Consider the following 63,828-nt stretch of genomic DNA (forward strand, 5'->3'; position numbering starts at 1 on the left):
TCTCTCTTGCTGGGAAGAACTTCTAAGATCAAGCCTAAACTTTCCCCTGCACAGCTTGAGACTGTGTCCTCTTGCTCTGTCACTGCTTGCCTGGGAGAAGAGACCAACCCCCACCTGGCTACAACCTCCCTTCAGGTAGTTGTAGACAGCAATGAGGTCTGCCCTGAGCCTCCTCTTCTCCAGGCTAAACACCCCCAGCTCCCTCAGCCTCTCCTCACAGGGCTGTGCTCCAGACCCCTCCCCAGCTTTGTTGCCCTTCCCTGGACATGTTCAAGTCTCTCAATGTCCTTCTTAAACTGAGGAGCCCAGAACTGGACACAGCACTCAAGGTGTGACCTAAGCAGTGCTGAGCACAGGGCAGAATGACTTCCCTGCTCCTGCTGGCCACACTATTGCTGATGCAGGCCAGGATGCCATTGGCTCTCTTGGCCACCTGGGCACACTGCTGGCTCATCTTCAGCTGCTGTCAACCAGCACCCCCAGGACCCTCTCTGCCTGGCTGCTCTCCAGCCACTCTTTCCCACACCTGTAGCACTGCCTGAGGTTGTTGTGGCCAATGTGTAGAACCCAACACTTAGACCTGTGAATTCTCATGCCCTTGGACTCTGCACATCTGTCTAGCCTGGCAAGCTCCCTCTGCAGAGCCCTCCTATCCTCTAACAGATCAACACCTGCTCCCCTGGGCACCTAGCATCCAGTAGGGTGCCAACCTACCACAGCATACTACCTTTAAGGTCTACCTCTACTAGAGAGGTCCATTTGGGTGGCAGTAAACCAGAAAGCTCTACAGATAGAGGTGAACTCTTGGCTCTTCTTTCAGCAGAGTTGTCTCTTTTACTGTCCATGAAGAGCACTCACAAAGAACAATGCAGTGGAGCACACTGATTACATAGATTCTCAGAAGATAAAGCTTCAGAGGTTAGAAGCAACACAGAAACACCAAGAAAGCCACAAGTTTCTAATAAAAAGGTGGTAGGAGGTAAATTACAATTTATAGCTCTAACCACAAGATATTAGATAATTACTTTGAAACAAAGGTATTCAAGAGCATGTCAGAGGTACCAAGGGAGATTGATTTCATTTTCTGTTTTCAATCAAATGCAAAAAGAATGAGGAAAGTGTGAATCAGTGAGGCTCTACGTCCTCCTTTTATTTTTTTTTTTTTTGGTTGCAAGTTTTGCAGCAGTTGACAAACATCCTCTCTAATATTTTGATTCTTCACAATACTCAGTTACCATCAGCATTATAAGAGACAGGAATTTACAGAGTCACAGAATGACAGAAACATTCAGGTTGGAAAAGACCCTCAGGATCACCAAGGCCAACCCAGAACCCTACTCTACAACCATATCCCCAAGCACCACAGACAAACCACCTTCAAACACATCCAGGCTTGAGGAATCCACCACCTCCCTGGGCAGTACAGTCCAATGCCTGACCACTCTTCACATGAAAAAATGTTTCCTATTGTCCAGTCTAAAATTTCTTTCTGTAATGAAACAGATTGGTGTAATCTATATCATCTGCATAACCTATATAATCTACACTTAGACCATGTCTGGGATTAAACCACAGAATTTATTCCATCATTTGAGGACCACTCCCCAGAAGAGAAGAGGAATACAGAAAAGTAGAGAAGAACCATGGGGTGAAAATGGAGAGCCATGAGGATGATCAGGGGACTTGAGCATCACCCCTATGGAGAGAGACTGAGAGCCCTGGGGCTGTTTAGTGTGGAGAAGAGAAGGCTGAGAGGGATCTGATCAATGTCTCTCAAGAGCTGAGGGCTGGGGGTCAAGTGGAGGGGGCCAGGCTCTTTTGGGTGGTGCACAGCAATAAGCCAAGGAACAATGGAGACAAACTTGAAGAGAGAAGGTTTCAGCTCAACATGAGGAGAAACTTCTTTGCAGTGAGGGTGACAGAGCCCTGGAGCAGGCTGCCCAGAGAGGTTGTGGAGTCTTCTTCTCTGGAGACTTTCCAACCCCACCTGGATGCATTCCTGTGTGGACTCCCCTGGGTGATGCTGCTTTAGCAGGGGCATTGGCCCTGATGCTCTCTGGAGGTCCCTTCCAACCTCTAATGTACTGTGACACTGTGAAATGAATTTGAATTCGAGTTTGTTGTTAAATTTTTTAAGTTTTTTACTGGCATGTGAAGTGCTTTGTGGAAAGCAACTTGTAGCACTGGCCTGAAACTGCTCTTCTAAAGTGACTTCAATGTTTCATCTGAGACTTAGTTTTTCTCTGTTAAAAGATACCTATCTTATCCATCTGAGTGCAGCTCATTTTGGATAGACAGGCACAAATCTCTGGAGGTCCTGATGACTAGTGCTGCTGCCCTGGAACACAGAGGGATATGTATAGGAGGGGCAGAGTGGCAAGTCCCTTGAGCCCAAGGTGACACATCACTGCTGTGTCTGCACCCCTGGTTCAAGGCTGGGCAGAGACTGGCTTGAGAGCAGCCTTGAAGAAAGACTTGGGGGTGCTGGTGGATGAAAAGCTCAGCAGGAGCCAGCAGTGAGCACTTGCAGCCCAGAAAGCCAACCAGATCCTGGGCTGCAGCAAGAGAAGTGTGGCCAGCAGGGCAAGGGAGGTGATTCTCCCCCTCTGCTCTGCTCTGGTGAGACCCCACCTGGAGTACTGTGTCCAGTTCTGGAGCCTCTGTTACAAGAAAGATCTGGAGGTGCTGGAAGGTGTCCAGAGAAGGGCCACAAGGATGATCAGAGGGCTGGAGCTGCTCTGCTATGAGGACAGACTGAGAGAGTTGGGGCTGTTCAGTTTGGAGGAGGCTATGTGGCCTTCCAGTGTCTGAACTACAAGAAAGCTGGGGAGGGACTTTTGAGGGTGTCAGGTAGTGATAGGACTAAGGGGGAATGGAGCAAAACTAGAAGTGGGGAGATTCAGATTGGATGTTAGGAAGAAGTTTTACACCATGAGGGTGGTGAGACACTGGCACAGGTTGCCCAGGGAGGTGGTGGAAGCCTCATCCCTGGAGGTTTTTGCAGCCAGGCTGGATGTGGCTGTGAGTAACCTGCTGTAGTGTGAGGTGTCCCTGCCCATGGCAGGGGGGTTGGAACTGGATGATCCTTGAGGTCCCTTCCAACCCTGACAATTCTGTGATTCTATGATTCTTCAACACCCTGCAATTCTGAAAATGACTCGGGTTTTCTGTTTATTTCATTCAAATATGGTCTAATGTGGACTTAATCTGCCCCACTAGGAAGACCTGAAAATCCTGTATTCATCTTCAACATGCAGGGTATGTTATATATCTTATCAGAGCCTTTCTGAAGCTTTGCAGGAAAAAATAATTTCCTTCAAAATCAGTCAGCCTAAAAGATTTTTCTTTTTTTTTTTTCATTTTCCACTGAGTTTGCTGACTTTATTTTTGTCACATAAAGCAGTATCAGTCCCTTTATTTGTCATACTGAATGAGGATTTTTTTCCTTGTTTCGGTTGTTATTTTTTTACATGTGCAGAAGAAGGAAGAAAACAGAAATGTTGTCCAAAATAGAAATGCTGTCAAAAATTAACTTTCCCCAAGCCAGCTTAATCTGTCAAATAACAATAAAATGTTGCTGATGAAAGCATCTCCCAATTTATCTGAACTTCCACAAGATCTGTGCCGTGGTCTCATGCAAGATTCTTGCTCCTAAACCAGAGGAAGATGGATTTGGGGGTTAGACTGTTTAATGGAAAAGGAATTTTCTGCATGGCCACACTTCACAGAATCATAGGATGTTAGCTGAAGAATTGAAATGAAGAGTTGCAGTCAATGGTTCAATATCTAAATGGAGATCAATGACAAATGGTCTTCCTCAGGGGTCCACGTTGGGACTGCTACTGTTCAGTGTCTTTATTAATGACCTAGACAGAGGGATTGAGTGCACCCTCAGCAAGCCTCTGGATGGGGAGGGACTTTTTAGGCTATCAGGTAGTGATAGGACTGGGGGGAATGGAATAAAGCTGGAAGTGGGGAGATTCAGGCTGGACGTGAGGAAGAAGTTCTTCCCCATAAGAGTGGTGAGAGCCTGGAATGGGTTGTCCAGGGAGGTGGTTGGGGTCCATCCCTGGAGGTGTTTAAGGCCAGGCTGGATGAGGCTCTGGCCAGAACTGATGTAGTGTGAGGTGTCCCTGGGCATGGCAGGGGGGTTGGAACTGGATGATCCTTGAGGTCCCTTCCAACCCTGACTGATTCTATGATTCTATGACACCAAGTGGAGTGGTGCAGTTGACACTCTAGAGGGAAGGGATGCCACACAGAAGGACCTTGGCAGGTGTGAGAAGGACGCCCACGTGAATGAACCTCATGAAGTTCATCAAGGCCAAGTGGAAGGCTCTGCACCTCAGCTGATGAAAGGCATAGACCTGTACCACCAGGTCCATAGGAGTGCCACCAAAAAATACCTGAGGGCTGGAATACCTCTCCTCTGAAGAGATCACAGAATCACAGAAACACTCAGGTTGGAAAAGCCTCTCAGGATCACCAAGTCCAACCCACAACCCTACTCTACAAGGCTCACTCCTAAACCACAGCCCCAAGCACCACAGCCAAACCACCTTCAAACACAGCCAGGCTTGGGCACTCCACCACCTCCCTGCCCACCACATTCCAATCCCTCACCACTCTTGCCATGAAAAAAATGTTCCTAATGTCCAGTCTAAACCTACCTAGTGGCAGCTTGAGGCCATTCCCTCTTGTTCTATCACTAATGACCTGGGAGAAGAGACCAGCACCAACCTCTCCACAACCTCCTTTCAGGGAGTTGTAGAGAGCCAGGAGGTCTCCCCTCAGCCTCCTCTCTTTCACACTAACCATCCCCAGCTCCTTCAGTCTCTCTTCATCAGATTTATTCTCCAGATCCTTCACAGCTTCCTTGCCCTCCTCTGCACTGGCTCCAATCTCCTCCACATCTCTCTTGGATTGAGGTGCCCAAAACTGAACACAATACTCAAGGTGTGGCCTCACAGAGCTGAGTACAAGGGGGAGATCCCTGAGACTGCCTAAAACTACAGACCCTAGAGGTCAAAGTTTTTGCCCTGGGCAAAGGATGCTGACTCTCTTTATTTGCATACCAGCTGCTTATCAAAGTGTTTTCTCTGAGGAATCCAAGCTTTTGGAGGGAAGCAGCAGCTACATGAAGAGAGATTGGAGTTCAGCAGTCAGTGTGCTATTAGTATCTAACTCACACAAAGATAGCTGCCTGATATCATATTTTGCACTAACAGAGACACTATTTTACAAGGCAAACTGTTCCAGGAACTGTTTTGCCTCTTTTTCATCTTGGTGCTTTCACCAGTGTGTTGGTGTGACACCAGGGTGATTTTTATTTCCTTGAAATACAGCAGTCAGAGGGAGAAAATAATGTGTGGGGTCTTTTTTTTTTTTTCCCTCATATCATATGGTCACATAGTCTATAATCTGTAATCCATGAAGGGCAAGAGAAAATATAAGTGACTTCAATTTAGCATAGAAGCATAGAATGGTCCATAGAAGGGTCATCCAGAGGTCATCCACTTGCCTCCCTTCCTTCCTGGAACTTCGTGTTTGCATAGTGCACGGTGTGGCACCCCTGGTGCCAGCCCTGCCCTGGGGAAGTGGTGGGAGAGGTGAGCTGCACACATGGACTCACACCTCAGCAGGGGGTTTTGATGAAAAAGTGAAAAACAGCAACCAAACCATCTCCTTTTCCTCTTATTCAGAAGCAGGTAATAACGAGTCATATGTGGCAGATAGGGGAAAGCACATCTGCTGGTCAGGTTTAGCAGCTTGAAGCTGAGCTTGCAAAAGCTTTGGGATCTCCATCTCAAAACCAGCCAGAGTGGGGCTCAGCAGTCCTCCCCAGCTTCCTTGTAGCCCACGTCAGATACTGGAAGACCACAATAAGGTCTCTTGGGAGCCTTCTCTTCTCCAGACTGAACAGCCTCAACTCTCTCAGCCTGTCCTCATAGCAGAGGTGCTCCAACCCTCTGATTCTTAAGGAAATTCAGGGCATTGTTTATTTGAAGCCTTGAGTGCAGTGTTTGGGTTCTTAAGGAAATTCAGGGCATTGCTTATTTGAAGCCTTGAGTGCAGTGTTTGGGTTCTTAAGGAAATTCAGGGCATTGCTTATTTGTAGCCTGAGTGCAGTGTTTGGGTTCTTAAGGAAATTCAGGGCATTGCTTATTTGTAGCCTGAGTGCAGTGTTTGGGTTCTTAAGGAAATTCAGGGCATTGCTTATTTGAAGCCTTGAGTGCAGTGTTTGGGTTCTTAAGGAAATTCAGGGCATTGCTTATTTGAAGCCTGAGTGCAGTGTTTGGGTTCTTAAGGAAATTCAGGGCATTGTTTATTTGAAGCCTGAGTGCAGTGTTTGGGTTCTTAAGGAAATTCAGGGCATTGCTTATTTGTAGCCTGAGTGCAGTGTTTGGGTTCTTAAGGAAATTCAGGGCATTGCTTATTTGTAGCCTGAGTGCAGTGTTTGGGTTCTTAAGGAAATTCAGGGCATTGCTTATTTGAAGCCTTGAGTGCAGTGTTTGGGTTCTTAAGGAAATTCAGGGCATTGCTTATTTGTAGCCTTGAGTGCAGTGTTTGGGTTCTTAAGGAAATTCAGGGCATTGTTATTTGTAGCCTTGAGTGCAGTGTTTGGGTTCTTAAGGAAATTCAGGGCATTGTTATTTGTAGCCTGAGTGCAGTGTTTGGGTTCTTAAGGAAATTCAGGGCATTGCTTATTTGAAGCCTTGAGTGCAGTGTTTGGGTTCTTAAGGAAATTCAGGGCATTGTTTATTTGTAGCCTTGAGTGCAGTGTTTGGGTTCTTAAGGAAATTCAGGGCATTGCTTATTTGTAGCCTGAGTGCAGTGTTTGGGTTCTTAAGGAAATTCAGGGCATTGCTTATTTGAAGCCTTGAGTGCAGTGTTTGGGTTCTTAAGGAAATTCAGGGCATTGCTTATTTGAAGCCTTGAGTGCAGTGTTTGGGTTCTTAAGGAAATTCAGGGCATTGCTTATTTGAAGCCTTGAGTGCAGTGTTTGGGTTCTTAAGGAAATTCAGGGCATTGCTTATTTGAAGCCTTGAGTGCAGTGTTTGGGTTCTTAAGGAAATTCAGGGCATTGCTTATTTGTAGCCTGAGTGCAGTGTTTGGGTTCTTAAGGAAATTCAGGGCATTGCTTATTTGAAGCCTTGAGTGCAGTGTTTGGGTTCTTAAGGAAATTCAGGGCATTGCTTATTTGAAGCCTTGAGTGCAGTGTTTGGGTTCTTAAGGAAATTCAGGGCATTGCTTATTTGTAGCCTTGAGTGCAGTGTTTGGGTTCTTAAGGAAATTCAGGGCATTGCTTATTTGTAGCCTGAGTGCAGTGTTTGGGTTCTTAAGGAAATTCAGGGCATTGCTTATTTGTAGCCTGAGTGCAGTGTTTGGGTTCTTAAGGAAATTCAGGGCATTGCTTATTTGAAGCCTTGAGTGCAGTGTTTGGGTTCTTAAGGAAATTCAGGGCATTGCTTATTTGTAGCCTGAGTGCAGTGTTTGGGTTCTTAAGGAAATTCAGGGCATTGCTTATTTGAAGCCTTGAGTGCAGTGTTTGGGTTCTTAAGGAAATTCAGGGCATTGCTTATTTGAAGCCTTGAGTGCAGTGTTTGGGTTCTTAAGGAAATTCAGGGCATTGCTTATTTGAAGCCTTGAGTGCAGTGTTTGGGTTCTTAAGGAAATTCAGGGCATTGTTATTTGTAGCCTTGAGTGCAGTGTTTGGGTTCTTAAGGAAATTCAGGGCATTGCTTATTTGTAGCCTTGAGTGCAGTGTTTGGGTTCTTAAGGAAATTCAGGGCATTGCTTATTTGAAGCCTTGAGTGCAGTGTTTGGGTTCTTAAGGAAATTCAGGGCATTGCTTATTTGAGCCTTGAGTGCAGTGTTTGGGTTCTTAAGGAAATTCAGGGCATTGCTTATTTGAAGCCTTGAGTGCAGTGTTTGGGTTCTTAAGGAAATTCAGGGCATTGCTTATTTGAAGCCTTGAGTGCAGTGTTTGGGTTCTTAAGGAAATTCAGGGCATTGCTTATTTGTAGCCTTGAGTGCAGTGTTTGGGTTCTTAAGGAAATTCAGGGCATTGCTTATTTGAGCCTTGAGTGCAGTGTTTGGGTTCTTAAGGAAATTCAGGGCATTGCTTATTTGTAGCCTTGAGTGCAGTGTTTGGGTTCTTAAGGAAATTCAGGGCATTGCTTTATTTGTAGCCTTGAGTGCAGTGTTTGGGTTCTTAAGGAAATTCAGGGCATTGCTTATTTGTAGCCTTGAGTGCAGTGTTTGGGTTCTTAAGGAAATTCAGGGCATTGCTTATTTGTAGCCTTGAGTGCAGTGTTTGGGTTCTTAAGGAAATTCAGGGCATTGCTTATTTGTAGCCTTGAGTGCAGTGTTTGGGTTCTTAAGGAAATTCAGGGCATTGCTTATTTGTAGCCTTGAGTGCAGTGTTTGGGTTCTTAAGGAAATTCAGGGCATTGCTTATTTGTAGCCTTGAGTGCAGTGTTTGGGTTCTTAAGGAAATTCAGGGCATTGCTTATTTGAAGCCTTGAGTGCAGTGTTTGGGTTCTTAAGGAAATTCAGGGCATTGCTTATTTGTAGCCTGAGTGCAGTGTTTGGGTTCTTAAGGAAATTCAGGACATTGCTTATTTGTAGCCTTGAGTGCAGTGTTTGGGTTCTTAAGGAAATTCAGGGCATTGCTTATTTGTAGCCTTGAGTGCAGTGTTTGGGTTCTTAAGGAAATTCAGGGCATTGCTTATTTGTAGCCTTGAGTGCAGTGTTTGGGTTCTTAAGGAAATTCAGGGCATTGCTTATTTGAGCCTTGAGTGCAGTGTTTGGGTTCTTAAGGAAATTCAGGGCATTGCTTATTTGAAGCCTTGAGTGCAGTGTTTGGGTTCTTAAGGAAATTCAGGGCATTGCTTATTTGTAGCCTTGAGTGCAGTGTTTGGGTTCTTAAGGAAATTCAGGGCATTGCTTATTTGTAGCCTTGAGTGCAGTGTTTGGGTTCTTAAGGAAATTCAGGGCATTGTTTATTTGTAGCCTGAGTGCAGTGTTTGGGTTCTTAAGGAAATTCAGGGCATTGTTTATTTGTAGCCTTGAGTGCAGTGTTTGGGTTCTTAAGGAAATTCAGGGCATTGCTTATTTGTAGCCTTGAGTGCAGTGTTTGGGTTCTTAAGGAAATTCAGGGCATTGTTTATTTGAAGCCTTGAGTGCAGTGTTTGGGTTCTTAAGGAAATTCAGGGCATTGCTTATTTGTAGCCTTGAGTGCAGTGTTTGGGTTCTTAAGGAAATTCAGGGCATTGCTTATTTGTAGCCTTGAGTGCAGTGTTTGGGTTCTTAAGGAAATTCAGGGCATTGCTTATTTGTAGCCTTGAGTGCAGTGTTTGGGTTCTTAAGGAAATTCAGGGCATTGCTTATTTGTAGCCTTGAGTGCAGTGTTTGGGTTCTTAAGGAAATTCAGGGCATTGCTTATTTGTAGCCTGAGTGCAGTGTTTGGGTTCTTAAGGAAATTCAGGGCATTGCTTATTTGTAGCCTGAGTGCAGTGTTTGGGTTCTTAAGGAAATTCAGGGCATTGCTTATTTGTAGCCTGAGGTTCAGAGTTCTGGCTACCCACAGCATGGAAAGCTTCCAACAACAATTTCCTCAGCTCAAGACCTCACAATCACCACATCAAATCTTCAGGTCTTTTCCCCAGTGTGGGGGAACAAAACCTACCAGCAGCTGCTGTTTCAGAGAGGCTGCAGTGTAGTCTGCTCAACCAGTCCCTGCCACCTCCTCAGCCCTGCCTGCCATCCAGTGGCAGATGCTTTCCCTCCACATTCACCTAACCACAGCACCAGACTGAACAACCTCAACTCTCTCAGTCTCCTCTCATAAGAGAGGAGCTCCAGCCCTCCAGAGTGGGGCTCAGCAGTCCACTCAAAGAGCTGAAGGTGGTTCTGAGGTTCAAAGTGGCTGCTGTGTGCAGCTGTTGTCTTTCTTCTGAGATTACACAGAACCAGTGCTAAAACAGGAGTCAGCAGTTTACCACATTGAAGTTCACAGGACCACAGCATCACACAGGATCACAGCATCCCAGAATGTTAGGGGTTGGAAGGGACCTCTGGAGATCTTCCAGTCCAACCCTCCTGCCAGAGCAGGACATAGAATCCAGCACAGATCACACAGGAACACATCCAGACAGGGCTGGAAAGGCTCCAGAGAAGGAGACTCCACAATGCCTCTGGGGAGCCTGTTCCAGGGCTCCAAGACCCTAAGTTCCTCCTCATGTCTTGGCTATCCATAAAGCCAGTTTTGCCCAATCCCAAGTCTGCATTCCTTTATCTGACCATTGCTTACGATTGCAGAGCCTCCAGTGAGAGCTGTTACTGTCCATTCCTCTGCTCCTCAGCACCTCATCTCTTGTCCCCACTTCCCCACATCTCTGCTGTCATACCAGGCCTGTGTTTCTCCACATGACATCATTCTGTTAGTCACAGCTGGAAAAGACCTGTGAGGCAGCCAGTAGTGGTATTTCCCAGGGATCAGTGCTGGATCTGATCCTATTCAATGCTTTATTGATGATCTGGACAAGGGGATTGAGTCCATCATCAGTAAGTTTGCAGATGACACCAAGCTGGGGGCAGGTGTTGATCTGTTAGAGGGTAGGAGGGCTCTGCAGAGGGAGCTTGACAAGCTGGACAGATGGGCAGCGTCCAAGGGCATGAGACACAAGATGTCTGGGTGCCAGGTTCTACACATTGGCCATAATCCCAGGCAGTGCTACAGGCTGGGGACAGAGTGGATGACAGCAGCCAGGCAGAGAGGGACCTGGGGGTGCTGGTTGACAGCAGCTGAACAGGAGCCAGCAGTGTGCCCAGGTGGCCAAGAAGGCCAATGGCATCCTGGCCTGCATCAGCAATAGTGTGGCCAGCAGGAGCAGGGAAGTCATTCTGCCCTGTGCTCAGCACTGGTTAGGTCACACCTTGAGTGCTGTGTCCAGTCCTGGGCTCCTCAATTTAAGGACATTGAGATACTTGAACATGCCCAGAGAAGGGCAACAAAGCTGGGGAGGGGTCTGGAGCACAGCCCTGTGAGGAGAGGCTGAGGGAGCTGGGGGTGTTTAGCCTGGAGAAGAGGAGGCTCAGGGCAGACCTCATTGCTGTCTACAACTACCTGAAGGGAGGTTGTAGCCAGGTGGGGGTTGGTCTATTCTGCCAGGCAACCAACAGCAGAATGAGGGGACACAGTCTCAAGGTGTGCCAGGGGAAGTTTAGGCTGGAAGAGATTCTTCCCAGCAAGAGAGATTGGTCTCTTTGGAATGGGCTGCCCAGGGAGGTTGTGGGGTCAACATCCCTGGAGGTGTTTAAGGAGAGACTGGATGAGGCACTTAGTGCCATGGGTTGGTTGATTAGATGGTGTTTGGTGATAAGTTGGACTTGATGATCTCAAAGGTCTTTTCCAACCTGGTTAATTCTGTGATTCTGTGATTCCAACCATTATCTAACTCTACACCAAATAACTTCATACAACTACTGCCTGCACAAAAATGGTGAATCTATCATCTGAAGATAAGCAAAGAAAAACAAAGCATAGAATTGGAGCATCACAGAATGATGTGGATTGGAAGGAACATTGAAATATCATCAAGTCCAAATCTCCTACCATAATCAGGGTCATCTTCCACTAGATCACATTGTCCAAAGCTCTATCCAATTTGACCTTGAATACTGCCAGAGATGGGACATCTACAACTTGCCTTGCAACCTGTTCCAGTTCTTTATGTCTCTCAGTGCAAAAATTTTCTTCCTTTTATGTCCTTTTTTTAGTTGTTCCTTGTCCTGCCACTACAGGTCCCAGTAAAAAGTCTTTCTCCATCTTTATATGAAGCCTCCTTTATATACAGAAAGGTCACAACAAGGTCTCCCTGGACTCCTCTCTTCTCCAGGTCTCCCAGGTGCTCCGACCCCCAAACATCTTTGTGGCCCTCCTTTAGACCTGCTCCAATAGGTCTATGTCTTTCTTCTGCTGAGGATCCCAGCACTGGACACAGTGGACACTAGTCCACACAGGAATGCATCCAGGTGAGTTTGGAAAGTCTCCAGAGAAGGAGACTCCACAACCTCTCTGGGCAGCCTGCTCCAGGGCTCCCTCACCCTCACTGGAAAGAAGTTTCTCCTCATGTTCAGCTGAAACCTTCTCTCTTCAGGTTTGTCTCCATTGTTCCTTGGCTTATTGCTGTGCACCACCCAAAAGAGCCTGGCCCCCTCCACTTGACACCCACCCCTCAGCTATTGAGACATTGATCAGATCCCCTCTCAGCCTTCTCTTCTCCACACTAAACAGCCCCAGGGCTCTCAGGCTCTCTTCCCAGGGGAGATGCTCAAGTCCCCTAAGCATCCTCCTGGCTCTCCCTTGGACTCTCTCCAGCAGGTCTCTGTCTCTCTTGACCTGGGGAGCCCCAAACTGGACACAGGATTGCAGCTGTGGTCTCAGCAGGGCAGAGCAGAGGGGGAGCAGAACCTCCCCAGCCCTGCTGGCCACACTTTTCTTGCTGCACCCCAGGATACCATTGGCTCTCTTGGCCACAAGGGCACATTGCTGTCCCATGCAGAACTTGCTGTCCACCAGCACTCCAAGGGCTTTCTGCATGGAGCTGCTTTCCAGCAGGGCAGCCCCTAACCTGTCATGGTCCCTGCTGTTAGTCCTCCCCAGATGCAGGACCCTGCACTTGTCCCTATCAAGCTTCATGAGGTTTGCCTGCAGCCAGCTCTCAGCCTGTCCAGCTCTCATTGGATACCAGCACAGCCTGACAGGTGTCAGCCAGTTTTGTATCCTCAGGAACTTGCTGAGGGTACTCTCAATGTCCTCATCCAAGTCCTTGATAAAGATATTCAACAGAACTGGACCCAGTACTGATCCCTGGGGAACACCACTGTCCACAGGCCACCAAGGTGACTCTGTGCCACCGATGACAACCCTCTGAACTCTGCTGTCGAGCCACTTTTCAATCCACCTCAACATAACCACTCAGAATGCCTACTGTGAAGTCAGAAGGAGAAACAGCCCTAAATTTCATCTGACTTTGTGTAGGTTTTGGCTGTTGGTGCACATCAGAGTGAGAAGGTAACCTCTGGGAAATGAATGTGTCTCCTGTCCACAAGCTGCTTCCCTGTGCCTACAGAGAAAAGGTTAGAAAGCTGTGCTGCCCACACATTCTGCTCCTATTTAAAAGCAATAGCAGGAGAATTCAGGTAGTCATTTAAAAGCAAGAACAGTGACAGTGATGATGATGATGATAACAACAGCATTTTGCAGTCAACTGCTCTCTTTCTGCAAGGTTGAGTTCTGCAGCTGCTAACCTGCTTTAGCCCAAAGCTCTTGATGACTGTGGTGAGTAATTTTATTATGATGATGAGGCAGGAACTCTTTTTTTTCTCAGTGAAAAAAAGACAATGAGTAAGCTGAAACAAGGCAGTTTTCAAGGAAACACCTCAGTCATACATGACCTGGTGCAGACACAAAGATATAAATGACTTTGCTGGGCTTCTCAACAAAGAGAAATGCCTAACCACAGGAAACAAGCTCCTCATTTCACGTTAAGAGTTGATTCTTGCTGCACCTGAAGGCAGAAGAAGGTAGGCAGAGGGGAAACCAGAGGGTACCCCTTTCACTGTGGGTTTCACTTTACAGAAAAGCAGGAATAAGGATTCCAAACCAAGCAGAACTGGGTTAGGAAAAACAAAGCCCTGCCCTTGTGCCTTCAGCTGTTGCTGCAAATACACTCCTTGGTTATTCCTCTGCTGTTATTGGAACAGAAGTGAAAAGCATTTGACAGAACATGCAGCAGCAGCAGCATGCAGAAGGAAATGATCTCTAATGTACACAATTGTGCACAAATGTTAGGGTTCTTAATGAAAATCAGGGATTTGCTTGTGTGAAGCCTGAGTGCAGTGTTTGGGTTCTTAATGAAAATCAGGGCTTTGATTGTGTGAAGCCTGAGTGCAGTGTTTGGGTTCTTAATGAAAATCAGGGCTTTGATTGTGTGAAGCCTGAGTGCAGTGTTTGGGTTCTTAATGAAAATCAGGGCTTTGATTGTGTGAAGCCTGAGTGCAGTGTTTGGGTTCTTAAGGAAATTCAGGGCATTGCTTATTTGAAGCCTTGAGTGCAGTGTTTGGGTTCTTAAGGAAATTCAGGGCATTGCTTATTTGTAGCCTGAGTGCAGTGTTTGGGTTCTTAAGGAAATTCAGGGCATTGCTTATTTGAAGCCTTGAGTGCAGTGTTTGGGTTCTTAAGGAAATTCAGGGCATTGCTTATTTGAAGCCTTGAGTGCAGTGTTTGGGTTCTTAAGGAAATTCAGGGCATTGTTTATTTGAAGCCTTGAGTGCAGTGTTTGGGTTCTTAAGGAAATTCAGGGCATTGCTTATTTGAAGCCTTGAGTGCAGTGTTTGGGTTCTTAAGGAAATTCAGGGCATTGTTTATTTGTAGCCTGAGTGCAGTGTTTGGGTTCTTAAGGAAATTCAGGGCATTGCTTATTTGTAGCCTTGAGTGCAGTGTTTGGGTTCTTAAGGAAATTCAGGGCATTGCTTATTTGAAGCCTTGAGTGCAGTGTTTGGGTTCTTAAGGAAATTCAGGGCATTGTTTATTTGTAGCCTTGAGTGCAGTGTTTGGGTTCTTAAGGAAATTCAGGGCATTGTTTATTTGTAGCCTTGAGTGCAGTGTTTGGGTTCTTAAGGAAATTCAGGGCATTGTTTATTTGTAGCCTGAGTGCAGTGTTTGGGTTCTTAAGGAAATTCAGGGCATTGCTTATTTGAAGCCTTGAGTGCAGTGTTTGGGTTCTTAAGGAAATTCAGGGCATTGCTTATTTGAAGCCTTGAGTGCAGTGTTTGGGTTCTTAAGGAAATTCAGGGCATTGTTTATTTGTAGCCTTGAGTGCAGTGTTTGGGTTCTTAAGGAAATTCAGGGCATTGCTTATTTGTAGCCTTGAGTGCAGTGTTTGGGTTCTTAAGGAAATTCAGGGCATTGCTTATTTGTAGCCTTGAGTGCAGTGTTTGGGTTCTTAAGGAAATTCAGGGCATTGCTTATTTGAAGCCTTGAGTGCAGTGTTTGGGTTCTTAAGGAAATTCAGGGCATTGTTTATTTGTAGCCTTGAGTGCAGTGTTTGGGTTCTTAAGGAAATTCAGGGCATTGTTTATTTGTAGCCTTGAGTGCAGTGTTTGGGTTCTTAAGGAAATTCAGGACATTGCTTATTTGTAGCCTGAGTGCAGTGTTTGGGTTCTTAAGGAAATTCAGGGCATTGCTTATTTGTAGCCTGAGTGCAGTGTTTGGGTTCTTAAGGAAATTCAGGGCATTGCTTATTTGAAGCCTTGAGTGCAGTGTTTGGGTTCTTAAGGAAATTCAGGGCATTGCTTATTTGAAGCCTTGAGTGCAGTGTTTGGGTTCTTAAGGAAATTCAGGGCATTGCTTATTTGTAGCCTTGAGTGCAGTGTTTGGGTTCTTAAGGAAATTCAGGGCATTGCTTATTTGTAGCCTTGAGTGCAGTGTTTGGGTTCTTAAGGAAATTCAGGGCATTGCTTATTTGTAGCCTTGAGTGCAGTGTTTGGGTTCTTAAGGAAATTCAGGGCATTGTTTATTTGTAGCCTTGAGTGCAGTGTTTGGGTTCTTAAGGAAATTCAGGGCATTGCTTATTTGTAGCCTTGAGTGCAGTGTTTGGGTTCTTAAGGAAATTCAGGGCATTGCTTATTTGAAGCCTTGAGTGCAGTGTTTGGGTTCTTAAGGAAATTCAGGGCATTGTTTATTTGAAGCCTTGAGTGCAGTGTTTGGGTTCTTAAGGAAATTCAGGGCATTGCTTATTTGTAGCCTGAGTGCAGTGTTTGGGTTCTTAAGGAAATTCAGGGCATTGCTTATTTGTAGCCTTGAGTGCAGTGTTTGGGTTCTTAAGGAAATTCAGGGCATTGCTTATTTGAAGCCTTGAGTGCAGTGTTTGGGTTCTTAAGGAAATTCAGGGCATTGCTTATTTGAAGCCTTGAGTGCAGTGTTTGGGTTCTTAAGGAAATTCAGGGCATTGCTTATTTGAAGCCTTGAGTGCAGTGTTTGGGTTCTTAAGGAAATTCAGGGCATTGCTTATTTGAAGCCTTGAGTGCAGTGTTTGGGTTCTTAAGGAAATTCAGGGCATTGCTTATTTGAAGCCTTGAGTGCAGTGTTTGGGTTCTTAAGGAAATTCAGGGCATTGTTTATTTGTAGCCTGAGTGCAGTGTTTGGGTTCTTAAGGAAATTCAGGGCATTGCTTATTTGTAGCCTGAGTGCAGTGTTTGGGTTCTTAAGGAAATTCAGGGCATTGTTTATTTGAAGCCTTGAGTGCAGTGTTTGAGTTCTTAAGGAAATTCAGGGCATTGCTTATTTGAAGCCTTGAGTGCAGTGTTTGGGTTCTTAAGGAAATTCAGGGCATTGCTTATTTGTAGCCTGAGGTGCAGAGTTCTGGCTACCCACAGCATGGAAAGCTTCCAACAACAATTTCCTCAGCTCAAGACCTCACAATCACCACATCAAATCTTCAGGTCTTTTCCCCAGTGTGGGGGAACAAAACCTACCAGCAGCTGCTGTTTCAGAGAGGCTGCAGTGTAGTCTGCTCAACCAGTCCCTGCCACCTCCTCAGCCCTGCCTGCCATCCAGTGGCAGATGCTTTCCCTCCACATTCACCTAACCACAGCACCAGACTGAACAACCCCAACTCTCTCAGTCTCTTCTCATAGAAGAGCAGCTCCAGCCCTCTGCTCATCCTCATGGCCCTTCTCTGGACACCTTCCAGCATGTCCAGATCCCTCTTGTAACAGAGGCTCCAGAACTGGACACAGTACTCCAGGTGGGGTCTCACCAGAGTGGAGCAGAGGGGGAGAATCCCCTCCCTTGACCTGCTGGCCACACTTCTCTTGATGCAGCCCAGGCTCTGCTTGGCTCTCTGGGCTGCAAGTGCTCACTGCTGGCTCCTGTTGAGCTTCTCATCCACCAGCACCCCCAAGTCCCTCTCCTCAGGGCTGCTCTCCAGCCAGTCCCTGCCCAGCCTGGATTTGTGCTTGGCATTGCCTCCACGCAGCTGCAGAACCCTGCCCTTGGTCTTGTTGAACCTCCTGAGGTTGGCTTGTGCCCACCTCTCCAGCCTGTCCAGGTCCCTCTGGATGGATCCCTTCCCTCCAGCCTGTCTGCTGCACCACACAGCTTGGTGTCATCAGGAACTTGCTGAGGGTGCACTCAATGCCTCTGTCCATGGCACTGACAAAGATGTTGAACAGGACTGGTCCCAGGACTGAGCCCTGAGGGACTCCACTTGTCCCTGTCCTCCACTGGGACATGGAGCCATTGACAGCCACTCTTTGGGTGCAGCCATCAAGCCAGTTCTTTATCCATTTAGTGGTCCACCCATCAAACCCATGTGTCACCAGTTTGGAGTCCCTCCATCTCCTGTAAAATGCTATGAAACCTGACACAGCAAGCTGCAGTGTCTGAAGGAGAAGTTTCTGTTTCCTAGAGCACATCTGCTCAAAGAAAAGTCCCACCTGCAAGGTGCTGTAGATTCAGTGTCTGATATAGGCTGGCCCAATTGCAGGAATTTTAATGTGGTTCACCTTGAAAGAAATGAAGAGGCAGCAAAGCTAACCACACTTCTAGGTTTCTTGAACAAGAGTGTTCTTTCAGGCATGACCTATCAACCTATTCTGCTCTCTCTGAGAATCTTCACACCTTCCCCTAAAAAAAAAAGGAGACATGCTTCAAATGCTTCCCTTTCCTGTTGAAACTGCCTGACCTAAGCAAGTGTGGATCCAGCCTATAACCATCCACCATCACTTTTGGACAGGTTCTTTTTAGCTTGGTTGTGGTTTTGCATGCTGCAAAATCAGCTGGGGAGTTCTAAAAAGGGTTTGAAAGGAGGCCAAGAGAGTTGAGTAACTTGATGAAAGTGGAATTGGAATACTTTCTATCACAGAATCACAGAATGTTAGGGGTTGGAAGGGGTAGGTCAAGGGAGGTTCTCCTCCCCCTCTACTCTGCCCTGCTGAGACTGTGTCTGGAATATTGTGTCCAGCTCAGGGCCCCTCAGTTCAAGAAGGGCCTCAGGGAAGTGCTTGAGAGAGTCCAGCACAGAACCACACAAATGCTGAAGGGAGTGGAAGATCTTCCTTAGGAGGAGAGCCTGAGGGAGCTGAGGGCTCTGTAGCTTGGAGAGGAGGAGCCTGAGAGGTGACCTCATTCATGGTGATCAAGATGTGCAGGGTGAGTGCCCAGAGGCTGGAGCCAGGCTCTGCTGGGTGATGCCCAATGCCAGCACAAGGGGCAGTGGTGGAAGGTGAGGCATAGGAAGTTCCATGGAAACAGGAGAATTTTTTTTCCCTGTGAGGGTGCCAGAAGACTGGAAGAGGCTGCCCAGGGGGGTTGTGGAGCCTCCCTCTCTGGAGATATTCAAGACCCACCTGGCTGTGTTCCTGTGTGACCTGCTGTAGGTGCTCCTTCTCTGGCAGGGGGGTTGGACTGGAGGAGCTTTTCAGGTCCCTTCCAGCCCCTAACATTGTGTGAAAACATTTTAACTTTTTCTACCACATCTCTTTTTTTTTTCTTTGTGTGAATTTCATTACCATCCATGGCATTGTCTGGAGGTATAGTAATGCTATAAAAAAACCTGTGGTAGCATCATAGCAGTTTCCTTCCTGTCATATATTGCCCGGCTGTTATGAATGCTTTTTTTTTTCCCTCCTCTGTTTCTAAAGTGCCTACCTTGTGGTCAGCTGCATCTGGAGCCTAATACACAATTACAGTAAGTTTACATTTTACCAGCTGACATTTCCTGTAAGCCTTCTGTGGGCTTGCAATACAAAATGAAACTCAGCAACCAAATATTCCTGGGTTTGATTGATTGGTTGGTTGGTTGGTTGTTTGCTTGGGTTGTGTTTTGTGTTTTGTTGGGTTTTTTCGTGACAATGGCTGGACTGCCTTGCTGCCCATAGCACAACTTGTGCCAAGCATGAAAGAAAAGCATGTGGCAAAGAATTTTTTAAGGTTATTTACAGACATTTTCCTCTGTCACAATAAACCTTGGTACTCTGCAGGGCCTTACGGGTGGGGATGCTTCTAGTCATCAGCCAACTTTAGAGGAGCTTGCAAATTGTCCAAGCTGTGCATTAGAAGAACAACCTCCTGGTTTGCTATTTCTTGTCTCACATCCTCACCTGGGAAGAGAGACTGAGAGCCCTGGGGCTGTTTAGTCTGGAGAAGAGAAGGCTGAGAGGGGATCTGATCAATGTCTCTCAATAGCTGAAGGGTGAGGGTCAAGTGGAGGGGGCCAGGCTCTTTTGGGTGGTGCACAGTGATAAGCCAAACAACGATGGACACAGACTTGAACATAGAAGGTTTCACTTCAATATGAGAAACTTCTTTACAGTGAGCAGGCTGCCCAGGGGGGTTGTGGAGTCTCCTTCTCTGGAGACTTTCAAACCCCACCTGGATGCATTCCTGTGCAGACTCCCCTGGGTGATCCTGCTTTGGCAGAGGGATTGGACTCTCAATGATCTCTGGAGATCCCTTCCAACCTCTAGTGTTATGTGATACTGTGATTATCATGTGTAGGTCCTGGAGGCACAGTCCCCAGGGCCAAAGGGGTTTGGTTTACATGACTTAAATAGAAGTAGCTGGTGCCATTAGCTATAGGTAGTCCAAGGTATGGATAAGTAGTAGGATGTGTTTCACAGCATCTTAGAGGTTGGAAGTATCTGAAACTTTATTCTGTAGAGCTCCAACTGTAACTGGAGATTCCGTGCTGTGATGCATATAATGAATGTGACCTGTGCTGAGTTCTATGGTCCTGCTCTGGCAGGGGGAGGCTTGGACCAAGCATCACAGGGTCACAGAATCAGCCAGGTTGGAAAAGACCTGAGAGATCATCCAGTCCAACCTATTACCTAATACCTAACACCTCCTGACCACTAAACCATGGCTCCAAGTGCCACATCCTAGCTTTTTCTCAACACCTCCAAGGATGGTGACTCCACCACCTCCCTGGGCAGCACATTCCAATGGCCAATTACTCTTTCTGTGAAGAGCTTTTTCCTCACCTTGAGCCTAAACTTGCCCTGATGCAGCTTGAGACTGTGAAGACTTGATGGTCTTCAGAGTTCCCTTCCAACCCCTACCATCCTGTGACCCTGTGAATAATGTTAGTCATTGGAATTATTTTGGCTTTTTTCCTCCTTTCCAAGAGAAAAAGGAAGGTGATCAAAGCTAGCAGCACCTCTCTCAGTTAGTCTTTCCTCTGTCCTTGTGTTCACTTTGCAGAAGAGAAGATTCAGTTTGTTCAACCCTTTGCCCTCCATGGACTAGATAAGCCAGAAAACGTGCAGCATCTTTATTTTCTCCTTTGGCAATCTTTCCTCAGGCTCATATTTCATAATCAGGCAGGTGAAGATAAGCACTCCCTGTGTTGGCCCAGGATGGAGGCAAAGACTACTGAGCCCTGCAGCCACAGGGCTAGCTGAGCACCTTGCCTGCCTGGAGGGGTTGAATCCAAACAGCATTGCCTCTGTTCAGGATGTGCCCAGGCTGGCTGATGTAAAGGGATCTGAGGACCCATCCTTTGGCTTGGCATAGTGCTTTGTGCCATGCTTGGCCAAAGTGTGTGATGTGTGCTGGTTTGTGTTGGATGAGCTTCACCATGGCATTGCACAGGTGGCTGCAGAAACAAGCTGCATGGTGCTGCCTAGTCTCAAATGTTGGAAAGAAGTTCCTCCCAGCAAGAGAGATTGGCCATGGGAGTGTGCTGCCCAGGGAGGTGGTGGGGTCAGCATCCCTGGAGCTGTTTAAGAAAAGCCTGGAGGAGGCACTTAGTGCCATGGTCTAGTTCATAGAATCACAGAATCAGTCAGGGTTGGAAGGGACCACAAGGATCATCCAGTTCCAACCCCCCTGCCATGGGCAGGGACACCTCACACTACAGCAGGCTGGCCAGAGCCTCATCCAGCCTGGCCTTAAACACCTCCAGGGATGGGGCCTCAACCACCTCCCTGGGCAACCCATTCCAGGCTCTCACCACTCTCATGGGGAAGAACTTCTTCCTCACCTCCAGCCTGAATCTCCCCACTTCCAGCTTTATTCCATTCCCCCTAGTCCTGTCAATACCTGATAGCCTAAAAAGTAGTTGATTAGATAGGATTGGGTGATCAGTTGGACTTGCTGATCTTGGAGGTCTCTTCCAACCTGGCTAGTTCGGTGATCCTGTGATCTCTGCTGAGCCATTTGCTTTGGTTGGAGGGGATTGTTTCTGCAGTGGGAAGGTACCTGGGAATGCTGCACGTTTTCTTTACAGGGTGGTGCTTGCTTAGTGGCTGAGGATAAGAGAAAGTCATGGGGCAAAGGATCATAGGATGTCAGGGGTTGGAAGGGACCTTCAAAAATCGTTGAGTCCAACCCCCCTGCCAGAGCAGGACCACAGAATCCAGCACAGGTCACACAGGAACACATCCAGATGGATTTTGAAAGTCTCCAGAGAAGGAGACTCCACAACCTCTCTGGGCAGCCTGTTCCAGGGCTCTGACAACCTTTCAAACAGGGTGATAGGAAGCAGGCAGCAAGCAAAACACTCAAAGCACCTTTTTCTTGAGTGCCTTTGCTCGTGTTTCAGATACCTTTCCAGTGTGACCTTTTGAAAACCAGCTGTTTACACATCCCACCCACAGCTCCAGCAACTGTGTGAGACAGCGAGGGATGCAGAGCTGCGTGGGGTTCAACCACCCTGCTTGCACCACATCAGCCATGGGCACTACCTGCCCCCACCTGGGACACAGCAGGGATCCTGCACCCTCCCTGGGGAGAGCATAGAGGCATAGCCAGCAGGGCAAGGGAGGTGATTCTCCCCATCCACTCCACTCTGGTGAGACCCCACCTGGAGCATACTGCATCCAGTTCTGGAGCGCCAAGTACAGAAAGGATCTGGAGGTGCTGGAAGGTGTCCAGACAAGGGCCATGAGGATGAGCAGAGCTGCTCTGCTATAAGGACAGATTGAGAGAGTTGGGGTTGTCCAGTCTGGAGAAGAGAAGACTCTGAAGAAACCTTCTTGTGGCCTTCCAGTGTCTGAAGGGGGCTACAAGAAAGCTGGGGAGGGACTTTTGAGGGTGTCAGGGAGTGACAGGACTGGGGGAGAAATGGAGCAAAATTAGAAGTGGGGAGATTCAAATTGGATGTTAGGAAGAAGTTCTTCCCCATGAGGGTGGTGAGACACTGGCACAGGTTGCCCAGGGAGGTAGTGGAAGCCTCATCCCTGGAGGTTTTTGCAGCCAGGTTGGATGTGGCTGTGAGCAACCTGATGTAGTGTGAGGTGTCCCTGCCCATGGCAGGGGGTTTGGAACTGGATGATCCTTGAGGTCCCTTCCAGCCCTGACAATTCTATAATTCTGTGATTCTATGTGTCTGAGCAATTTTAAATTACCATGGGTGATATCCCAGACTTTTAAGGAATGCAAACCATTCATATTTTTTTCCTGTCAAGCATTATATTTCATCACTGTGAGGGTCCCAGAGCCCTGGAACAGGCTGCTCAGAGAGGTTGTGGAGTCTCCTTCTCTGGAGACTTTCCAGCCCCATCTGGATGTGTTCCTGTGTGACCTGTGCTGGATTCTCTGGTCCTGCTCTGGCAGGGGAATTGGACTGGAAGATCTCCAGAGGTCCCTTCCAACCCCAATAGGTGATACAGTCTCCCCCTAAGCCCCTGCAGTAATACCCATCCTTGACTTGATATTAGCCACTCTTTTACACTCTTTTCTTTACAGCCTTGGAAAAGTAACCACAAGCTGTGGAGTTTTTGTTGCTCATATTTTTTATTGCTTTTAGGAGTCAGGAAGGCAAATTGCTTGATAGCCCTGTGGCTAATTTAGTGCTTTTTTTTTTTTTAAATCTACAAACATCTATGCCAAAGAGCACCTATATAAGATGATTTCAGTGCTGCTTTAATGTGTTGCATTTTGCCCTTTGCCCCTTTGCTGCAGACTGTGCTCATTGCTTAGCTTGACCACAGCTGAGTAAGGTCACAATGGGACTCATTCTTCCTCCTGTTACAGCTGGCAAGGAGTCCAAGAAGAGCAGGTATGTAATGCAGAGATAGTCATAGAAAAATAGGAACATTCAGGTTGGAAAAGCCACTCAGGATCACCAAGTCCAACCCAGAACCCTACTCTACAAGGCTCACTCCTAAACCACAGCCCCAAGCACCACAGCCAAACCACCTTCAAACACAGCCAGGCTTGGGCACTCCACCACCTCCCTGCCCACCACATTCCAAGCCCTCACCACTCTTGCCCTGAAAAAAGGTTTCCTACTGTCCAGTCTAAACCTACCCAGTGGCAGCTTGAGGCCATTCCCTCTTCTTCTATCACTAATGACCTGGGAGAAGAGACCAGCACCAACCTCTCCACAACCTCCTTTCAGGGAGTTGTAGAGAGCCAGGAGGTCTCCCCTCAGCCTCCTCTCTTTCACACTAACCATCCCCAGCTCCTTCAATCTCTCTTCATCAGATTTCTTCTCCAGGCTCTTCCACAGCTTCCTTGCCCTCCTCTGCCCTGCCTCCAGCACCTCCACATCTCTCTTGGATTGAGGTGCACACAATACTCAAGGTGTGGCCTCCCCAGAGCTGAGTGCCAGGGGACAATCCCCTCCCTGCTCCTGCTGGACACAGGGAATCTAAGGCTCCTGAGAGCCAGACCTTGCTAGGATCTGCACTGGCAGCTACCTTCCATTTCATGAGGTCTGTGGTTTGGTTTTCTGTTGGTTTTGGCATCTGTGCAAAGCTGACTGCAGACAGAGTTCAGAGCTGAGCTGCATGCAGTGCTCCTGGCAGGTGCTTTGCTGCTCAGCCCAGAGGTGAATTTCTGTTCATACAGCCCAGCCACTCTTAAAATTGTGCATCTGGTGGGAAGAAAACCTTTGTCTTGCCTCTAGCAGTCTGGGACAGACGTGGTGATGCATAGGTGTCTATCAGATGGCAGTACCATACTGGATGTTTCCTTTAGTATTTCATTGCAAGCCTTCTTCTCACCATAGCCTTCTCAAACACGTGGAACCTGCCATTTTCTTTTCAAGATTTTATGTCATTGTTAAACTTCAGTGTACAGTCTACAGTGTACATTGTACTAAGTATAAATGAATTAATTCTGCCTCAGAAAAGTTAGCTTTTTGCACCAATTGCATGGATGTGTGCACCTCTCATTAAGGTAAAGTGCTGTGTCCCTGAACTCCAGGTGCTGGAACCAGGGCAGAGGAGGGCAAGGAAGCCTGGAGAATAAATCTGATGAAGAGAGACTGAAGGAGCTGGGGATGGTTAGTGTGAAAGAGAGGAGGCTGAGGGGAGACCTCCTGGCTCTCTACAACTCCCTGAAAGGAGGTAGTGGAGAGGTTGGTGCTGGTCTCTTCTCCCAGGTCATTAGTGATAGAACAAGAGGGAATGGCCCCAAACTGCCACTAGGTAGGTTTAGACTGGACAGTAGGAAACCTTTTTTCAGGGCAAGAGTGGTGAGGGCTTGGATTGTGGTGGGCAGGGAGGTGGTGGAGTGCCCAAGCCTGGCTGTGTTTGAAGGTGGTTTGGCTGTGGTGCTTGGGGCTGTGGTTTAGGGGTGAGCCTTGTAGAGTAGGGTTCTGGGTTGGCCTTGGTGCTCCTGAGGATCTTTTCCAACCTGAATGTTTCTGTGATTGTGTGATTCAGGATGGCAATGCAGGATTACATTGAGAAGAGACTAATTTTTCTTCTTGGGCTAACCATCAGCCAGAAATGCTGAAACTCCAGGCCATCTGACCCCTCTCACTTCTCCCTGGAGGTAAAAGCAACAGTTCCAGTGCTCCTGCTGAGATGTCAGAATAGCAAAAGCTACTGTGATGCTGAATTTGTTGTACAGGTCTTGGCATATGCCTGTGGCTGAGGAGGTCTATTCTAAGTTGTATAGAGACAAACTAAAAATAGCTTCCAGTAAGAAAACAACAACAGCAAAAAGGAGCAAACCCCACAGACTCTCTTGTGAAGATAACAACAATCAGCTGCAAGTAAGAAATAGCCAGCCCAGAAGTAAAACTCCCACACTTCACTCTTACACTCATTTCTTCTTCTGTGGGTGGGTAAGAATCACTCCAAATAATGGATACCAATAAAAGCTGAATGGGACAGAGTGTGACAGTATCTGTTCAGCTGCACTAACTAACAATATCTGATAAGAGCTCACAAGGTCCTACTTAGTTTCCTAAACCCAGTGAGTGGTTAAAAAAAAAAAAAAAAAAAAAAAAAGAAAGAAAGAATAAAGAATAGAGAGAGGATGAGAATGGACATAACAAAGTCTAATAATTACTTGAGGAGGCTACCAAAGTGCAGGGCTGAATGATGTGCACGCAGTCTCCTTAAAATATGAGGACGAAGAAAGGGTGGTTTGGGTTTTTTCTGAGACTAGAGAAGCACCCAAACGTTCATCTGACAGATATTGCCTTTGTGCATTATTTGGGTCACATTTCGTGGGAAACAATAGGTCCTGAAAAGAGATCTCTCAGAAAGGATGAAGCACAGAGTCACAGAATGTTAGGGGCTGGAAGGAACCTCCAAAGCTCATCCAGTCCAAGCCTCCTGCCAGAGCAGGAGCACCTAGAGCAGATCACACAGGAACACAGCCAGGTGGGTTTGGAATATCTCCAGAGAGGGAGACTCCATAACCCCCCTGGGCAGCCTCTTCCAGTCTTCTGGCACCCTCAAAGGAAAAAATTCTTCCTCCTGTTTCCATGGAACTTCCTATGCATCAACTTCCACTACTGCCCCTTGTGTTGGCATTGGGCATCACCCAGCAGAGCCTGGCTCCAGCCTCTGGGCACTCACCCTGCACATCTTTATCACCAGCAATGAGGTCACCTCTCAGGCTCCTCCTCTCCAAGCTACAGAGCCCTCAGCTCCCTCAGGCTCTCCTCCTAAGGAAGATCTTCCACTCCATCATTTTCATGACCCTATTCATTGGCTCAGGAAGGCTGTGCTTGGAAAGGGCCAAGCAGGGTTAAAAATCAGAGAACTTTCCCTGGAGTAAGAGAAAATGAAGGCCAGGTGGCCAGAGAGAAAAATTCACTCAATGTGAAGTCGTCACAGGAAAGCAGCAAAACATTCAAAATGGAAACAAGGACTGAGGAGGAAGCTTAAAACCTCTCTAAAACTTTGCTCATTGTCCCATCTGAACCACTGAGTAGATGCTCAGCTGGGGCTCATTCACCCTGAATATGAGGCCATAGAAGGTACTGAGGAGCACAGGTGCCAGCAGAAGCAGAGCTTTCCATGCAGAAAAAGGGGAAGGGCAGAAACTCTGCACCTTTTGCCCCACCAGAGGCAAGTGCTGACTCAGAAGGAAATGTCTCTTCTTGCAAATGAACATTTTCTGTATTGTCAGCCATTTGCACAGAGTCACAGAACCACAGAAACATTCAGGTTGGAAAAGTCAATCAGGAGCACCAAGGCCAATCCAGAGCCCTACTCTACAAGGCTCACCCCTAAACCACAGCCCCAAGCACCACAGCCAAACCACCTTCAAACACAGCCAGGCTTGGGGACTCCACCACCTCCCTGCCCACCACATTCCAATCCCTCACCACTCTTGCCCTGAAAAAATGTTTCCTAATGTCCAGTCTAAACCTACCCAGTGGCAGCTTGAGGCCATTCCCTCTTGTTCTATCACTAATGACCTGGGAGAAGAGACCAGCACCAACCTCTCCACAACCTCCTTTCAGGGAGTTGTAGAGAGCCAGGAGGTCTCCCCTCAGCCTCCTCTCTTTCACACTAACCATCCCCAGCTCCTTCAGTCTCTCTTCATCAGATTTCTTCTCCAGGCTCTTCCACAGCTTCCTTGCCCTCCTCTGCACTGCCTCCAGCACCTCCACATCTCTCTTGGATTGAGGTGCACACAATACTCAAGGTGTGGCCTCCCCAGAGCTGAGTGCCAGGGGACAATCCCCTCCCTGCTCCTGCTGGACACAGGGAATCTAAGGCTCCTGAGAGCCAGACCTTGCTAGGATCTGCACTGGCAGCTACCTTCCACTTCATGAGGTCTGTGGTTTGGTTTTCTGTTGGTTTTGGCATCTGTGCAAAGCTGACTGCAGACAGAGTTCAGAGCTGAGCTGCGTGCAGTGCTCCTGGCAGGTGCTTTGCTGCTCAGCCCAGAGGTGAATTTCTGTTCATACAGCCCAGCCACTCTTAAAATTGTGCATCTGGTGGGAAGAAAACCTTTGTCTTGCCTCTAGCACTCTGAGACACATGTGGTGATGCATAGGTGTCTATCAGATTGTGCATCTGGTGGGAAGAAAACTGGACACAACACTCAAGGTTGAACCAGACTGAGAAAGTTACAGGCAGTAACTTTGGAGTAGAAAATGACCTAGAATATTGAAAATACATTACCTGATGTTATATATGGTGTAAGAAAATTGAAAATAACATGGGAAATGAGTGCTGTATGGATAAAAAGAGTGGCTAGAGACAGTAAACAATTCTGGGGGGAGGACAGACCTTCATACCAGAAATACTTCCTGGCTCTGTTCAGAATCTAAATTTCAGATGGCCCTCTTATGTCCTCAGAAGGCACCTCTGGTTTGAGACAGGACTTTCAGTAGGTCAGAAAGTGCATTAAAAAAGCTGTGCTGCCATCCAAGCAGATTTGGAAAGCCTGAGAGCTGAGTGCTGGCAAACCTCATGAAGTTCAACAGGGACATGCGCAGGGTCCTGCATCTGGGGAGGAATAACAACAGGCACCAGGACAGGTTAGAGGCTGCCCTGCTGGAAAGCAGCTCCATGGAGAAAGACCTTGGAGTGCTGGTGGACAGCAAGTTCTGCATGGGACAGCAATGTGCCCTTGTGGCCAAGAGAGCCAATGGGATCCTGGGATGCAGCAAGAAAAGTGTGGCCAGCAGGGCTGGGGAGGTTCTGCTCCCCCTCTGCTCTGCCCTGCTGAGACCACAGCTGCAATCCTGTGTCCAGTTTGGGGCTCCCCAGTTGAAGAGAGACAGAGACCTGCTGGAGAGAGTCCAAGGGAGAGCCAGGAGGATGCTTTGGGGACTTGAGCATCTGCCTTGTGAAGAGAGCCTGAGAGCCCTGGGGCTGTTTAGTGTGGAGAAGAGAAGGCTGAGAGGGGATCTGATCAATGTCTCTCAATAGCTGAGGGCTGGGGGTCAAGTGGAGGGGGCCAGGCTCTTTTGGGTGGTGCACAGTGATAAGCCAAGGAACAATGGAGACAAACTTGAAGAGAGAAGGTTTCAGCTGAACATGAGGAGAAACTTCTTTCCAGTGAGGGTGAGGGAGCCCTGGAGCAGGCTGCCCAGAGAGGTTGTGGAGTCTCCTTCTCTGGAGACTTTCCAACCCCACCTGGATGCATTCCTGTGTGGACTCCCCTGGGTGATGCTGCTCTGTCAGGGGGGTTTGGACCTGATGATCTCTGGAGGTCCCTTTCAATCTCTAATGTTCTGTGGTACTGTGACACTGTGAAATGAATTTGAATTCGAGTTTGTAATTAATTTTTTTAAGTTTTTTACTGGCATGTGAAGTGCTTTGTGGGACGCAACTCATAGCAGTGGCCTGAAACTGCTCATCTGAAGAGACTTTAATGTTTCATCTGAGACTTGGTTTTTCTCTGTTAAAAGATACCTATCTTGTCCATCTGAGTGCAGCTCATTTTGGATAGACAGGCACAAATTCATGAGAATTTCTTTTCCTGCAGCCTGCTGGTGTCATGTGCGTGTGGTTGGTCTGGAGGTAATTTTAGAATTCATAAGAACTGTCTGAAAATGAAGAGCCAGCTTACTAAGCCTAGCTCAGGGTTTGAAAATGAATAATTCTTTCCATTTATTTCCATGTAACTAGCCACTGGGGAGAGATACCTCATATCCAGTATGCCAAGCTTTTCTGGGGGGCTTTTTTGGGAGTTTGGTTTTGGTTTGTTTTTTTGTTGCGGTTCTTTGTTTTTGTTTGTTTGTTTGTTTGTTTGGGGGTTTTTGTTTGTTTGTTTGTGGGGATTTTTTTGCTTGTTTTTGCAGTGCTCAAGAAGCAAATCATTTTTACAGAGGTTATGGAAAAAGCATAGTTGCTAGACAGGCAATGTGAAGGCAAAGCACATCCTGGGCTGCATCCAAAGATGTGTGGCCAGCAGATGCAGAGAGGTGATTCTGCCACTTTGCTCTGCTCTGGGGAGACCTCACCTGGAGTGCTGCATCCAGCTCTGGAGCCCTCAATATAGGAAGGACATGGAGCTGATGGAGAGGGTCCAGAGGAGGGCCATGAAAATGCTCAGGGGGTTGGAGCAGCTCTGCTATGAGGACAGGCTGAGGGAGCTGGGGGTGTTCAGCATGGAGAAGAGAAGACTCCAGGGAGACCTAATAGCAGCCTGCCAGGACCCGAAGGGGGCTACAAGAAGAATGGAGAGAGACTGTTTGCAAAGGCCTGCAGGGACAGGAGGAGGGACAATGGCTTCAGACTTCCTGGGGAGATTGTGGAATCTCCCTCACTGGAGCAATTCAAACCCCACCTGGATGTGTTCCTGTGTGATCTGCTGTAGGTGCTCCTGCTCTGGCAGAGGGGTTGGACTGGATGAGCTTTCAAGGTCCCTTCCAGCCCCTAACATTCTGTGATTCTGTGATTGGCTTTTGTGACTTTTTAAATCAATCAACCTCCAACAGAAAGCTCAAGCAGCCACCAGCTGTAGGAGCAATGACACCCTTCAGGCAAACAGCACTCAGCTGACTTTTTGCCAGAGAAAGCAAAAGAGCTGCACACAACCACTGCAATAAACTGGTTGAGACTGAGTTCTTTAGCATTTTGATTCACAGCAAGAGTGGTCAGGCATTGGAATGTGCTGGGCAGGGAGGTGGTGGAGTCCCCAAGCCTGGCTGTGTTTGAAGGTGGTTTGGCTGTGGTGCTTGGGCCTGTGGTTTAGGGGTGAGCCTTGTAGAGTAGGGTTCTGGGTGGGACTTGGTGATCCTGATTGGCTTTTCCAACCTGAATGTTTCTGTGATTCTGTGAAACAAATAAACAACACCAAAAAGCAAAAAACCCAAACCAAACCCAACCCTAACCCAAACCCGCACCACTACTGAAACCAGAGCAGAACAAGACGTCCTGCCTGCAGTTCCAAATACTCATTCCTTCCCTGCTTCTCTGCCTTTTCTGTCCAGTAGTAGGATGAGAAAAGCCTGGGGAAATTTTGTGACTGAGCAATAAATTCCTCTCAGAACCCTTGCTGTTTGGAGACACATTCAGTGAGGTAGCAGCAGGAGTGCATAGGACAGCACAGAAAAGGGCACAGGATTGGGCACAGGCAACCAAGGAAGGGTGGAGGGGTGGTTAAATATTGTTCCTGCTGTATGATAGCAATGACCTTAATTGTTTTCTTCTCGATCCCTTTGGCCTGGTGTGTCATCTTATAGTATACCCAAGTAAAACTAAAAAAAACCAAATAAACATAAGTTTAATCAGGAGTAGTATCTCACAACCAGTGCCTAATGAAATTTTAACCTTCCTTGTTGTGTTTTTCATTTTTCCCCTCTCCTCTCCTCTCCTCTCCTCTCCTCTCCTCTCCTCTCCTCTCCTCTCCTCTCCTCTCCTCTCCTCTCCTCTCCTCTCCTCTCCTCTCCTCTCCTCTCCTCCTCTCCTCTCCTCTCCTCTCCTCTCCTCTCCTCTCCTCTCCATTTCCTTTTTTCTCTTTCTCCATTTCTAATTTTTTCTTCTTTTTCTTTGTTTTCTTCCTTTTTTCTTTATTTTCTTCTGTTTTTCTTTATTTTCTTCCATTTTTCTTTATTTTCTTCTTTTTTTTTTTCTATTTCTTCTTTTTACTTTTTAACAGAAGTTTCTGCAGCTGGGTTTTCTTCCCTGGAGGACAACTGCTTTCATTTCAATAATGACTCCTGGAAGAGCATGAGCAGAGAAGGACACATTGCATACGTTGAATGCATGCTGGGGCTTTCCTTGCTCAGTCCTGGAGCGGGAGAAATCCCACAGTGTTATTCCACTTGCATCTCACATTATCTATAGGCTTGTGAGGAGTCCAAACAAGAATGGCTGTTTCCTTCAAAACCACTTCAAGTCTTCAGGGTCACCAAAGTCACTTGGTTAGGATTGGAAAATGAAGCTGTGGATGAAGGCATCTTACACCAGGGGAGAGAGTGGAGCCCATGGGAGTAGCAAGGTCTGAAACAATTAGAACTAATTTCATTGGGCTTATAACAACTAAATGAAGCTGGGGAGGGGTCTGGAACACAAACCCTATGAGGAGAGGCTGAGGGAGCTGGGGGTGTTTAGCCTGGAGAAGAGGAGGCTCAGGGGGGACCTCATTGCTGTCTACAACTACCTGAAGGGAGGTTGTAGCCAGGTGGGGGTTGGGCTCTTCTCCCAGGCATCCAGCACCAGAACAGGAGGACACAGTCTCAAGCTGTGCCAGGGGAGGTATAGGCTGGATGTGGGGAGGAAGTTCTTCACAGAGAGAGAGATTGGCCATGGGAATGGACTGCCCAGGGAGGTGGTGGAGTTGCTGTCCCTGGAGGTGTTCAAGAGAAGCCTGGATGAGGCACTTGCTGCCATGGTCTGGTTGATTGGATAGGGCTGGGTGATAGGTTGGACTGGATGAGCTTGGAGGTCTCTTCCCACCTGGCTGATTCTATGAAACTTTGTGCTCAGTGGGGTGATATTTCTGAAATTTGCTGGTTCAGCCAAAGTTCCAGGAGCATTTGGAGGTTCCATGGCAGCAGGAATCCCAAGCAAAATCTACCTCACTCACAGCCAGCCCAACCAGTTTGCCACCAGATAACCCCTGAAAAACTGAAAATTTGGAAGTCCTACCAAATTTACATCCCCAAGGCAACCTAAGCTTCTGAGACTGGCACTTGCAGAGAGCCCAGCAGATGGGCTGGCCTTCAGCTAGGCTACAGAACTTTGACTGGCAGAGAAATATGCCAGTGTCTGTATTTTAACTCAGAGCAAAAACAGATTTCAAATGATCAGTGCCTTCTTATAAGCACAATTATGCTTCCTCATCCAGACACAAGCAGAAACTGAAGACCTTGGGAGTTTGCAGATCACAGTCTCACAGTCTCACAGTATATCAGAGGTTGGAAGGGGCCTCCAGAGATCATCAGGTCCAACCCCCCTGCCAGAGCAGCATCACCCAGGGGAGTCTGCACAAGAATGCATCCAGGTGGAGTTGGAAAGTCTCCAGAGAAGGAGACTCCACAACCCCCCTGGGCAGCCTGTTCCAGGGCTCCTTCACTCTCACTGTAAATAAGTTTCTTCTCATGTGGAGCTGAAACCTTCTCTGTTCAAGTTTGTCTCCATTGGTCCTTGGCTTATCACTGTGCACCACCCAAAAGAGCCTGGCCCCCTCCACTTGACCCCCACCCCTCAGCTCTTGAGAGACATTGATCAGATCCCCTCTCAGCCTTCTCTTCTCCACACTAAACAGCCCCAGGGCTCTCAGGCTCTCTTCCCAGGGGAGATGCTCAAGTCCCCTAAGCATCCTCCTGGCTCTCCCTTGGACTCTCTCCAGCAGGTCTCTGTCTCTCTTGAACTGGGGAGCCCCAAACTGGACACAGGATTGCAGCTGTGGTCTCAGCAAGGCAGAGCAGAGGGGGAGCAGAACCTCCCCAGCCCTGCTGGCCACACTTTTCTTGCTGCACCCCACGATCCCATTGGCTCTTTTGGCCACAAGGGCACATTGCTGTCCCATGCAGAACTTGCTGTCCACCAGCACTCCAAGGTCTTTCTCCATGGAGCTGCTTTCCATCAGGGCAGCCTCTAACCTGTCCTGGTGCCTGCTGTTATTCCTCCCCAGATGTAGGACCTTGCACTTGTCCTTACTAAACTTCATGAGGTTTGCCTGCAAACCTCAGATCCTTCTGCCAGATTCTTTCTGAAGCATTATTTGTCTTAGAGTGAGATGAATTCTCTTTTACCTCTTCCATAAGGGGTAAAAGAAAAAAGCTCACACAAAGGATTGGATAGGTGGGAAAGTTTAAATGGGAAAGCTATTCATAACTACATAAAGGAGTTCAAAGCATATCAAATCCACAAAATCCATAGTCTGGGGTTAACACAGAAGCTCATTAAGCCAGAGCTTCACACAAACCTTTAAACCAGGGCAACAAACCCAAGCTTTAATGCCCCCCATCCCCCCAGCCTCTATGCCCCCATACCACACCACTGTGGCACAGCTAAAACTCATCTTGGCAGCTCCAGACTCCAATTAGGCAGCTCCAGGCCAAATTGGCAGCATTGCCAAGGCCAACACCAGGCCACACTCCCCCCAAGAGATAACAGCCTGAGCATCCTCCCAGGAGCAGAGAGGAAGGGAAAAAAGGGAGGAAGAGTGAGTAGTGAGTCTGCAGCCAGATTTATATGGATGCAGGACTTATGGGAATGAAATACACTTTGCCAGTCCACCTCCTGGAGGTCTGTAACTTCATGGTTCTTAAAGGCACCTATCCTCCAAACCTTCACAATTTTTCTTTCCCAAATCTTGGACAGGCAGGAGGAACCAAAATCTGGTTTAAGATCTCTGGGCAGGGCCAGCTTTTGTGACAACACGGGGCAAGATGTAAGTTCTGCTTTTCACAGAGGCACAGGAGAATAAATATGGAAGCAGATTTTATTTATTCCTTTGGTTGCTGTTCAACATCCAAGTTTCAAAGAGTTTTCACTGAGAAATCCAAATTTTTAAATACTATTCCAGTACAAAATTAATAGTCCTTGAGATAAAAACTTCCATACTACTACTACCACCAAATAAATAAAACTACATCAGACACATTGAAATGATTCACTACCAAAAAAAAAAAAAAACAAACAAACAACTTCACTACAGAACTTCTCAAAATCAGTGAGTTGAGGTTAAGTCAGTGCAAAAAGTTAGTCACATTTTTCTGGAGCTGCTAAGTACTTGGACCTCCTGGTAAGTTCAGTGCACAACAATGATTACCAGCAATTAACCACCAGTCCCATAGATCAGAAAAGTGCTTCAACATTTTCTTATCCTTAAGGATGTCTACTTGCTTGATTTGAGCTACAGGGATGATAAAGGGACTGGAGCACTGCCTAATGAGGAGAGGCTGAGAGCCCTGAGGCTGCTTAGTCTGGAGAGAAGACTGAGAGGGATCTGATCAATGTCTATCAATAGCTGAGGGCTGGGGGTCAGGAAGGAAGGGACAGGGACAGCCTCTGCTCACTTGTGCCCTGGGATAGGACAAGGGGCAAAGGATGGAAACTACAGCACAGGAGGTTCCACCTCAACATGAGGAGGAACTTCTTGACTGTGAGGGTCCCAGAGCACTGGAACAGGCTCCTTCTTTGGAGACTTTCCAGCCACATCAGGATGTGTTCCTGTGTGCCCTGTGCTGGATTCTATGGTCCTCTTCTGGCAGGGGGGTTGGACAGAAAGATTTCCAGAAGTCCTTTCCAACCCCTAACATCCTGTGAGCCTGTGATTTAGATATGCTCAGAGGAAAGCAGACATGAAAATGTTTTTCTGAGCACAGAAACTTCCCCCTAGTGCTGCTTGCATCTCCGTGCCAAGTAGGTGGCCAGCGAGGCTAAAGTTCCAACACCCCTCTCTCAAGACAGCCCCAGGTGGAAAGCTGGATGCAGAACCACATCACTTCAGGCTTTCCATATGGAAAGTGGATGAACATTAGAATCATAGAATTGTTAGGGTTGGAAGGGACCTCAAGGATCATCCAGTTCCAAACCCCCTGCCATCGGCAGGGACACCTCACACCAGCTCAGGTTGCTCATCGCCTTATTTTGTCTTTTCAGATCAACAAACACACAAGAGATACATGAGATTTTAAGACAAAGTCATTTTTCATGTAGTAGCAGGAGGCATAAATACATCAGTTGGTGTTTTCTTTATAAATAAGCACTTAAAATACTTAAATATTAATAAATAAAGGTATAAAAACTCTCTCCAAAGGTACAAAATAGACGTGCATCACCACAGAATGTGCACAACAGCTCAGTACAACAGGTCATGCATGGGCTGTCAGTAGCATCTGCACCTCCTCTGGGCCTGGCTGCGTTTGGCTTTGTGGGAGGCCGCAGGCTCCATCAGCTTCTGCAGGACGCTGAACAGCTCGTTGACAGCCTTGCGCTGCACCTGCAGGTCACTCATCTGTGGGAAGCCAGAAACAAAGGGAGAGAAGGGTCAGGCCAAGAGATGGGGTTGGGTACTGATCACGTCCTACAGGCTGCACTGCTGCCAGGGTAAACCAGATGGACATAGAATCACTGAATCACAGAAATGTTCAGGTTGGAAGAGCCCCTCAGGATCACCAAGGCCAACCCAGAGCCCTGCTCTACAAGGCTCACCCCTAAACCACAGCCCCAAGCACCACTGCCAAACCACCTTCAAACACAGCCAGGCTTGGGCACTCCACCACCTCCCTGCCCACCACATTCCAATCCCTCACCACTCTTGCCTTGAAAAAAGTTTTCCTAATGTCCAGTCTAAACCTACCCAGTGGCAGCTTGAGGCCATTCCCTCTTCTTCTATCACTAATGACCTGGGAGAAGAGACCAGCACCAACCTCTCCACAACCTCCTTTCAGGGAGTTGTAGAGAGCCAGGAGGTCTCCCCTCAGCCTCCTCTCTTTCACACTAACCATCCCCAGCTCCTTCAGTCTCTCTTCATCAGATTTATTCTCCAGGCTCTTCCACAGCTTCCTTGCCCTCCTCTGCACTGGCTCCAGCACCTCCACATCTCTCTTGGATTGAGGTGCACACAATACTCAAGGTGTGGCCTCCCCAGAGCTGAGTGCCAGGGGACAATCCCCTCCCTGCTCCTGCTGGACACAGGGAATCTAAGGCTCCTGAGAGCCAGACCTTGCTAGGATCTGCACTGGCAGCTACCTTCCATTTCATGAGGTCTGTGGTTTGGTTTTCTGTTGGTTTTGGCATCTGTGCAAAGCTGACTGCAGACAGAGTTCAGAGCTGAGCTGCATGCAGTGCTCCTGGCAGGTGCTTTGCTGCTCAGCCCAGAGGTGAATTTCTGTTCATACAGCCCAGCCACTCTTAAAATTGTGCATCTGGTGGGAAGAAAACCTTTGTCTTGCCTCTAGCACTCTGAGACACATGTGGTGATGCAAAAGCAGGCTATCAGATGGCAGTACCAACCTCTCTACAATATCATTTCAGGTAGTTGTGGACAGCAGTGAGGTCCCCCTTCAGCCTCCTCTTTCTCAAATCTGCACTTCCCAGTGACTCTGCTTCCTAACTGCTACACAAAGAGCCACTTTGGGACAGGTTTGGGTTTTTTCTGCTTTCTGTGCTCCTTTGCAAGGTGCCACAGATCAGCCATGTTCCATGAAGTGTTGCTGCATAGTAGCTACTGAGGTGACACATGAGCTACCCACAAGAAGCTAACTCCACTGGGGTACTGTCTGGGGACCTCTGTAGAGGTCAGCCAGACCTCTGCAGAGATCACAGGGTCACAAGATGTTAGGGGTTGGAAGGGACCTCTGAAGATCATTGAATAATAGAATTGTTAGGGTTGGAAGGCACCTCAAGGATTATCCAGTTCCAACCCCCCTGCCATGGGCAGGGACACCTCACACTACAGCAGGTTGCTCACAGCCACATCCAGCCTGGCTGCAAAAACCTCCAGGGATGAGGCTTCCACCACCTCCCTGGGCAACCTGTGCCAGTGGGGAACCACCCTCATGGGGAAGAACTTCTTCCTAACATCCAATCTGAATATACCCACTTCTAGCTTGGATCCTTTCCCCCCAGTCCTATCACTCCCTGACACCCTAAAAAGTCCCTCCCCAGCTTTCTTCTAGCTCCCCTTCAGATACTGGAAAGCCACAAGAAGGTCTCCTCAGAGCCTCCTTTCCAGACTGAATAGTCCGAACTCTCTCAATCTGTCTCCAAGAGCAGAGCAGCTCCAGCCCTCTGATCATCCTCATGGCCCTTCTCTGGACACACTCCAGCACCTCTGGATCATTCCTGTACTTGGGGCTCCAGAACTGGATGCAGTACTGCAGGTGGGATCTCACCAGAGCAGAGTAGAGGGGGACCGTTGAGTCCAACCCCTCTGCCAGAGCAGGGCCATAGAATCTAGCAAGGGTCACACAGGAACACATCCAGATGGCTCTTGAAAGTCTCCAGAGAAGGAGACTCCACAACCCCTCTGGGGAGCCTGAGATGAGTGGTTGGTGCCACAGGCTCAATACACCAAGAGCCTCCAAAGCCCTCCGCCAGCTTCCCATAACAGCCACAACCTCCCCACCCGATTTCTAAACCACAAAGAGCCACGTCAGTGGCAGCTCTGGTGGGCAGCACTGCTGGCACCTCAGTGCCAAACCCTGGGGAGAACTGTGGAGGGCAGCCCCCACACTGACTCCCCACACCACAGCCCTGCAGCAGCCCCTGCAGCTGGAAACATTCAATCTTTCCGTGCCAGCTGAGCCAGAAGGGGGTTACCAGCCCAGCTAACTGAAACATTGTTGGCTTGAGTCACACTCAAATCTCAACTGGAAAATCTAGTGTCACCTTAGAGGCAGAGGAAGAGCCTTACCTGAATCTTTGCCAGGTCCATGAGGTCTTTCATCTTCTTGGAGCCATCAGGAAGGCTGGTTTTCAGAGTGTAGAGCTCCTCGGATATCTGCTTGATGTGCGCCTTGGACTTGTCAGTGTTTTCAAACATTTTCAAGTACATGGAAACAATCTGGCTCAGAATGATCCTTTTCTCATTTCTCTGTTGAAAATACAGTCAGAGAGAAAGGTCAGTGAGTGCCCATCATCAGGAAAAGGAATGAAGCTGGAGTGTACCAGGCTGGGGTCCTCACTGCTCCTTGTAACAAGATCACAGAATCACAGAAACATTCAGGTTGGCAAAGCCCCTCAGGGTCTCCAAGGCCAACCCAGAACCCTACTCTACAAGGCTCACCCCTAAACCACAGCCCCAAGCACCACAGCCAAACCACCTTCAAACACAGCCAGGCTTGGGGACTCCACCACCTCCCTGCCCAGCACATTCCAATCCCTCACCACTCTTGCCTTGAAGCATTTCTTCCTACTATCCAGTCTAAACCTACCCAGTGGCGGCTTGAGGCCATTCCCTCTTCTTCTATCACTAATGACCTGGGAGAAGAGACCAGCACCAACCTCTCCACTGTGTTCTTTCAGGGAGTTGTAGAGAGCCAGGAGGTCTCCCCTCAGCCTCCTCTTTTCCAAACTAACCATCTCCAGCACCCTCAGTTGTTCCTCATCAGGTTTATTCTCCAGGCCCTTCCCCAGCTTCCTTTCTCCTGCAACTCATCTGCTGGGCTTGGATGTGCCTCAGGATCAGTTCTTGGTGCTGTATAAAGCACCTTGAACCTTACAGGAAGTATTTTTATGGAGATTGTTTTCTCATTTCGAAGCTACCAAAGCAGCTCCTGCTAATATTCGTTCTAGCCCAGCTGGTAACACTGGTCCTGAGAGCTTCTTTGACCCAAAAGTCCCCCAGCAGAGTGCCTGAGATGCTTTTCACATCTGGTTCTGACTCACCTCTGTCCAAGCTGTCAGTTTGTCTGTAAAGATAGGTCCACCATCAGCTACATCTGAATTGCTTGAGTTCTGCAACAAAGAGCAAACACATCTGTTGTCCAAACAGTGCTGACCACGGTGCCGATTTGCATTCTCTGTCCAGCTGAGCAGTGAGAACCTGAGGGATGTGATTTTTTTGCAGCACTGGCCTACAGCTATTGCAATGCTTTCACTTCTCAAAGCACCAAATCTTACTGGAGGACTGCCTAGTACCAGAAATGGAATTCAAGTGCTTTCAGTGTCTTCTCCTGCCATAGCTCATCTGCATATCTAGCACCATCTCCTTTACCAAACACTCCTTGCAAGTTTTGGCATCGATAGCTGAAAATCGAAGTCCGTGAGCACAGCAGCTGGCTAGAGAATTGCCAGCTCTGATCTTGACATCTTCTCTGTGAAGATGAAATCCACCAGGAGCTAGTCGGTGGCCTTGAATTTATCCAGTCTCAGTAAAACCTCATCTGGAACAAATGGCTTTACTTCTAAACCCGCAGTGTGTAGAACTGAAGAACAGTCCACCAGCCTGCAGTCGGTTGTGGGGATACAGAAGTTTAGGGAGCTGCTGAGAGAGCCTCACAGGGATGGAGTTTAACCATCAGATGTCAGCCATACTTAGCAGCAGGTTCTAAGAAACAAAGAGCAATATGGTTCTCCTACCAAGGAAAGGTAAAGTGAATCATTTCCTGTTCTGTCTTTTTTTTTTTTTCCTCTCCTTTTTTTTCTCTCCTTTTTTTCACTCCTTTTTTTCTCTCCTTTTTTTTCTCTCCTTTTTTTCTCTCCTTTTTTTTCTCTCCTTTTTTTCTCTCCTTTTTTTCTCTCCTTTTTTTCTCTCCTTTTTTTCCTCTCCTTTTTTTCTCTCCTTTTTCCTCTCCTTTTTTTCTCTCCTCTTTTTTCTCCTTTTTTTCCTCTCCTTTTTTTCTCTCCTCTTTTTCCTCCTTTTTTCCTCTCCTTTTTTTCTCTCCTCTTTTTTCTCCCTTTTTTCCTCTCCTTTTTTTCTCTCCTTTTTTTCCTCTCCTCTTTTCTCTCCTTTTTTTCTCTATCTTTTTTTTTTTTGTGTACAGCAGTTACTGTTTCCCTTTTTGCTTGCTCACTAATTTAACTACAATGAGTGCAAAGGGAAAACTTGCAGGCTGACAGCAACCCCACAGCCTGATTGGCTCCTTGTGCTGACCACATTGCCAAACTTTGTTTTGCTGTTGCTCTGAAAGCTGGTGAGCAGTTGCTGCAGAGCACAGTTTTGAATGACAGTGCAAGAAGCTCACCACAGCTGAGGATCTCTCTCACAAAATTAGATATAGTCTAGTAAGGATCTCTCTCATTTGTGCTAATGATCAATTTAAGACACAAAGCCAATTTTACAGCCTGTTTCCTGTCAATCTATAAACAGCAAAGCATCCCCCTATGCTTCTTTTTGTGATAATCCAGAGTGATTCCTATCAATCTACACCCAGCAAAGCATCCCCCTAGGCTTCTTTCTGTGACAATTCAGACTGATTGCTTCACTACAACATTTCTGTTTTCATATGCTCAAAATCCTGACAAGATCAGAGCTGAGAGTAGGAGCAGAGTCCTGCAGTTGCTTTCATGCACTTAAGGAAGAAGCTCAAAAATGCATTGAGAATAAACTGTGAACTACTTTAATGCCTCCTAGATGAAGACAGGTGAATTAGCATTGCAGTTGGCAAGTCACCAAATATCTGTCTGACAAGAAGTAATTCTCATGCTGGATCATAGTCAGGGATTAGGAAGCAGAATGTCTGGAGGATGCAAAAGAATAAGCAGTAGGAAACACTCTTGGGCCACATACTGCTACTGCTATTAATAAATATCAGCTGCAGTTCTTTAAGCAAAAGCTCTTCTCAACTTTGTTTGCATTGCTAACTAACATTAAATCCCTCATCAACATCACTAACCTAACAAAAGTGTCAGTAAATTACATCTGAATAGACTTGAACCAAGATTCATTAATTAATCATAAATTTCATTAAGATTTCTTCTGGTAGAACATTCCATAGAACCAAAGGCTGAAGGGAGCTGGAAGAAGCTCTTGTGAAAGGAAGAATGGCCCTGGAATAAATACAAACCAAACCTGAATCATATTTAGTGAAAGGAGTTAGCCAAACCAAAGAAATTGTCCATATTCTTGTTTTAAAAAGGCATAACCAAAACGAGTGTTCCAGGGTTACCTTCTGTAGGTACACACTGAGTATGTTCAGCAGTGCTCAAGTTTGGATTGCAAAGCACAAGCAGAAGGAGAAGTGCAGTAGGAAGTGATTGTTCCAGGGTTACCTTCCACTGTTACACATTGGGTATGTTAAACAGTGCTCAAGTCTGGATTGCAAAGCACAAGCAAGAAGGAGAATTGCAGTAGGAAATGATTGTTCCAGGGTTACCTTCTGTTGGTACCCATTAGGTATGTTAAGCAGTGCTCAAGTCTGCATTGTAAAGCACAAGCAGAAGGAGAAGTGCAGTAGGAAATGATTGTTCCAGGGTTACCTTCTATTGGTACCCATTGAGTATGTTAAGCAGTGCTCAAGTCTGCATTGTAAAGCACAAGCAGAAGGAGAAGTGCAGTAGGAAATGATTGTTCCAGGGTTACCTTCTATTGGTACCCATTGAGTATGTTAAGCAGTGCTCAAGTCTGCATTGTAAAGCACAAGCAAGAAGGAGAAGTGCAGCAGTAGACCATACTTACAAAGTCAGCTTTCAGTCTGTCTATGTGATGTTGAAGTTCAGAAAGGCTTAAGCTATTTCCAAAATGTCCAAAATAAATCAGGATGACAGAGAGAACAAAAAAGCTGTAGGTCTGGCAATTCATTTTCTTGGTGGTGGTTCTGCTAAGATGCTCAGATAAGTTCTGGGAGATGTCAGTTCAAGAGCAGTGAGCTTCAACTCCTAATAGTTAAATCTTCTATTAGAAGAAAGTAGACTAATGAACTTCATCTGCCTGTCAGTGGTATTTATACCTGGTCTTCACATTTTTTTTTAATTATTTCATCATCACAGGCTGTGTATATTTAGAAAAGATAGTGCTAGATAAGAAGCCTTCGGGTTTGGCTGATGAAGGGAATCCCTCGAAAGCATCTTTCTGCAGCATGGGCTTGGAAAAATTCTCAGTGGTTCGTCAATGGGTAGCATTGACGTGGCAAGTTCTGAAGTGTCTTTTACACGTGGTTGGGGGAAAAGGGGGGAAATTCTGATAGCAGCTGAGGAGTGTGTGTTGTGGATTGAGCATGTTCTTGCACACTCTCAGCAAAAGAAGTCGTGTGGTGTGGTTAAAGGGTCAGTGGGACAGCTAACCCATTGCTGGTGCTCTTTCAGAGTAACCACTGGGACTGCCCTGGTGTTCTGCAGAATCACTTACAGATCTAAACATTCTCCCTGCTGCTGTCCCTTTGTGAAGCACTGTTTGCATTCTTCCCATGGTCTGAAGTGCATTTCGGCCACGTTCTCATTCTTCACCTCTGTATTCACAGTACCACAGTACATTAGAGGTTGGAAGGGACCTCAAGAGGTCCTCGAGTCTATTCAAAATAGACTCAGGGAAAATGAGGGGATCTGGTCAATGTGTATAAATATCTGAGGGGTGGGGGTCAAGTGGAGGGGGCCAGGCTCTTTTGGGTGGTGCACAGTGATAAAACAAGGAACAATGGAGATCAGCTTGAACAGAGAAGGTTTCAGCTCAACATGAGAAGAAACTTCTTTCAAGTGAGGGTGACAGAGACTGGAAGAGGCTGCCCAGAGAGGTTGTGGAGTCTCCTTCTCTGGAGACTTTCCAACCCCACCGGGATGCATTCCTGTGTGGACTTCCCTGGGTGATCCTGCTTTGGCAGGGGGGTTGGACTGGATGATCTCTGGAGGTCCCTTCCAACTTCTAATGTACTGTGATACTGTGAGGTTCCAGCATGGATATAGTGATGCACCACATTAAATTCAACTACAGTCATCTACTACCTTGCAAGAGCAGAGTATTTGCTACTCAATGCACCTATTATTGCTTGGCAATAATGAAAGTTCCCCAGTGCCCATTCATTTGCTCCCATGTGTGTAGAATATGAAACCAGCAAGACATGGATGAGAAAAAGCCTAGTTGAAAAAGGCAGAAGAGTCCCCAAGTGAATACAGATGCCTGAAACACATGTTTTGAGGACAGATGGAGGAAAAGGTTTTGTAGAGAAGCTGCATTCTGCTTTGATGAATATCATGGGAAAAGAGACTACACTAAAGTGTGTTATGAAGAAATTGGAGTCATTTTAGGCTGTAGTAAATGAATGCAGGGTAGGAAGGAATTTACATTGGAAAGAAGGAAGGGGGAACAGGCAAAAAAAGAGAAAAGGGAGAGGGAGAGAGAAAGAAAAAGAAAGAAAGGAAAAAGGAAGAAAAAGAAAGAAAGAAAGAAAGAAAGAAAGAAAGAAAGAAAGAAAGAAAGAAAGAAAGAAAGAAAGAAAGAAAGAAAGAAAGAAAGAAAGAAAGAAAGAAAGAAAGAAAGAAAGAAAGAAAGAAAGAAAGAAAGAAAGAAAAGAAAGAAAGAAAGAAAGAAAGAAAGAAAGAAGAAAGAAAGAAAGGAAGAGAAAGAAAGAAAGAAAGAAAGAAAGGAAGAAAAAGAGAAAGAAAGAAAGAAAGAGAAGAAAGAAAGAAAGAAGAAAGAGAAAGAAGAAAGAAAAAGGGAAAGAAAGAAAGAAAGAAAGAAAGAAAGAAAAGAAAGAAAGAAAGAAAGAAAAGAAAGAAAGAAAGAAAGAAAGAAAGAAAGAAAGAAAGAAAGAAAGAAAGAAAGAAAGAAAGAAAAAAGAGAAAGAAAGAAAGAAAGAAAGAAAGAAAGAAAGAAAGAAAGAAAGAAAGAAAGAAAGAAAGAAAGAAAGAAAAGAAAGAAAGAAAGAGAGAAAGGAAAAGAAAGAAAGAAAGAAAGAAAGAAAGAAAAGAAAGAAAGAAAGAAAGAAAGAAAGAAAGAAAAGAAAGAAAGAAAGAAAGAAAGAAAGAAGAAAAGAGAAGAAAGAAAGAAAGAAAGAAAGAAGGAAAGAAAGAAAGAAAGAAAGAAAGAAAGAAAGAAAGAAAGAAAGAAAGAAAGAAAGAAAGAAAGAAAGAAAGAAAGAAAGAAAGAAAGAAGGAAAGAAAGAAAGAAAAGAAAGAAAGAAAGAAAGAGAAGAAAGAAAGAAAGAAAGAAAGAAAGAAAGAAAAGAAAGAAAGAAAGAAAGAAAGAAAGAAAGAAAGAAAGAAAGAAAGAAAAGAAAGAAAAGAAAGAAAGAAAGAAAGAAAGAAAGAAAGAAAGAAAGAAAGAAAGAAAGAAAGAAAGAAAGAAAGAAAGAAAGAAAGAAAGAAAGAAAGGAAGAAAGAAGGGAAAGAAGAAAAAGAGAACGAAAGAAACAAACTTACTAAGAAAGAAAGAAATTAAGCAAGAAAGCAAGAATCAATAAGGAAAAAATCAGAGAGATCAGAAAGAGGGATTTTGTGGACTCAGTTTCCATCAGTTGCAGTAAGGAATGTCTGTGGATTCAGTTCACTCTGGATGCAGTAAGGAATGTCTGTGGATTCGGTTCACTCTGGTTGCAGTGAGGAATGTCTGTGGATTCAGTTCACTCTGGTTGCAGTAAGGAATGTCTGTGGATTCGGTTCACTCTGGTTGCAGTAAGGAATGTCTGTGGATTCGGTTCAAACTGGTTGGTGAATTCGGTTCAAACTGGTTGCAGTAAGGAATGTCTGTGGATTCAGTTCACTCTGGTTGCAGTAAGGAATGTCTGTGGATTCGGTTCACTCTGGTTGCAGTAAGGAATGTCTGTGGATTCGGTTCACTCTGGTTGCAGTGAGGAATGTCTGTGGATTCAGTTCACTCTGGTTGCAGTAAGGAATGTCTGTGGATTCGGTTCAAACTGGTTGGTGGATTCGGTTCAAACTGGTTGCAGTGAGGAATGTCTGTGGATTCGGTTCAAACTGGTTGCAGTAAGGAATGTCTGTGGATTCGGTTCAAACTGGTTGCAGTAAGGAATGTCTGTGGATTCAGTTCACTCTGGTTGCAGTAAGGAATGTCTGTGGATTCGGTTCAAACTGGTTGGTGGATTCGGTTCAAACTGGTTGCAGTGAGGAATGTCTGTGGATTCAGTCCACTCTGGTTGCAGTAAGGAATGTCTGTGGATTCGGTTCAAACTGGTTGCAGTAAGGAATGTCTGTGGATTCAGTTCACTCTGGTTGCAGTGAGGAATGTCTGTGGATTCGGTTCACTCTGGTTGCAGTGAGGAATGTCTGTGGATTCAGTCCACTCTGGTTGCAGTGAGGAATGTCTGTGGATTCAGTTCACTCTGGTTGCAGTGAGGAATGTCTGTGGATTCAGTTCACTCTGGTTGCAGTAAGGAATGTCTGTGGATTCAGTCCACTCTGGTTGCAGTAAGGAATGTCTGTGGATTCGGTTCAAACTGGTTGCAGTAAGGAATGTCTGTGGATTTGGTTCACTCTGGTTGCAGTAAGGAATGTCTGTGGATTCGGTTCAAACTGGTTGCAGTAAGGAATGTCTGTGGATTCGGTTCAAACTGGTTGGTGAATTCGGTTCAAACTGGTTGCAGTAAGGAATGTCTGTGGATTCAGTTCACTCTGGTTGCAGTAAGGAATGTCTGTGGATTCAGTTCACTCTGGTTGCAGTAAGGAATGTCTGTGGATTCGGTTCACTCTGGTTGCAGTGAGGAATGTCTGTGGATTCAGTTCACTCTGGTTGCAGTAAGGAATGTCTGTGGATTCGGTTCAAACTGGTTGGTGGATTCGGTTCAAACTGGTTGCAGTGAGGAATGTCTGTGGATTCGGTTCAAACTGGTTGCAGTAAGGAATGTCTGTGGATTCAGTTCACTCTGGTTGCAGTGAGGAATGTCTGTGGATTCAGTTCACTCTGGTTGCAGTAAGGAATGTCTGTGGATTCGGTTCACTCTGGTTGGTGGATTCGGTTCAAACTGGTTGCAGTGAGGAATGTCTGTGGATTCAGTCCACTCTGGTTGCAGTAAGGAATGTCTGTGGATTCGGTTCAAACTGGTTGCAGTGAGGAATGTCTGTGGATTCAGTCCACTCTGGTTGCAGTAAGGAATGTCTGTGGATTCGGTTCAAACTGGTTGCAGTAAGGAATGTCTGTGGATTCAGTTCACTCTGGTTGCAGTGAGGAATGTCTGTGGATTCGGTTCACTCTGGTTGCAGTGAGGAATGTCTGTGGATTCAGTCCACTCTGGTTGCAGTGAGGAATGTCTGTGGATTCAGTTCACTCTGGTTGCAGTGAGGAATGTCTGTGGATTCAGTTCACTCTGGTTGCAGTAAGGAATGTCTGTGGATTCAGTCCACTCTGGTTGCAGTAAGGAATGTCTGTGGATTCGGTTCAAACTGGTTGCAGTAAGGAATGTCTGTGGATTCAGTTCACTCTGGTTTCAGTGAGGAATGTCTGTAGCTCATCAGAATGAAATGAGAATTATCTGCCCCTCAACAGGTATGGTTTGGGCTTTCCAGCACAGCCACAGACAGCTCTCTGAGTGCTCTTTGCAACAAGCTAACCCCTTTCTCAGCAGCACCCCATACCTCAGCACAAGACCACCGATGCCACCAAACATTCTCCATTTGCAGCTTGAAAGAAGACCCCATCTGTGGGGTAGAACCAGCTGGGGTATCATAGAATCTATCAGTCAAGGTCATTCAGCATCTAGGAAAGGCAAATCAAGGAACAAAACCAGGTTCTCTTAATCCAGTTGTGGTCCTTTGCCCACAGTGCTAAGTATTATATCATAAACCAGGCAAGAAATTAAGCAAAGAGGAAGCAAGCCACAACAGAGAGGTGATTCTGCCACTTTGCTCTGCTCTGGTGAGACCTCACCTGAAGTACCATGTACAGGTCTGGAGCCGTCAATATAGGAAGGACATGGACCTGGTGGAGAAGATCCAGAGGAGGGATGTGAAAATGATCAGGGGGTTGGAGCAGGAGAGGGTGAGGGAGCTGGGGGTGCTCAGCCTGGAGAAGAGGAGGCTCTGGGAAGAACTAATAGCAGCCTGACAGTACCTGAAGGGGGCTACAAGAAGGCTGGAGAGAGACTGTTTGCAAAGGCCTGCAGGGACAGGATGAGGAACAATGGCCCTAAAATGGAGAAGAGCAAATTTAGGTTTGATGTTAGGAACAAGCTCTTTATTATGAGGGTGGTGGAACACTGGAACAGGTTGCCTTGCGAAGTGGTTGAGCCTCCTTCCCTGGAGATATTCAAAATGAAGCTTGACAGGGCTCTGGGCAACCTGATCTAGCTGAGGATGTCCCTGCTGACTGCAGAGGAGTTTAGACAACAAAGCTGGTGAGGGGTCTGGAACACAGCCCTGTGAGGAGAGGCTGAGGAAGCTGGGCGTGTTTAGCCTGGAGAAGAGGAGGCTCAGGGGAGACCTCATTGCTGTCTACAACTACCTGAAGGGAGGTTGTAGCCAGGTGGGGGTTGGGCTCTTCTCCCAGGCAACCAGCACCAGAACAAGAGGACACAGGCTCAAGTTGTGCCAGGGGAGATATAGGCTGAATGTGAGGAGGAAATTCTTCACAGAGAGAGAGATTGGCCACTGGAATGTGCTGCCCAGGGAGGTGGTGGAGTCACCATCCCTGGAGGTGTTCAAGAGAAGCCTGGATGAGGCACTTAGTGCCATGGTCTGGTTGATTGGATAGGGCTGGGTGATAGGTTGGACTTGATGATCTTGGAGATCTCTTCCAACCTGGTTGATTCTATGATTCTATGACTTCATTCATGTTTATAAAGATGCAAAGGGTGAGTGCCCAGAGGCTGGAGCCAGGCTCTGCTGGGTGATGCCCAATGACAGCACAAGGGGCAGTGGTGGAATTTGATGCATAGGAAGTTCCATGGAAACAGGAGGAAAAATTATTTCCCTGTGAGGGTGACAGAACACTGGAAGAGGCTGCCCAGGGGGGTTGTGGAGTCTCCCTCTCTGGAGATATTCAAAAGCTGCCTGGATGTGTTCCTGTGTGATCTGCTCTAGGTGCTCCTGCTCTGGCAGGGGGGTTGGACTGGATGATATCTCCAAGTCCCTTCCAGCCCCTAACCTTCTGTGATTCTGTGATTCTGTGTGGCTCCATAGTCACAGCTGGATTATCATTTGTTCCAAACACAGGATGACATGAAACCAAGGTGCCTTTTTTGTTGTTTTTTTTTTTCCTTTCTTTTGTTGGGTTTTTGGTTTTTCCTTTCTTTCTTTTAATGCTGCCTGGAAGTCATCTGACTCTTCATGCAAAACAGAGGTTTCACACCCTTCGGTTCATCCAACACCTTACCCCAGTTACCTGATGATGTCCTCACAAAGCCATGTCAGATTTCACTATGACCACTAAAGAAAGGGGTTTTTTTTCCCTTTCATTTTTTGTTTTATACGTGTACACCTTGGTGTGCTGGCTGAGTGCTTAGCAAGGAAGTGTCCTGAGCAGCTGCCCACTTTCGTTTCTCTAAAGCTCAGCGGCTTCCTCTATTACCACTGCCTGAGGAAAGCAGCTCAGGGTTGGAAAACCCTCTCTGAATTGGCATTCTGACCTCACTTCACACTTCAACTCTTAAGCCATCCTTTCCTCTAAAGCAGCAGAAATTATTCCTTTGGTTGAGTTGCTGGATCGTGTCAAGAGAAGGGCAAAAAAGCTGGGGAGGGGTCTGGAGCACAGCCCTGGAGGAGAGGCTGAGGGAGCTGGGGGTGTTTAGCCTGGAGAAGAGGAGGCTCAGGGGAGACCTCATTGCTGTCTACAACTACCTGAAGGGAGGTTGTAGCCAGGTGGGGGTTGGGCTCTTCTCCCAGGCAACCAGCACCAGAACAAGAGGACACAGTCTCAAGCTGTGCCAGGGGAAGTTTAGGCTTGATCTTAGAAAGAAGTTCTTCCCAGCAAGAGAGATTGGCCATGGGAATGGACTGCTCAGGGAGGTGGTGGGGTCAATGTCCATGGAGATGTTTAAGCAAAGCCTGGATGAGGCACTCAGTGCCATGGTCTGGTTGATTAGATAGAATCACAGAATTGTCAGGGCTGGAAGGGACCTCAAGGATCAGCCAGTTCCAACTCCCCTGCCATGGGCAGGGACACCTCACACTACAGCAGGTTGCTCACAGCCACATCCAGCCTGGCTGCAAAAACCTCCAGGGATGAGGCTTCCACCACCTCCCTGGGAAACCTCTTCCAGTGTCTCATCATCGTCATGGGGAAGAACTTCCTAACATTCAATCTCAATCTACCCATTTCTAGTTTTGCTCCATTTCCCCCCGTCCTATCACTACCTGACACCCTAAAAAGTTCCTCCCCAGACTTTTTGTACTCCCTTTCAGATACTGGAAGGCCACAATTAGGTCTCCTCAGAACCTTCTCTTCCCCAGACTGAACAGCCCCAAGGGTTAGGTGATCAGTTGCACCTGATGAGCTTGGAGGTCTCTTCCAACCTGGTTGATTCTGTGATTCTGTGATTTTCAATTCTGGGGGTGGATAGGAGGTTTAAGTGATTGAAACTTGCATACTCATTGTACCAGTGCTATATAATTATAGAATTTGTGGTTCATCTACACAGAATCACAGAACTGTCAGGGTTGGAAGGGACCTCAAGGATCATCTACTTCCAATGCCCCTGCCATGGTCAGGGACATTTCCCACTAGATCAAACTGTGCAGAGCCACATCCAGCCTGGCCTTAGAAACCACCACCACCTCCCTGTGGAGATTTAGATTGGATGTTAGGAAGAAGTTCTTCCTCATGAGGGTGGTGAGACACTGGCACAGGTTGCCCAGGGAGGTGGTGGAAGCCTCATCCCTGGAGGATTTTAAGATCAGGCTGGAAATGACTGTGAGCAACCTGCTGTAGTGTGAGGTGTTCCTTCCCATGGCAGGGGGGTTGGAACTGGCTGATCCTTGAGGTCCCTTCCAACCCTGACAATTCTGTGATTCTGTGATCAGGATCTCTGTGATTTAGAGGAAGTTTCCAATGATCATTGCAGGCAATATTGCTGCAAAACGGCTCCTTTGGTTTATAAGGAAAAAAAGTAGGGGAAGGAGGATGTTCTGAAACTCTCATAATGAATTGATTTTGACATTTTTCTGCACAAAATACTCTCTCCTGCCCACTTCTTCACTGTAAGGGTCCCAGATCAATTGAAGAGGCTGCCCAGAGAGGTTGTGGAGTCTCCTTCTCTGGAGATTTTCCAGCCCTGCCTGGACGTGTTCCTGTGTGACCTGTGCTGGATTCTCTGGTCCTGCTCTGGCAGGAGAGCTGGATAGGAAGATCTCCAGAGGTTCCTTCCAACTCCTAACAACCTGTGATCCTGTGATCTCTGTATTGTCTAGAGACTCCAATAACAGCATAATATGTTGAAATAATTTTCTGGAGTATATGGAGAAGATGTGTTTGAAGATGGTTTGGCTGTGGTGTTTAGGGGTGAGCCTTTTAGAGTAGGGTTCTGGGTTGGCCTTGGTGCTCCTGAGGGGCTTTTCCAACCTGAATGTTCCTGTGATTCTGTGATAATCAATCTTCCCTTCCCTTCCTTTGAGAGATGATTGAACTGTTCTATATAAGGAATTATATACAATAGTTGAAAGAGTTCAAAGGACTGCAGAGGGGGCTATGACACCTCACTCCGAGGTGACCTTCTTGTGGCTTCCCAGCATCTGAAGGGGGCTACAAGAAAGCTGGGGAGGGACTTTTTAGGCTATCAGGTAGTGACACGACTGGGGGGAATGGAACAAAGCTGGAAGTGGGGAGATTCAGACTGGACGTGAGGAAGAAGTTCTTCCCCATGAGAGTGGTGAGAGCCTGGAATGGGTTGTGCAGGGAGGTGGTTGAGGCTCCATCCCTGGAGGTGTTTAAGGCCAGGCTGGATGAGGCTCTGGCCAGCCTGATGTAGTGTGAGGTGTCCCTGCCCATGGCAGGGGGGTTGGAACTGGATGATCCTTGAGGTCCCTTCCAACCCTGACTGATTCTATGATTCACAGGATCACAGGATGTTGGGGGTGGGAAGGGACTTCTGAAAATCACTGAGTCATCATCGTTGCATGGACAGTGATGTGTAATGGAAACCAAAGGGGCTTCTTTTTTCCTTCCTCTTTCAGGTTGTTACAAAGTGATGTTACAGCTCTCCAAAACACACAATCTGTACGTATAGATGATGAGGATACTATGAGGTACCTACCAGGAGGAGCTGACCATAAGAAAGGCAGGAGCAACTCTAAAATGCTCTTTTTCTTGTAGCAATGCATGGAAAACCATCCTGGCACCATAGAAGAGAGTGAAGAACAAACATCACTCTGTGCTTCTACTGTTTGGAGTCTTTTCACACATCCAACACCTGATTAGAATCTGTTACCCATAAAATAGAATAAAATTCCCCCTCTCATTCAATATTAGTTCAATTCCACATCAATGGAAAAGCAGCACAACTGTTGCCACAACAGCAGCCCAAAGGGGAGCTGATGTTGGATAAAATGCCTCTGGCTGAACATGAGCCAGCAGTGTGCCCAGGGGGCATGGAAGGCCAAGGGCATCTTGGCTTGGATCAGGAATAGTGTGGCCAGCAGCACCAGGGATGGAATTCTGCCCTGTGCTGGGCACTGGGGAGGCCTCACCTCCAGCACTGTGTGCAGCTCTGGGCACTCACTGCAAGAGAGATCTTGAGGGGCTGGAGCAGGTCCAGAGGAGAGCAATGAGAGTGGGGAAGGACTGGAGGGAAAGTGATGAGGAGAGGCTGAGGGAGCTGGGGGTGCTCAGCCTGGAGAAGAGGAGACTCAGGGGGGACCTTAGCACTCTCTACAAGTACCTGAAGGGAAGTTGTAGTCAGGTGGGGGTCAGGCTCTGCTCCCAGGCAGCTTGGGACAGGACAAGAGAATCATAGAATCATAGAATTAAGAAGGTTGGAAGAGACCTCAAGGATCATCGAGTCCAACCTGTCACCCTAAACCTCATGACTATCTAAACCATGGCACCAAGTGCCACGTCCAGTCCCCTCTTGAACACCTCCAGGGATGGTGACTCCACCACCTCCCTGGGCAGCACATTCCAATGGCCAACCACTCTCTCTGTGAAGAACTTTCTCCTCACCTCCAGCCTAAACCTCCCCTGGCACAGCTTGAGACTGTGTCCTCTTGTTCTGGTGCTGGTTGCCTGGGAGAAGAGACCAACCCCCTCCTGGCTACAACCTCCCTGCAGGTAGTTGTAGAGAGCAATGAGGTCTGCCCTGAGCCTCCTCTTCTCCAGGCTAAACACCCCCAGCTCCCTCAGCCTCTCCTCACAGGGCTGTGCTCAAGGCCTCTCCCCAGCCTCGTTGCCCTTCTCTGGACATGCTCCAGCAATTCAACATCTTTCCTAAACTGAGGGGCCCAGAACTGGACACAGGACTCAAGGTGTGGCCTAACCAGTGCTGTGTACAGGGGTACAATGACCTCCCTGCTCCTGCTGGCCACACTATGCCTGATGCAGGCCAGGATGCCATTGGCTCTCTTGGCCACCTGGGCACACTGCTGGCTCATGTTCAGCCTATTGTCAACCAGCACCCCCAGGTCCAAGAGGGCATGGCCTGAAGCTGTGCCAGGGGAGGGTTAGGTTGGATGTTAGGAAGCACTTCCTGATGGAAAGGGGAATTAGAGGCTGGGATGGACTGCCCAGGGAGGTGGTGGAGTCACCATCCCTGGAGGTGTTTAAGTGCCCTGGTCTGGTTGTGTGGTGGTGTTAGGTCATAGGCTGGACCTGATGATCTCAGAGGTCTTTTCCAGCCTCAAGAATTCTGTGATTCTGTGTAACCACAGAGTGTCTAAGGGATTTCCCACATAAAATCTTTTCTTTTTACCAGCTCTTCTTCCTTCTTCCAAGAAGAAGAAAACATGTGCTTAGGAAAGTTTTCTATTTTTAGCAGCATAATATCCTTCAGTGGAACTGCTGGCACTGCTGAGCTCAGCACCTGTTTGCTTTTTAAAGGCCCAGATTCATTTCTTAAGTGATTTCATGAATCTTAAGGCTCATTTTAGGCTCATTTTAGATTCTTGGTGTTGATTGGATTTTGTCTGATCAGCTCTGAATCATCCTGGTTGGAGGGAAAAGATTGAAATCAAAGGCTTCTGAAAGCATAACAAGACAAATAGAGGTTTCCTAGCAGAAATCTGCTGCATGATGCCATCCTTTCTTCAAAAAAAAAAAAAATAAGAATGAAAAAAATCCAGGAGGCAGTTGGGTGGGGATTTCCCTTGCTCACCATTCTCTTTAGCACCATTACTAGTTGTGTGACTAAGCAAGCCACTCATCTTTACTCAGGAAAAATAAAACAAACAAACAAAAAAAAAAAAAAAAAGCAAATCACTATGGAGATTTGGTCCTACCTCTTTCTCTCCCACCTCCAGAAAGTCAGAACTGGTCTTACTGAAAGCAATTGGCTTGCAAACACTTTCCAGTTTAGAGTGAAAAAAGAGATATGCAAGATCTTTGCCTTTTAGTAGTTTAAAATATACATACATATATATATATATATCTATATCTATAAGCCGTGCTTCACACCCTGAGTATATTTCCTCTTTATCTTCACAGGAAATAAGGCTGCCTGTAGCAGAGTTACTGTGGGTCAAGTGTAGATGCACTTTATTTTAAAGCCACATATCTTCTTTTTTTTTTTTTTTGTTTCAGAGGCCTGGACTAACAGCTCTGAAGTGCTTTGAATGGAAACCCTCTTATTTAAGTAATAAACGTGATAAATGAGATAAGGAAGTTTCTGTTGCTTTTCTTTTTCTTTCTTTTTTTTTTTTTTTAATTTTGAAAGGGCTCTTCCCACAAAGTAAAATAAAGCAATTTCTAAGAAGGCCATGAAATAAGCAAATGTTGGAGAAGAGCAAAATGCAGTCTCAAATAGCATCTCAACATGTATAGTACCATGGCAGGTCGGTTTGCTAATCTTCTATCTGAAGAAAACGAAACTGAAGTAGTTTCTCTAGCCCTCAGTTCCTTCCTTGTCAGTAGCTTTTCAACTGAGTCAGCAGTTTGATCCAAATTGGAGACTCAGAGCTCTCACAGCTAATTTAGCCCCTGCCCCTTGCATTAACACTGACAGCTAAGCAGCAGCAAGATTGTCCTACTAACCATGAGCCACGTGGCTGTATTTTGAAATGCCCTCAAGAGATAATTAATGTATGGAGCACCTCTGCTATGAGGACAGGCTGAGGGAGCTGGGGGTGTTCAGCCTGGAGAAGAGGAGGCTCTGGGGAGACCTAATAGCAGCCTGCCAGTACCTGAAGGGGGCTCCAGGAAGGCTGCAGAGAGACTGTTTGCAAAGGCCTGTAGGGACAGGATGAGGGTCAATGTCCCTAAGCTGGAGAAGAGCAGATTTAGACTGGATATTAGGAACAGGTTCTTTACCATGAGGGTGGTGCAACACTCATGGGACAGGTTGCCCAGGGAGGTGGTTGAGGCTCCTTCCTTGGAGATATTCAAGGTGAGGCTCAAAAGGGCTCTGGGCAACCTCATCTAGTTGGGGATGTCCCTGCTGACTGTGGGGAAGTCAAACTAAATGACCTTTGGAGGTCCCTTCCAGCCCAGACGATTCTCCACTCCACTAGACTCAGCTGCTGAAGGCCTCAATAAGTCAGTTCATGGGGAAAAAAAAAAAGAAGTAGAAAACCATCAAATCGTGCAAGCATCATGTAAACAAGAGGCATATAAGGGAAGAAGTGAGATAAGTAGAAGTTAAGACTGGACTGGATGATTGTATACACTATAGCCCAAAATTAAATGGGCAGTTCATCTCAATTTTTGACATGGAGGGGGAGATGCAGAAGCATTGGTGAATGCAGTAGGAGAGCCAGATCATTCTGAGAACTGCTGACACAGAACATGGAACACAAAGTCAAGATAATTGCTAGTGACAGGAACGGAAATAATCTCCTCTAAGGCAAAAGTAGGAGTGAGAAGATAGACTGAAAGGTTTTGCCCATGAAGGAAACAAATGGTCATATAAAAATTTGGCTGCAGTAGGGCGAAATTTTAATCCCTCTGTCCAATGAGTAGTGACACCTTCAGGTTGGAGAACAGCAAATGCAATAGCTGTCAGTAAGAAAGGAGGAAATAACAAGCAATGGCATCCTGGCTGGGGTTAGAAATGCTGTGTCCAGCAGGAGCAGGGAGGGGATTGTCCCCTGGCACTCAGCTCTGGGGAGGACACACCTTGAGTATTGTGTCCAGTTTTGGGCACCTCAATATAAGAGAGATGTGGAGGTGCTGGAGCCAGGGCAGAGGAGGGCAAGGAAGCTGGGAAGGGCCTGGAGAAGAAATCTGATGAAGAGAGACTGAAGGAGCTGGGGATGGTTAGTGTGAAAGAGAGGAGGCTGAGGGGAGACCTCCTGGCTCTCTACAGCTCCCTGAAAGGAGGTTGTGGAGAGGGAACAGCCTCAAGCTGCAACTGGGTAGGTTTAGACTGGACATTAGGAAACATTTTTTTCAGGGCAAGAGTGGTCAGGCCTTCCAGGAGTGGGAGTGATGCCTGGTACCCACCCAAGAAACTATGAGTTGAGAGCTGGCGTGGGCTGCCCTTCTCCAACCACCGCTGCCGCAGTTGTCTGACAGCTTGGGATTCATATCTGCAAGCCCTTGTGGGGTATCATTGTACATGAAACAATATTTCCCCTGCTGTGGGTAGAAAAAGAAATAAAAAAAAAAAAACCAAACCAGGTTGCCTTTTCCACTGACAGTCTGTGGTTTCTCATTCACAATAAACCCCTTTTTTTCCTCACATCTAGGAGGCTCGATTGTAAATGGTTTGTATCGAGTGACTAATTTGTCACACCTGTGGTTTATCTCGGTGAGATTTCTTCAGCACTTGGAAAGTGCTACTGGTTATTCCCTAATCGTTACAGAGGAACAGAGCAAACATTCCCCCTGACATGGCAGAATTCACCTAGGAGACATCAGTGGGTTCTTCTCTTGTGCTTAGGGACAATGGCATCTTGGCTTCTATTTGGAGACTAAATCTGATGAGGAGCAACTGAGGGAGCTGGGGATGTGTGATGGTTTTAAGACTGTCTTTTTAATTTTTCTTCACAGAGTTCAAGCAGGGAAAGTGAAAGAATGCAAATAAATCACCTTTGGGTGTAAGAAAGCAAAATGATGATTATTCTGAACACTTCCATTGGAGAGAGAGAGAAATGTTTAAGAATCTCTACTCAAAACAAGGTTGGGGAGTTGGGACAATCTGGGTCTCAGCTTGCTCAGCTTCTGTCTGCTGCTTCTTCTTTTCTGGCTGAAGATAACACACTGACCTTGGCAAGCTAAGTCTAACAGCCTCTCTGCTTCTTGACTCTCTGCCTTCTGCCAGAGGGGCCTGGGGGTGTTCCTTCCTCTGCCAGAGGGGAAGCCCCTTAGGGGAAGCAAAGGGGGCTTGGTTGTGCTTTTCTGTTGGTTGTACATGTTTGTAAGAGTTGTGAACAGTGTCTGTTTGTACAGATTCATTGCATTTCATCAGAGATTGTAGTTTTGTTTGTAAATACAGATTTCATTTGCTTCCAGACTGAGTTAGCCTGCTCATGGTCAGTGTGGGAGGGGGATTTCAGCTCTCACACTGTTGCAGGATGGTTAGTTTGGAAAAGAGGAGGCTGAGGGGAGACCTCCTGGCTCTCTACAACTACCTGAAAGGAGGTTGTGGAGAGGTTGGTGCTGGTCTCTTCTCCCAGGTCATTAGTGATAGAAGAAGAGGGAATGGCCTCAAGCTGCCACTGGGTAGGTTTAGACTGGACAGTAGGAAATATTTTTTCATGGCAAGAGTGGTGAGGGATTGGAATGTGCTGCCCAGGGAGGTGGTGGAGTCCCCAAGCCTGGCTGTGTTTGAAGGTAGTTTGGATGTGATGCTTGGGGCTGTGGTTTAGGAGTGAGCCTTGTAGAGTAGGGTTCTGGGTTGGCCTTGGTGATCCCAAGGGCCTTTTCCAACTTTAATGAATGGATGAATGTTTCTGTGAATAGTGTGGCCAGCAGCACCAGGGATGGAATTCTGCCCTGTGCTGGGCACTGGGGAGGCCTCACCTCCAGCACTGTGTGCAGCTCTGGGCACTCACTGCAAGAGAGATCTTGAGGGGCTGGAGCAGGTCCAGAGGAGAGCAATGAGAGTGGGGAAGGGACTGGAGGGAAAGGCTGATGAGGAGAGGCTGAGGGAGCTGGGGGTGTTCAGCCTGGAGAAGAGGAGACTCAGGGGGGACCTTAGCACACTCTACAAGTACCTGAAGGGAAGTTGTAGTCAGGTGGGGGTCAGGCTCTGCTCCCAGGCAACTTGGGACAGGACAAGAGGGCATGGCCTGAAGCTGTGCCAGGGGAGGGTTAGGTTGGATGTTAGGAAGCAGTTCCTGATGGAAAGGGGAATTAGAGCCTGGGATGGACTGCCCAGGGAGGTGGTGGAGTCACTGTCCCTGGAGGTGTTTAAGGCAAGATTGGATGTGGCACTTAGTGCCATGGTCTGGTGGTGTGGTGGTGTTAGGTCATAGGCTGGACTTGGTGATCTCAGAGGTCTATCCCAGCCTCAGTAAGTCTGTGATTCCATGATTTTGTAATAAGCTGGGCTGACACAAACCGATTTGAGGAACCATAAAGCAATGGATGTTCTACTGCCAATGAACACCAGCTAGCGAGCTTCACCTGAGTCTGTGAAATCACCATCCTGTGTCTGACTGTTAACTACTGCTGAGCAAATCTCCAGGAGAAACAAGCAAGGGAAAAGCCTCTCTGCACCTTTGCTCCTTCAGGAAGTTATTTCCTTCTCATCAGCTGGGTCAAAGGAGTGCACCATGGTTACCAAAGCAACTTCAACGAGCAGCACCAGAAGAAAGAATCAATAAGTTGACATTACTGAGTGATGCATACTAATGACCCAAAGCCTGGGGTTTTATCATTCATATAAAGGCCTTTTTGAGGCCTTCATTAGCAGAAAAATAAGATAATTGATTAAAAGGCTGTTGGAAAAGCAAAACCAAGCCTGCCCCCACCTCAGTATCTTAGCATCTACAGTATCTATAAACACCTGAGTATCTCTATTTACAACCTCCATCATAGTGTCTGATTGAATTTCATTCTTTTCTCTGCAGCTACACTCCCTTCTGGGTTTTTAGTTGGTTTGGTTGTTCTTTGGTTTGGTTTGGTTTTGGTTTGAGTTGGTTGTTTGGTTGGTTTGGGGTGTTTGGTTGGTTGGTTGATTTGGGGTGCGTTTGGTGTTTTGTTTTGCTTTGCTTTGCTTTGCTATGTTTTGTTTGATGTTGTGCTGGTTTGGGCTAGGATAAAGTTAATTTTCTTCCTAGTAGCTGGTTCAGTGCCCATGTTCTGGATTTAGTGTGAGTGATGTTGGCAACCACTGGTGTTTCAGTTGTTGCTAACTACTGTTTATACTGAGTTAAGGATTTTTCAGTTTCCCATGCTCTGCCAGCAGCAGGTTCACAAGGAGCTGGGAGGGAGTATGGCCAAGGCAGCTGACCCAAACTAACCAAAGGGATATTATAAACCAGAGGATGTAATATTCACTGTGTAGAGGGGGCAGTTGGCCAGGAGAAGCTGATCACAGTATCACAGTATATTACAGGTTGGAATGGACCTCCAGAGATCTTCCAGTCCAAGCCCCCTGCCCAAGCAGGATCACCCAGGGTAGTCCACACAGGAATGCATCAAAGTCTGCAGAGAAGGAGACTCCACAACCTCTCTGGGCAGTCTGTTCCAGTGTTCTATCAGCCTCACTGTAAAGAAGTTTCTCCTCATGTGGAGATGAAACCTTCTGTGTTCAAGCTTGAACCTGTTGTTTCTTGTCTTATTACTGCACACCATCAAAAAAAGAGCTTGCCCCCCCTGCACTTGTCACCCACCCTTCAGCTATTGAGAGACATTGATCAGATCCCTCTCAGCCTTCTCTTCTCCACACTAAACAGCCCCAGGGCTCTCAGGCTCTCTTCCCAGGGCAGATGCTCAAGTCCCCTAAGCATCCTCCTGGCTCTCCCTTGGACTCTCTCCAGCAGGTCTCTGTCTCTCTTCAACTGGGGAGCCCCAAAGTGGACACAGGATTGCAGCTGTGGTCTCAGCAGGGCAGAGCAGAGGGGGAGCAGAACCTCCCTAGCCCTGCTGGCCACACTTTTCTTGCTGCACCCCAGGATCCCATTGGCTGATTGCCACTCAGGTATCAGGGATGGACAATTCCATTGTGCACTGTCTTGACTTTTCTTTTTCCATCTTTTTCTTATATTCCTTTTCATTGCTTTTGTTTGATTGTTTGTTATTATTATATTTTATTTCATTTTTAGTCATTAAGTTGTTCTGATCTCAACTCACAAGGGTTATCTCTTTTTCTACTCTTCTCCTGATCCTGCTGGGAGGTGGGGAGGAAGGAGCAAACAGCTGCATGGTGCTTAATTGCTGCCTGGCATTAAATCATGGCCTAGGTGGAAAATGCACACTGAGGCTACAGCTGAGGCTCCTCTACTCAGTCATTGTCGCTCTTCCTCTATGGTCCCATGCTAGCTTCCTCCAGTTCCCTCTCCTGTTACGCACCCACCAGTGCTGACTGCAGAGAGGTTTGGACTAGATGGCCTTCAGAGGTCCCTTCCAACCCAGACCATTCTATGATCTTTCACTAAACCATATTAAACATAGCTTTTTCTCATGGTTTTATCTCTGACTATCCAGAAACCAGAGAATGGTATCAGATGGTTGTTATTAGTCACATAGTTGAGCATGACATACTCTTATGATGCTTTGCCAAGTTCCTGAGCCAAAAAGCTACTTTATTCCAGCAAGAGATGACACATGTCTCAAAAGGGCATCACAACCTAAGGTGAGGGGGGAGGTACTCTAGGGCCAGCTAGAGTCAATGGTCAAGGAGCAGAGCCACACAGGAAAAATCTCTCTAGCAGTGCTCATGCTACAAGGAGAGGAGTGGCAGCAAGAGTATCACAGAATCAATCAGGTTGGAAGAGACCTCCCAGCTCATCAAGTCCAACTGATCACCCAACCCTATCCAATCAACCAGACCATGGCACTGAGTGCCTCATCCAGGCTTTGCTTAAACACCTCCAGGGATGGTGACCCCACCACCTCCCTGGGCAGCACATTCCCATGGCCAATCTCTCTTGCTGGGAAGAACTTCTTTCTAAGATCTTCTGCTCTTCTCTCTGCACAGCTTGAGTAGGAACAGGCTGGTTTCTAGCCCCAGAGCCTTGGGCCAAAAGCCTTAGCATCACTTGTGAGGAGCCTGCAATCTTCATCAGAAATAACTTGCCAAAAGAGAAATTCCTGTGGCTTCTCATCTGCCTTAACTCTAAATCAAGTTTCATTTGACTCTGCCCTCTTGCAGGACTTGACTTGCAGTTTGTTGCTCACCTTGCACAAACCTTTTGTGCCCAGACAGTTGCTTGCAGTAGTCCTTTCTGCTGTGGAAATAAAGCTCCCTGGCCTTCAGCTGCCCTTTTCATGGAGGCACTGACAAGGCCAACAGTCACTGAGGAACTGTATTTGATTTAGTTACATCTGGACACTGAGGTGGTGGGAGGACAATCAAAGGGGCTTCCAGATGTGTTGTGCATGGTTGGGTGATGGCAGAGCATCTCTGCACAGCCCCACTGCTCACACTGTGGTTGCATCCAGCTCTCTGGTAATTTACCTTATCCAGAAATGGTGCAATGGTCCTTCAAAGTCAGCCTTCTGAGGCTCCTATCTGAGATTTGCAAGATCCAGCTGACCAAAGCCCTGGACTCCATGGTCTGACCAAGCAGGTGGACCCTGCTTGGGTGTCAGGATGTCAGACTAGAGGCCTCCAGAGAACCCTGACAGCCTCCTTTAGAATGAAGCCTTGTGGCTCTGTGATTTCAGAGCTGCAACCCCAATCCATGAGACTGAAAAAAAATATTACCCACAATGTTTGGCATTTTAGCATTCAGACTTACTCTTGATGCATATCAGGAGTCACCTGGAATACTGCATCCAGTTCTGGGCTCCCCAGTTCAAGAAGGACAGGGATCTGCAGGAGAGAGTCCAAGGGAGGGCTACAAGGATGCAGTGCCTGGTGAGGAGAGGCTGAGAGCCCTGGGGCTGTTCAGTCTGGAGAGGAGAAGACTGAGAGGGGATCTGATCAATGTCTATCAATAGCTGAGGGCTGGGGGTCAGGAAGAAAGGGACAGGGACAGCCTCTGCTCAGCTGCACCCTGGGACAGGGCAAGGGGCAAAGGATAGAAACTCCAGCACAGGAGGTTCCACCTCAACATGAAGAGGAACTTCTTTACTGTAAGGGTCCCAGAGCACTGGAACAGGCTGCCCAGAGAGGTTGTGGAGTCTCCTTCTCTGGAGCCTTTCCAGCCCTGTCTGGATGTGTTCCTGTGTGCCCTGTGCTGGATTCTCTGGTCCTGCTCTGGCAGGGGGGTTGGACTGGAAGATCTCCAGAGGTCACTTCCAATCCCTAACATCCTGTGAGCCTCTGAGTCTCTCTTCCATTACAGCCTTGGCTTTCAGTCAATGGTATTATACTTCCACAACCTCCTTTGTTGCTCTTGCAATGCTCCTTACAGACCTACTGATTTCCTTTACATTTCCAAATCTCTCCTCAACTGGAGCCAGCAGAGTAGGAATGCCAAGCTAGACAGTGATTTTTAAAATGAAAACTGAATTAAGGGAAGGCCATTCAAGGGGGGTGATTCTCCCCCTCTGCTCCATTCTGGTGAGACCACACCTGGAGTCCAGTTCTGGAGCCCCTGTTACAAGAAAGATCTGGAGGTGCTGGAAGGTGTCCAGAGAAGGGCCACAAGGATGTGCAGAGGGCTGCAGCTGCTTTCCTATGAAGATAGATTGAGAGAGTTGGGTTGGTTCAGTCAGGAGAAGAGAAGACTCCAAGGAGACTTTCTTGTGGCCTTCCAGTATCTGAAGGAGGCTACAAGAAAGCTGGGGAGGGAATTTTTAGGGTGTCAGGTAGCAATAGGACTAAGGAGGAATGGAGCAAAACTAGAAGTGGGTATATTCAGATTGGGTGTTAGGAAGAAGTTCTTCCCCAAAAGGGTGGTGAGACACTGGCACAGGTTGCCCAGGGAGGTGGTGGAAGCCTCATCCCTGGAGGTTTTTGCAGCCAGGCTGGATGTGGCTCTGAGCAACCTGCTGTAGTGTGAGGTGTCCCTGCCCATGGCAGGGGGGTTGGAACTGGATGATTCTTGAGGTCCCTTCCAACCCTAACACTTCTGTGACTCTATGCTTCTCCACACCTTCATGGAGAGTGGGTCTCTCCTGCAGTTCAGAAGCTCCTGTCAGCTTTCAGGAACAGACAGCCCCATAGCAGCCCATATGAAGAAAATTGAATATTAGAATATGAAGAAGCCTCGAGGTGACCACAGTATGGCTGTAACCTTTCTGTTCCAGTAACAGCACTGCCTGCCCAGTCAGCTTTCTCGTCACAGCCCTCTGCCTCCAACGCCTCGTGGTAGATGAGGGTGAAGATGACTTCAGCAGTACCTGGGGTTGGTGGTTCCACAGGGCTATTTTCAACAGCACTTCATCAATCACTAGGTGCAAAGTTCCTGTGTTTCACCTTCAGCCACACATCTTTGCAGTGAGGAGGCTGCTGTTGCAGTCTCTAGAAACTGGTGGGCACGGAGAACCAGTGACCAAACGGTCACAACTCAACACCCGTGACAGCATTGACCAAATCCCATTCTCATGCCCATGTTCCTGGAAGAATTCTTTTCCTTCTCTTGCCCTCCAAGGGCAGACATCCCAGCATTTGCTAAGGACTACATTATAACACCCATCTCTGGGCTCCAGCTTAGATCAGGATTTTGCTGCAAATGGTTCTGGTGGCAGCAGAAATTACTTATTAAGGGATAGTCTCTGCTCTGAAAGTTTTGCACTTCAAAGGAAAAGAAAAAAAAGCAACAAAAAAGAAAGTGCTTCAGGGAAAATATAGAACATTTTGACATGGTCTTGGCTGTGATGGAAATTGTTGTCTTTGCTGACTCTTGCCCTATTATTTACATAGCTCCAACACTGCATGTGCAGCTGCCACTTTCCACTAGATCAGTGATTTTCAAGAAGTTATGAGCTAGTGACAATTTTAAGGCACAGCCACATATTTTATTCATCCTCCCCTTTACAGCAACAGTCACAAAATGCACTTCTTGCCCTGTAATAAAAGTCACTCCTCCAAAAAGAACAAAACACCCTAGTAAGACAGGCAATGATAAAAAAGAGTGACAACCTTTAGCACCACACAGGCAGCCCAGAAAGCCAACCAGAGCCTGGGCTGCAGCAAGGGAAGTGTGGTCAACAGGGCCAGGGAGGTGATTCTCCCCCTCTGCTCCACTCTGCTGAGACCACACCTGGAGCACTGTGTCCAGTTCTGGAGCCTCTGTTACAAGAGGGATCTGGAGGTGCTGGAAGGTGTCCAGAGAAGGGCCATGAGGATGAGCAGAGGGCTGGAGCTGCTCTGCCATGAGGAGAGACTGAAAGAGTTGGGGTTGTTCAGTTTGGAGAAGAGAAGGCTCTGAGGAGACCTTCTTGTGGCCTTCTGGGATCTGAAGGGGGCTACAAGAAAGCTGGGGAGGGACTTTTCAGGGTGTCAGGGAGTGATAGGACTGCAGGGAATGGTTCCAAACTAGAGGAGGGTAGACTGAGTTTAGATGTTAGGAAGAAGTTCTTCCCCATGAGGGTGGTGAGACACTCGCACAGGTTGCCCAGGGAGGTGGTGGAAGCCTCATCCCTGGAGGTTTTTGCAGCCAGGCTGGATGTGGCTGTGAGCAACCTGCTGTTGTGTGAGGTGTCCCTGCCCATGGGAGGGGGGTTGGAACTGGCTGATCCTTGAGGTCCCTTCCAACCCTGACAATTCTGTGATTAATTTCCTTCTGAGAATTTCTGTACACAAGTTAAGTTATTTTTGCAATAACTTAGCTTAGGCACAGTTGAGAGAGAAGTTTTGTACTTGCTAAAGGAGAACAGCATCTTAATGAAGATATTTGCCTGCAGGCAAATAGGAATTCTGTACTAAAACCAGAATCTGGATTCACATCTGATTTCTAAACTGCCTTTGGTTATGTGCCCATCTCTCCTCCACCACATTTCTAATTTCAGTTCTAAGTTTGTGGCAACTGAACCCTAAAAAGAAACCTTCTAACCCAGCTGCATTATCTATGTCCAAAGAAACTATTCAGGAACCATGTTCTAACACTCTTTCCATCATCTGAAGAGTCAAGAATTAACTGGGACCAACGTGAGTCTTGTTTTGTAAGAGTGACACCTAGAGTGTAATCTGAAAAGTTAGAACAGGTCCAGTTTTGAAAGGCAATAAGCTTTTGTCC

General features: G+C 47.1%; 1 protein-coding gene across 1 annotated transcript; it reads right to left on the minus strand.

Annotated features, from left to right (window-relative positions):
* Positions 1 to 35,008: 35,008 nt before the first annotated feature.
* Positions 35,009 to 41,368, minus strand: IFNG (interferon gamma). Its single transcript, XM_054400001.1, has 4 exons — positions 41,246 to 41,368; positions 38,515 to 38,583; positions 37,541 to 37,720; positions 35,009 to 35,137 (listed from the first exon to the last, which is right to left on the minus strand). The coding sequence occupies exons 1-4, from the start codon at positions 41,366 to 41,368 to the stop codon at positions 35,009 to 35,011; spliced, it is 501 nt and encodes a 166-aa protein (XP_054255976.1).
* Positions 41,369 to 63,828: the final 22,460 nt, after the last annotated feature.

This window comes from Indicator indicator, chromosome 3, assembly GCF_027791375.1.
Source record: "Indicator indicator isolate 239-I01 chromosome 3, UM_Iind_1.1, whole genome shotgun sequence".
In the NCBI taxonomy this organism is placed as follows: Eukaryota; Metazoa; Chordata; class Aves; order Piciformes; family Indicatoridae; genus Indicator; species Indicator indicator.

Bases quoted from the DNA above. Each gene is read 5' to 3' on its own strand.
- IFNG (XM_054400001.1), bottom strand. From the start codon at position 41,368: ATGAATTGCCAGACCTACAGCTTTTTTGTTCTCTCTGTCATCCTGATT. The intron at 37,721-38,514 runs GTGAGTCAGAAC...TATTTTCAACAG, and splicing joins AACTGACAGCTTGGACAGAG to AGAAATGAGAAAAGGATCAT. The intron at 35,138-37,540 runs GTAAGGCTCTTC...GGCTTCCCACAG, and splicing joins TGGACCTGGCAAAGATTCAG to ATGAGTGACCTGCAGGTGCA.